Source organism: Carassius carassius, chromosome 4 (genome assembly GCF_963082965.1).
Source record: "Carassius carassius chromosome 4, fCarCar2.1, whole genome shotgun sequence".
NCBI lineage: Eukaryota > Metazoa > Chordata > Actinopteri > Cypriniformes > Cyprinidae > Carassius > Carassius carassius.
In genome coordinates, this window is record NC_081758.1 from 16,608,594 (window position 1) to 16,680,682 (window position 72,089).

Genomic DNA, 72,089 nt, shown 5'->3' on the forward strand with positions numbered 1-72,089 from the left:
GCGTCATCTGATAATCAAATCAGATGCATTTGAATCCGCTGCGGTCTGAGTTATTGGCATGGCAGTCAGAAATGGGTGGCCCTGACTGTGTAAGATAGAGTCATCACAAGCGTGTTAATGGAGAGGCTGCAGCTGATATCAGATTAGGACGGCCTCGCTCTGAGCTAATGCAATTGGGCCGCACTCAAAAGTGAGGCATTAAGACTCTAAGTGATGCAGTGTGGAGGCTGTTGTCCTTTTCTGGGAGATGTTGTTTTGCTTGTGGCGTGCCATTGGTGGCTAATTGGGGGGCGGCACGTGACATGATGACAAGACCTTGGGTGTATTTTCGACAACAAGCGTGTATAAAACCATAAAAGTGTTATTTGCTCGACTCCATGTGAAGGAGCATTCAATGAAAACACTTTTAATTATTACTCTTTGACCACACCCTAATAACGCTTTGAGGTAAATAGTTGCATGTAGTTTGTATTCCAGGACTCTTTTGTGCTTAAGCACATGTGCTGGCTTTTTGTGGATGGCTAAAGCCTCCTGTGCTCTTTTTCTCATTTGAAGTGCTGTTTTATTTGATTTAATTGCGGCCATAAGCATTCTCCTTTGTAGATAACAGGAGGTTTCACACGCTTGTTGAGCCGACTGTTAATGTTTCTAGACCATAATGTAAAACACACATGGAGTCACGCTGTGAAGAAACGCACGGTCCTCTAGCACACCTTATTACGCTTAAGCAGTTTAAACTGGTTTATGACACGAGTCACAACAATAGATGTCAGAAGATGTCTGAACTGGTTAAATCAGTATTCTTTTAAACAGCTAGTTTAAAACACACGCGTTCTTGGAAATGTTCTCTTTAAATTCATGTTGGTTTCATTTTGTTTTGAACCTCTTTTCAAGAAAAAAATCAGTTCAAATTGTCATGTGGTATAACAATCAAGTAAAAAGGAATTATAAATTTTACTTGCAATATGAATTCATACGGGTGTACTATTTTATTTTAGGGTAAATAAAATGTATTTTTATGAAAATCATGAATTTATAAATACAATTTTTCTAAGTATCATAAATATACTTTTAATATGACATTTTACAACCTGAGCTAACCTTGCCTTGTCATAAAAAAATGTCAAATTATTGAATCTTATGAGACTTGAGGTAGTCATGAGCATCTGAAGGCTTCTTTCTGTGATATTTCCTTTTTTATAAATTGTTTTACCGCATGTCACCTGTGTCACATGACTTTATTAGATGCATCACATGACTTTGATCAGGAATCGTTTTTCAAATATTAATAATATTATATAACTACTTCACTGCCCGTCCATGTGTTGTGTTTTTTTATAGAAATAATAAAAAATGCATGCCAGTTTGTTTTTTTTACTGCTGTTGTGCTAAAGCAACAGTAGCATCATGTTGACATTTTTGAAATAAATGAAATTTAAAAACATGCTCATCATTGAAGAGGTGCAATTCAGGTTGTTCATGATCTGTTTGTATTGAATTTTTGAATAATATATTTTTTTAAGTTAGTTTTCCAAAATGAAGATTGTCAAAACGTTGTGTCGTTTCTCAGGTGAGAGCCAGGTCCAGACTCCACAGTGCCGTATCCAGAAGTGCACCACTGACTTCGTCTCTCTCACTTCCCATCTTAACCCTTCACTAGATGGCTTTGATACTGAGTTCTGCAAGGCGCTGCGAGCCTATTCCGCCTGCACCCAGCGCACGTCCAAGAGCTGCAGGGGAAACCTGGTCTTCCACTCTGCCATGCTGGGCATCAGTGATCTCATGAGCCAGAGGAACTGCTCCAAGGACGGGCCCACATCCTCTACTCATCCCGTTATCCCCATTGAGCCATGCAACTATCACAGCCGCCATCACCAAGCAATTCGGCCTGGGACTGGGGCTCCAGAGCACACACGACCAACCTACCTGTTCTGTGGCCTGTTTGGAGACCCTCATCTTAGGACTTTCAAAGACCATTTTCAGACCTGTAAGGTTGAAGGTGCATGGCCTCTCATTGATAACAATTACCTGTCAGTGCAGGTCACAAATGTTCCAGTGGTATATGGATCCAGTGCCACAGCAACGAACAAGGTGAGTTGTTTACTTTTTATTATATGATTAAAGGTGCTCTAAGTGATGTCACACATTTTTTAGGCCAAAACATTTTTCTGTCACATCCAGCAAACATCTCCTCACTATCTGCTAGCTGCTTGTCCCCTGAACACACTGTAAAAAAACGGGGTCTCTCTAGACACCACAGGCTCCAAAAAAAACAATTAAAACAAACTGGGCTCACCCGCACCACAAAACATAACAAACTGTTCTAGCCAATAACTGACAAGAAAGATTTGGGGGTGGGGTTTGGGGGGTTAATGCACGGATGAGGAGGAGGGAGGGTCTAGCTAGCCTCCATTTTGTTTGACAACAATTCGAACGTCAACAAGAAGTTATGACTCCCTGCATCGCTTAAAGCACCTTTAATATCATATGTCTTTTTTGTCAAGAAATATGTGTTAATTTCTTTGGAAAAAGTTGATTAGTTTGCCAGAAGTGTTCTGGACATGCAGCATATTTATGTTTCAAAAAATTAAAAATAAAAAGTTAGTAGGACTTCACTATATGGTTCAGTTCATTACAGTGTTGTTCATATTAACTAAAAATTGTTAACAACACTTAAATTGTATGAAAAAAAAAAATTTCAGTAATCTTTTTTTGTGTTCCATAGAAGAGAAAAAAAATCATAAATCGGTGGAACCACATGAGTTTTATGTTGAAATGTTTATTTTTCGCTTTAAACTATTGACATACTGTTGTTATTGTAAACTAAAACTATTAAAAACAGTTTTCTTTAATTGGAATAAAGCTGAAATAATAACTAAATAACTAAACTGAAAATTTTAAATGTTGCCTTAATGACTAACTGAACTAAAATATGTTGAAGTTCTAAAGTTAATAAAACTAAACTGAAATAAAAAATAACTAATTAAAAAAACTAATAAAATTACAAAAATTTCTAAAATGAAAACTAAAAATATAAAAACAAACGATATGAAAATATTATTATACTAAAATAACGCTGGTTCATAATTGAATTAACAATATTTTTTTTTTTTCTTGGAGGATTTTGATGCATTTTTGTTTAATTAATTCACATTAATTCAGAATGGTATCTTATACAAATGGAAATGTTAAAAATGTATTGTATTCATAGGATTTAACATTAACCAGGTCAAATAGATCCTAAAAATGTGTTGTTCATTTTGTGTTGTTTTTATGGTTGTTTGAAGTGTATGATGTCTCTCTATATAAGAGTTTATGGGTAAGATTATCAGATAGAGCTGCAGAAGGCAGATAAGAATGATCTCTTTCAACTTTGAACAAGTATTCGCAGGTGCAAGTTAAACAAAGCGAACAGCTCTAGTCTTATGACTAACACTTGTGACCAACGTGTCTGTGAAATTCTAATATCATTAATGACTGGAAGCCTGCGCTGTGGCGTGACCCATAATAAGGTGACTTTGAAAGAAGCTTCTGTCTTCATTTTTCCAAGTGTGGGGCTTAAAGGCAAACACTCAAAGAAAACCCGCTTACACACACCCATTTGAAAGGTGCTAATTCAGAATACTGACTGTTTGCTGATGTTCATAACCTGAAGTAGCTGGAGGCTTGTGAATATTACAGCCCGAGCAGACTGCATTCATCCGATACTCGCTTTTTGATTTCAAAGTAAAGTGGTTGAGCTCATCAATGGACAGACGTGGCTTCAAATGCTAAGTTTGGCTGCTGATGCTAATTACCTCTCGTTTGACCCCTTGACCTTGAAGGTGGGAGCCATTATTAAACATTTGCAAGTAATTATTAGCACACACTACTTAACTGAGGCCTTTTCAGCTGCCTCACCTTATGGCCAACTGGTCATCATTTTTCATCCTTGTCCTGTGTACAAAGCTGCTATTCATTTGCCGCTAATGTAACGCCACACTTCTTGTTAGCCAGTGCTTTTGCTTCCCACAGGTCTTAGAGTTTCACGGCTGTATGCTGGCTGCATTTCATGGGCAATGCAAAAGGGCAAAAAAAAATTTCAGGGCAAAAGGGACTGAGGATCTGCAAATACGTGTAATATTCTAAACAACTGCCGTATACAGATCTTATTGTTTTATCATGATAAAGTAATTCTCATTTTCATAAATCCTATATCCTTATTTCCCATAAGTCCTATTTTCAGTATTAATAAACAATTTTACTATCCCGGTGTAATATACAGGGAGTAAAAAGGCCATTTGTAGGTTGATTGCTCCAAAAACTAACACTGTGGTGCTGTGAAAACATTCCTCTGTTTGTTTGTGCATTTTGACCGGACCAACAGAGCAACATTGACTCGACCAATGGCATGTATTTGTGGCGAGGATATCTGTTTGTCTAACCAAAGGCAGATATGGAGAGTGTCCAGTTGGAAAAGTTGTCCAGTTATTTTTGCAGTTCCCAATTGTTATTACAGCAGTAGGGAGAGACTGATAAAATAAAATAAAACCAATAAAAAAAAGAACTTAAGTTTAATCATTTTTTTCTTATTGGGTCTAAAGATAAATGGCACCTTTTTGTATGTCTAAATAACAGTATTAATAATAATAATACTTGTTTTCATTGTTGTAATCTAGTGATAGTTAGAAAAATCAGCTCAACATATTTGTTATCAGACACCTAAACAAAAAATAATCTGTATTGATATTGGTCATAAAAAAGCAATATCGGTTCATCTCAGCTATTAGTGCGGAATATTTGCACTTCGCCATCTAATGAAATAAGTGGAAGTAGCAGCAGATCTTTACTTCTGAAATGTGATCTATTACAGTCAAAAAAAAAAAAAAAAAAGTTCAGGCAGACTAAATAATTGGTCAAGTCCACCAGAAGAGCCAGATGTGACAATTTGGCATTAAAATGAAAAGAAAAAAAGAAAAATGTAAATGTATGCATTGATGAATCATTCACAAAAAGATCAATAACATACATTTAGAAAATAGATATGGTGAAAATCCATTTCATGTCGACATGTGTTTGGTGAATACTGGAGTTTTTAAGCTTTCTGTGCTTATTTTAAGATCACAATAATCTTCAAACCATACCAAGAATGCACGGACCAGAAGGTCTACCAGGCCATAACAGATGACCTTCCAGCTGCTTTTGTGGACGGCACCATAAGCGGAGGCGATATCGAGACCCGCAGCATCTGGATCCTGGAGAAGTCGCCGGGTCGGCACATAGAGATCCACGCCGCGTACATCGGTGTCACAATAATCATACGCCAGCAGGGCCGTTACCTGACGCTAGCCGTGCGCATGCCAGAAGAGTTTGCCATGGCCTTCGACGAAACACAAGACCTGCAGCTTTGCATGAACGGTTGTCCCACATCAGAACGCATCGACCAAGAGGGACATCTTCAGCTGCCCATGCTGGGCCTCCAGCAGGCCAGCTTTCAGCAGCAGGCAAGGGTCGGAGCCCAGAGAGGGGTGTTCACCCTCGAAAGCGCCTCCAGGAAGTGCAGAGAGCAACTGGAGGTTAAGGACATCTATTTCCACTCCTGCGTGTTTGACCTGCTCACCACTGGAGATGCGAACTTCACCACTGCCGCCTACAATGCCCTCAAGGACATGGAGACTCTGCACCCCAAGAGGGAGCACTGGCATATTTTTCCTAACTCGGCCCCAGGGCTAAGGCCGTTTTCAATGCCCCTCAATGCAATGCTAACCGGCTTCCTCGTCACTGTGCTTTTATAAGGTGTACAGTGTTTTGATAACTGTTTCGAAGAAGAAAAAAGACAGAAAATGAGACTGTAAAAAGTCAGTACTCTGGGTAAAGAGTACTCTGTATATACTCTCTGTGCGGAGAATGAATGTTAGAATACGAACCTTCATTAGACTGTACATTTTGTGTAAATCATGTTTTCAAGAGAGCTGAACATTGTAGGTTTTTGTGAGTGAACTTTTTGAGATTTCATGTTTTTGTCCTCAGGAGAGGAAATCTTAATGGAAGCACTTTATTTTTATTAGATTTTTTTGTTTGTTTTGTTTTGTTTTTGCAACTAGAAAACTTTTCCATGGAACCAGTGCTCAATAATCTTACACTTGGCACATTTTCTTTGATACATTTCTGTAGGACTCACCATTACCTCACCATTTTTTTCTTGTAGAATCATTTTCACAATGTGGCTGGTGTAGTGATTGTGTGATAGCGGTTTAACGAAGGATCATGTTGACTAGACTTTCACATCTGTTTTTTAGTTCAAAAATCAAGTGACGTATTCAGGCGAACGCAGGAGACGAAGGTTGAAGTGCACTTAATTCAGAAATTCAAATGGAAATTTTTCTGTCGTTGAATATTGGAATTGTGTTGGGAGTTTGGTCCATTTTAGAAATGACAATCAGAATTTATTTTGTTTGGTGCAAAGTCTACCTAATGTACGAATGCAAAACATCAATCCTGAAGAATGTGTTTTAGAGACACCAAAATAATTATGCTAAAAGTTTCATCTAATTTCATAGTGAGTGACTCTCATTGAGGAACTGGAAAAAGGATGTTGCATAAGTGCTAAAGTGGGCCATGTCTCATTCCTAGGCGCACAAACGGACTTCTAGAATGGCTTCTCGCAAGATTACATTTATTAGCTTTGTCCCTTTGCCAAACACATATTGACTATCTGTTCAAAGTGTTAAGTTCCCTTACGTCCTTGTTTTATCCTTGACCAAAGATATGACACAGAAGCAGCACACATGAGATCTTTTGCCAGACGTACTGTGGGCTTCCCTATACATTATATTTTGCCAAAAACGATGGTGTGGTATTGTCATGTTTTAGCAAGCCAGTGCCATAAATCGACTCATCTACTTGGTTTTAAAAAAGAATACGAAATATGTGGAATCGTTATTTGGCCCTGCAAACATTGTATCAGTTATTTCGTCAGCCAGAAGTGCAACTTGAGCCGTGGTTCTTTTGCTGAATGCACCTCAGCAGTGATTTTATTCAGAGAGCTTTCAAAGCAAATGAAGGATATTCCGAAACGCTTATGTCTCTATTTGCTTTGAGTGTGGCATTTGGCCTGATGGACACAATTCATTTGATGAAATCGAATTATATACCTTCTAAGCTTTACTGTCCAACTTCTATAGAAGGCATGCCAACACTCCTGTTGCGCACGTTTCAAATCCAAGACTTGCTACTGTAGAGACGTCATTGTTTAACTACTGCCAGTGCTGAAGAGCTGCTACAAAACTGTAATAAGTGTAATCGATTGTATTTGGAACACTGGGAGTTTCGCAGGCAGTGATTGGCCGGATCCGCAACAGGATCATGTGATTGGCCGAATGGCCTAAATCAGTGTACGTGGAATTTATTTCCCCATTATAAACCAGAACAAAGCGTCAGAGTGCAATTAATTAACTGCCATGGAAAAGCCTTCATCCTGTGTTTTTTCGCGTTTGATCTTTGTGATCTCTTATTTTTGTTGTGAACATTGTTTTTGTGAAGAGTGACTGCTCGATGTTTATACTTAAATTATTTATGAAATATAGTGTCTTGTTAGAGAAGTTAAGCTCCATACTCTTGCCGTTGAAAAACGCTTGAGATGTGATTGTTCTGCCACCTAGTGGGTCACCATTGTTACATCAGTGTTTTAGTATTGTACGGATGCTGTTTAAAAAAAAGGAAAAAATGTGTTATTTAAAACAATAAATGAAAAATACATAAATGCACTTGCTGTAGTTTTTTTATTTTTTTTATACGTTTTTCAGTTGTGGTGTACTTATTAATTGCCATATACATTAATTGGCATGTACATTTACATTTATTAATTTAGCATATGCATAGATCCAAAGCAAGAACTGGTAGTACAAAGCTATAGCAGATTTGTAAACATGCAAACAATCAAGTTCTCCTTAGCTCTACAAAGTCAAGTTTTCTTAATAAGATTTTTTTTTTTTTTTTACATGAGTACTTTTATACAATAAGGACACATTAAATTGATTAAAAGTGAAGGTAAAGACACATAATATTACAAAATATTTCTGTCAAATGCTGTTCTTTTGAACTTTATTCATCATAAAACTGAAAAAAAGTTGCACTGTTTACACAGAAATATTTAGCAAAATAAAAATAAGAAATGTTTCTTAAGCCACAAACCAGCATATTCAAATGATTTCTGAAGGATCATGTGACACTGAAGACTGGAGTAATGATGCTGAAAATTCATCTTTTAATCACTTGAATATAGTACATTTGAAAATATATTCAAATAGAAAACACATTTTAAAGGTTAATAATATTTCAGAATATTACTGTTTTTCTTGTATTTTAATCAAATAAATGCAGCCTTTGATATATATTAAAAAAAAAAAACATTTGATAAAATCTTACAAACAGCAAACTTTTGAATGGTAGTGTAATTAAAACAAACTGTGAATATTCTATGCTTCAAAAATGAATGCAAAAAATCTTGATGTAGCACTGATGTCACATTCACAAATGTCAGACAGATCAAAAGTTCAACAGTGTCACATTAGTGGAAGCTGACTTTACAATGCCATTAAAAGCTTTTAGTTTTGACAATGGCCTACAAAAGCAGCTTGTGGTGCAGTGCATTTGTTGTATTGTGTACATGATGTGGTTTGAGCAGCTATCGCTCTCATCTGCCCACATATCGAAAGCACCTGCATCTTGTGGCGTGATGCTGCTCTGAAGCTCATCGAGACCCTCGTCAACATTCCAGATTCTCATTTACATCAACTGGAATTCCTCGTCCTGCGATAAACCTCCGGTAGCACGTCCAATTATCTCCGGCATCCGTGGCAGTTGTTTTTGAAACTCTGCAATTTTGCAGACGAGAAATATGACAGGTTTCAGGATAACTGTGAAAAATTTGTATGAATTATTTCACTGCTGGCATTGCATTTGCAGATATATTAGCACTTACCACTTTATAACGGCTTGCACTGTCATCAAAACATTGAAAATGGTGATTTTGAGAAGGATAATTCTGAGAGCTTGAACAAATAATAGATCGTTGTTTGCTCGAACATCTGTAACAGTACAGAAAAATGAGTAGAAAACAAACACACACAAAAAATCCTTTTTTAGGATTAACTAATGTACTGTACCTTCCAAAAAACTGCTTTGATTGTCCAAACACATATCAAACGTTTCTTCATCATCAGCCATTTCTGAAATGAACCGCTTATTAGTAATACATTTTACAGTAATGCTTTACAATAAGCACCCTTTAGCTAACATTAACTACCAATGAGAAATATGTTTGTTCCAGCATTTTTAAATCTATTTTAATGGTAGTTAATAAAAAAATACAGCTGTTCATTGTTACAGTAGTTTACCAGTTGTCTCCATTGGGAGTCCAGCATAATGTCTGTGTACGAGTTGATCGGAGCCTCTGTGACTCACAAAGCAGGTGTAGGACATCCATTCACTCGTGGGCACAGATATAACAGACATTGTGCTCTGAATGCCACTGTGTCCTTGGAGTAAGTTAGGAACTGCTGGAATAGTTCCTCTGGTGCCACTCGAAATCCAGGTGACCTCCAGCTCTCCTCGGTGAATGTCATGAACCACACACACCAGGATGGTCAAGCCTCTGAGATCAGTGTTCAAGTGAAATGGTGGAGATAGGATGGCATAAGGGACAGCATCTGATCCTACTTCAGAGACAAGAACAAAATTCAGAAATGTTAGTATATTAGTGCACATAGATGGTTATAAAAGTTTGGGGTCAGTATCACAGTTTCCACAAAAATATTAAGCTGTTTTCAAAGCTGATAGTAAGAAGAAATGTTTCGCGATCCCCAGATCAGCATATTAGAATGATTTCAGAAGGATCGGGGTGACACTGAAGACTGGAATAATGATGCTGAAATTTTTAAATATATTAAAACAGAAAATATTTATTTTAAATTGTAATAATATTTCAAAAGTGTTTTTTGTTTTTGTTTTTTTACTGTATTTTAATCAAATGTACTCAGCCTTATGAGACTTCATTCAAAAACATCAAATAAATGTACCAATACCAAACTTTTGAACTGTATACTCTAGTGAGTTGTAGCTGCTAAAATTCAATTAATTACAAAGAAACAGTAATGCATCGAATTAAAAGTACAATTTTGAAGTAGAAAGACTGAATAGTATTTTCTTTTAAAATCTATCTTTATTTACAACATCAAAAAAAAATGTACGGTGTTGTATATATTTAATAACAAACTACAAGAGCAGCCCGGTTATTGCAGAAATACTTAGATGATTTAATGAAGTTCCTTGAACTGAGCTTTGTAATTGCTACAAATGTTAGTAATAGTGCTAGTTTCCCAATAAAGTCTACAACTTACTTGTAAAAAGCATGGTGGTGAGGAGGGTCGGAAGCATGTTGATGTTGTCTAGCTCAGTGAGTTCAGCCAGCCAGTGGAAAGGATTATCAAGTTTCAGTCATGTGATTTCACACCCGCCATGGAATCTTTCCATCGTTTGTGCTGGTCTCAGGGGAGCCGTGCAAAAATACTGTATGGCTGGACTACAAGGAGAACACAAAGACATGTGCTGCTTAACATGCCGATACACTTATTTTGGCATCAGTTTTCATTCATGGGATAAAATAACTTGCATGCAATTCAACATTTTAAACAGGCGCACACAATCTGCTCATTCACCTCACTGTATCCAGTTCCATCATCATTTGAATTTCAGAATATTTGTCAGGCAAAGTATGTATTCTTATATAATGATAGACATAGAAAATGTTCTTTGTGTTGTGGCATGTCGTAAATACTTGTGAGAATGTGAAGTGGAGCGCGTTTTTCAAAAGATTCACACCTGTTTTATGTTGGTTTCTTCTGTGGTGAGAGACTGATCATATCAATACCAACGGCTGTACCTGCTGCTTTGTACATCTGGATGAAATAAAACTGCACTTTCAAAGAATGTTTTGATCAGGTATTGGATAAAGATTCTTGAGCTTTACTAAAAGTCTTTTACATGAAACAAAAGTAGCAGCAACCGCTGGACATTGGCCATTTTTTTGCAAGTCAGGTTCAAGACATAATTAATAATAATGGAAAAGTTTGATTCGAGTTGTAGAGTTCATAGGGAAGCTGGTACAATTAATAACATATTTAGCAATCTCACAATTTCTACAATAATGGAGTGATTTTTGTCCTTTGCTTTTAAAAAATACATTACAACGTAAAAAAATTTCAATGTTATATATAAAACAAAGATTAATTGAGAATGTTTGACAATTTTCTGTCTTTCTACTTTAGAATTTCATGTTTAATTTAGTGTTACTTGCTGTTTCTTTGTAATTAGTTGTGAAATTTACTTTAGCAGTTTCTAGGTGAATAGTGTTTCTGCACCGGGCTTGGTAAGATTTTTTATGTTTTTGAAAAAAGTTGAGGATAATTAATTTTTTATTATAAATACAGTAGAAACAGTAATGTTGTAGAATTTTTTTTTTTAAATTATGAAATTGTTTTATTTTAATATGTATGCCAAAGTAATTATGCATTACGCCTTTCCATGGGTGCATAATACATTAAACCTATAAATTAGGCGAAAATAAATAAATAAATAAATGTATAAATAATTTTAAAAACGTATTTCTGTTGACATTGGTGCCCCCCTCACTTCTTGAAATGATGGCTGCGCTCCTGGTAATTTCATTTCTTTGTTTGTTTTAAGATTATTCACTCATTATTGTGTTGAATTCAATATGTATTTTACCTATAATATGATTCTTGTTTTATTGAAATTATAGCAGGGCTTGCCGATATTTAATTAATCACTGAATATCGTGAAAGACCAGAACAGAATGTCCAGGGTAGCTCAAGTGTAAGTACAACTAGACTATTGTCTATAAACTGATAATAATATTTAATAATAATAAAAGAGCTTCATTGTTTTTGTTCTGTTACAGTACATGACACATGGCATGTTTAAAACTCGGACATGTGCTGAGTGTTTGGACATGTTGTTGTAGGTCATTGCTCTCTCCGGTGGCTCGAGCTCCAATGTTTGTCATTTGAATACAGAGACACAGCCAGACAGCAGCACATGCTCAGCAGACACTTCTGCAAACCAGGAAACTGTGGGCAGGACAAATTAAAGAGAAAATGAAAGCAGCCGACACAATGATCCAGCTGAATTTCAGGTAAAGACACATTACTGAACTGTTAAAAAGAGTGTGTTCTTCAATAATGTTGTTAGGAGATGCTTGTCCTACTTTACAGAGACCACATCACAGTAACACAAACAAACGCCAGAATAGAGCTAGAGAGCTGGTACTGCATCACAGCAGATGTCAATGTATTAACGTGAGCAGGCTCACATTACAGGGAACGGTCGCTCAGCACTGCTCTGTGTTGCCATGCATGTTATTTTAAGATAACCAGTTTGTTGTCTTTTATTTTAATTAGCATTTTGATCATTCGTGTGCTAGAATGTCTACAGTGTGGAATGCAAAGTAAAGATGAAATGTAGGTGATTCTTCAGTTAAGAATGGCAAACGAGAGGCAGAATTAGTTTTTTTAAATAATGTATTTAAAATCTGTTTAATAGACTATATTTAGTCAAATGAAAGTTTATGGGCTTTTAGATTAAAAATTTTAGTCAAAGACTTGTGCTTATGCCTATTAGCAATGGTGCAAACTAATTAGCACAAATAAAGACAAATAATGTTAGACAAATAAAGATTAGCACAAATAAAAAAAAAAATTTTTAAATAGGGCCCAGGGCTGCCATCATGATAGTTTCAAGATCACAGGAAATTCTGGAAATATTAATCAGTGTAACCAGTGATTCTAATTAAGTGCTACACATGTTATTGTCAGAAATGTATGAAAATGAATTAGAAAGACTAAACTTAGTATGCATGCATGGAATTTTGACTTTTTTCTTGCAATTCTTAGAACAAGTCAGAACTGGACATCTAAACTGAGAATTCTGAGAAGAAAGAAGAGTCACTGTTAACTTTTCCTAAATGATAAAAACTCATAATTCAGAGAAAAAAGTCAGAATAGCGAGACGTGGACTCAGAATTCAGAGAAAGTCAGAGTTTATATTCCATTTATGTAACACAACAGACATAAAGTTGGGGTACAGTCCTTTTTTCTTAAAATAAAAAAAAGTATTTTTTTTTTAACAATTTGGTATTTCTAGTTTATTTCAACTGTTGCAAAGGGACATGACTTGCCACCACAAATGAAGAAGGATTTATTGGTATTAAGTGCAGTAAAAACAAAGAAACAATTACTACAATTATTTATATACCATGTGAGCGTCAACTTTGCCTTTCTCTTCACAGGATACAGTGACAATTTCTAACCATTCTAAAATGCTAAAGTGATCCATCAAAATCATCAACACCAAAACACCAAAAACTTTCATTATGCATCTCTTGCTTGTAATCCTGCTCTTTCTGGAGGCACAGATTTGTGTCCAGTCTTCTGACAGCAATAGTCCTTCTGGTGAAAACCTGTCGACAAATGGCCTTCCTTTTCCTTGGAGTAAAGTGCGCCTGCCAAACTACATAGTGCCTGTACATTATCATCTTCTTATTCATCCCAATCTCACCACCCTGAGGTTCAATGGATCTGTGAAGATCGAAATTGATGTTAAAAACAACACAAACTGGGTGGTGCTACACAGCAAGAACCTCAGGATCTTCACCGCCACAGTTCTGGACGGGTACGAGGCCCATCTGTCAGACAAAGTGCTCTCGGTGCTGGAATATCCTTCACATGAACAGATCGCCATCTTCTCCCCAAAGATTCTGACCTCTGGGGAAAAATACTTTCTGTATTTGGAATTTGGTGCACCATTAAGTGACGGCTTCTATGGATTTTATAAGAGTACGTATAAGACAAAAGCAGGAGAGACAAGGTATAGTGAAAATTGTAGAAATCTAACATTACATAAATCATACATGCAAAAACATAACATAGAATAGATTTCAAATCATTTCTAAATAATCGATCTAAATTTTTTTGCCCTAAAGGTTCCTGGCATCCACCCACTTTGAGCCTACATCTGCCCGAATGGCATTGCCATGCTTCGATGAGCCCATTTTCAAAGCTAATTACACTGTCAGAATAAGAAGGGGCCCGTCACATATAGCTTTGTCCAACATGCCATTAGTAAGGTCACTTTATGTCTACTTTATTAAATGTAAATCAAATTTACTTTGACTGGAATCAAATATATAACAAATACATGGAACATCGAACAAAAATGGGATAACATTTTGAAATTCTGACTTTTTTTTTTTTTTTTTTTATCAATGTAAAGGCCTATTTGTAAAACCAAATTTACTTTATTTTTATTATTAATAAGTTAATATAAATTATTATTTTACAAATTAATAATAATAAATTATACCTTTGAAAACTAAACCACTTGTAAACAATTTTTAAAAATATATTAAACAAATATATAAAAAATGGAATCATTTTAAATTTTGACAATTGTATATTTATACACTGTATAAATGTAGACCCACTTGTAAAATTTAAATTATTTGAAAATGATTATTATTATCAATACTAATAGTTAATATAATAATAGGTACATATTTTTCTATGAAACAATTGTGAAAAATTATTTATCAAACACACAAAGCATGGTCTGTCATTTTAAAATGCTGAAAATATTTATTTTATAGGAACAAACTGTGGAAATTGGCAACGGTCTGTTTGAGGACCAGTTTGAAGTGAGTGTGAAGATGAGCTCGTACCTGTTGGCTTTCATCGTCTGTGACTTCAGATCTGTTAGTGGGATGACTGCAACCGGAATTAATGTAAGTAGCTAGAGCTTAGAGAGGGTTAAGCAGCATGAAGCAGAAACATGAACTCAACAACTTCTGCTTTTATGAAGTTTAAATCACAGGCTCTCGGATGAGAAATGCATCTTGAATGAGCTTTTTTTTTTTTTTTTTCTCCCAAAGATTTCTATTTATGCAGTTCCAGAGAAATGGCATCAGACGCACTATGCTCTTGAGGCTGCTTTGAGGCTGTTGGAGTTTTATGAACAATATTTCAACATACTTTATCCGCTGCCAAAACTGGGTGAGTGCATCTTGTATGTTCCTTACCTTTCCTTCTGGTGTTTCAATACATAAGTTATAGGATGTGCCTTTGGATTTTTATACTGTTGTTTATTTTATGATATGCTCCAGATCTGATAGCGATTCCAGATTTCCAGGCAGGTGCTATGGAAAACTGGGGCTTGACTACTTATAGGGAGACGTCTCTTCTGTATGACCCTGACATCTCATCAGCCTCTGATAAGCTCTGGGTTACCATGGTGATTGGACATGAGCTGGCCCATAAGTTTTTATAAAACAAATTCTCAGTCTCATGTATAATAAGTTAAACCAATGAATTACAGCCGTACAGTGCTATTGAATTCTATTGATATTGAAAGTCACATTCCTGCATTTTTTTTTTGTTTTGTTTTTTCCCAGTGGTTTGGAAACCTGGTGACGATGGAGTGGTGGAATGACATATGGTTGAATGAAGGCTTTGCCAGATATATGGAATTTGTCTCACTTGAGGCAGTATATCCAGAGCTTAAAGTGGTATGTTCAAGCTTAAGATCTCTCTATCTCTATAATGGAAGTTGTGTGATGTTAAGCACTCACTATCGTAAACCCTGAAGAGTGATTAAGACCCACATGAAGGGGCTTATTTTGTTATAATGAGTCAAGTGTACTGATGTACAGTGTTGCAATAAATAACAGCAACTGATATCAGGATGATGCAACTGGCCAAAGTGAATTGAGCCGATAAAGCAATAATTGAAAATTGCATTAATATTAAAAAATACATACATACCATACTCACACCAATACTTCTATATACAAACTAGTTTTGAATAGGGTCTCACATGCTTCCTTTTGCATGTTAGGAGGACCACTTCCTGGACACCTGTTTCGGAGCTGTTGGACGGGATTCTTTAAATTCTTCCAGGCCAATTTCCAGTTTAGCTGAGAACCCTACTCAGATAGAGGAAATGTTTGATACAGTGTCATATGACAAGGTGGGAAAACACTTTGTCAGCAATGTTAAAACTTTTTCACCATTCTGAATTATTTTGTTTAATCGCATTCATTTGTTACTGAATACTTTAGGGAGCATGTATTCTCCATATGCTGAGGAATTTCTTGACAAATGAAGGCTTTCAGAGTGGCATAATTCGGTACCTTCGTAGGTTCAGCTACAGCAATGCCAGAAATGAAGACCTGTGGGATAGCCTTACTAAAGTATGTCACTTCATCTGCTGCCCTTTTCTGTCATACATTTATAATTCAACATCAAATGAAAACTCATGCTCACTTTACTCTTTGCAGACATGTTCAGAAGAGGAATTTACAGCAGGAGAATACTGTTACAGCAGGACACAAGCCACTAAAAATGCGGTAAAGATGTCACATCATGAATGAAATATTCGATTTTTGCTATTTATAGTTCACAGCACTCTATAAACACAGAATACGGATAATGAACGACATTTTTCAATATGTTTTCTTGCACTTTGAAGGAGATGCTTAACATTCTGAATATCTCCTTGTGCAACTCTTTGCATTGTAGTATCATTTTGCTGGGGAGCATATAGACCTGAAGGAAATGATGTATACATGGACTCTACAAAAGGGCATACCGCTGATCACAGTGAAGTGGAAAGAAAGGAAACTGTATATTGGGCAAGAGCGCTTCTTAAAGATGGTCCTGCCTGATGATCCCTCATGGCATTCACTTCAAGAAGGGTAACACACTACAAAATCACATGGGTTCATTGTTTGATTCTGTAGTTCATTCTGTCTTTTATGTTTTATAGTTATACTATGATTTTAAGGGAAGTAAAAATATGACTGATAAGACTCTTCATAACAGAAATAAAAATAATAATATTTTCCATAGCTACCTGTGGCACATCCCTTTGTCATATAAAACAAGCCACTCTGACTTTGAGAAGAAGCACATATTGACCAAAAAAAAAAGGTAACATCTGACCAAAAAAAACATTCACACATTTATTCACTGTATTTAGAGGGAACCAAGGATAGCTGTCACACAAGGAAGTTGTCACAAGGTTTATATCTCATAAGGTTTTAATTCTAAAGTCTTATTACAAAAATGTGTTTTCTCCAATAGTTTAGTGTGTTGGTTTTCAATGCAGAGTTAAATGTTCTCAGGACAAGACTTTATATATATATATATATATATATATATATATATATAAATGTTCCAAAACAATGGTTTTTATGTTTTTTTAATGTTACCTCTTACATTTATCTTTTGATTATTCATAATTAAATACTACTACTACTAATAATAATTGTTTTAGTGTTTACATTGAGCTGAAAAGCCAATAGTTTTTTTTATGGCAGGTCCCATTGTGACAACTTACCTACAGTGCAGTTTTATTTTATTATTATTTATATTCTCTTATATCTATTATTTTATTAATATCTAACTTTTATTTTTATATTTCAGTTATAATTTTAAGTAGTAATTTTGTGTGTGCGTTTGTGTATATATACAAATATATATAATTTACAAAAGCACATAACAACATTACTAATATATATATATATATATATATATATATATATATATATAGTAATTTTTTTACATGCTCTTTTGTAAAAAAAAATTATATTTCTATTTAGGTTACTACATTAATTAATTCATTCATTTTTCAGTTTTAGTTTTCCAGTAATTTTAGTAGTTGCCAAGGCAACATTTCTACTGTTTTTATTTTATTTTATCAAACTGTTTCTAATAGCTCTTGTTCTATTTGTGTTTAATAATAACAACCTTGCCAACCAATATAGTGTAAAAAAATATATCTTTCCTCCTGGGAATATTAACTGGCATAAGACATCTGACAACTAGCCCCAGTTTCCCCCAACACATGTACTGTTTATACACTTTACTGTACATATACCAATCTCTCAAACCCAGATGTGTTGACGCTGGATGAGGAAGTTGACTGGGTGAAACTCAACAGTGACATGAATGGATATTATATTATCCATTATGATGAGAAAGGCTGGAATGCCCTGACAGAGCTGCTGAGAGTAAACCATACTGCTCTGAGCTTTAAGGACAGAGCCAGCCTCATTCATAACGCCTTCCAGCTGGTCACGTGAGTTCATGTTCAGCTCTCATGAATGCATCTGAGATCATAAAGCATATCTAAGCACACTCAGAAAACAAGAAATTCTATATTAACATGCAAAATGAGCATAACCGTATTATCCTATGAGCTCATTTGTAATGTTACTTTTTTGTTATGTATTATACAGTGCAGGACGACTGTCACTAAACAGAGCTTTAGATTTGATCGGTTACTTAAAGTCTGAGACCCACAATGTTCCTCTCCTGGGCTTGGCTATCTACAATCATTCTACAAGCTGATAGAGAAGAGAAACATAGCAGACATTACTCATAATCTGAAGGTATGACACAAACATTTCCTGGAGTCTAATCAAATTTACTGTCCTTATTCCTCCAGAAAAATCAGTCAAAGAGTCTTTCATTTCAGTAAGGCTTCATTAAGGCTGCTTGTAGACCCCATCCCCATTGAGTCTTGAATTTTCTGAGCTTTCTTGTCTGGGTCTATTTCATCTCATATATCCATGTAGCCACTTTATGTCTGTTTTTTTTCCCCTGCAGACCTACATTTTACAGTATTTCAGAGATGTGATTGACAAACAGTCATGGAGCGATGATGGGATGGTCTCAGACCGGAGACTGCGTGAAGAGGTTCTTTCCCTTGCATGTGATTTAGATTATCCACCTTGTTTGGAAAAGGCTAAGAAGCTCTATAATAGCTGGGTGGAATCCAATGGTACAATCAGGTGACTAAGCAACACAGTGTTTATTTCTGCAATAACACCCTCCAATATACATTTTCATCATTTTGAATTGTTCTGGTGCTTTATAAACTATATAGCTTACCCACTGATGTGTCTGAGACGGTTTACATGGTTGGAGCTCAGGATGACAGCGGTTGGGCCTACCTTCTGGAAAAGTATGGTCTCTCCATGTGTGAGACAGAGAAAAGCAAATTTCTCTCAGCTTTAGCAAGCAGCAAGGACTCTGAAAAACTATCAAGGTACATCGTTAGCAACACAGTGAAAGTCCGTATGTATAATTATACAACAGTTTGGGATCAGTAAGATGTTTCTGAAATAAATAATTGTTTATTCAGCAACATGGCATTAAACTGATCAAAGGTGACATTAAAGTCTGTGTAAAGGCAATTCAAATAATTGTTTCTGAACACAATGTTAGAAATATATTGCTGAAAACATGTTACAAAGATTCTGATCTATGTAGTACTAATTTTGGAGTTAAACCGTTAACCTGTTAGTGTTCCACTATACTGCCCGCTGTACACTGCATGTATTTGGGGGTTAACTTTGTGACATACATCAACTCAAAAAAAAAAACTAAACTAAACATGTCACATTACTTTGGAAACCTAAAATTCTTGTGATTCGAATGTCTTTGTCAGACTTCATGCTGTGATCCCATTGTGTTTTCCAGTTTTTATAGCTCCCAGCTATAGTCATCATAGTCAGGCATATTTTTAGAGAAAAATGTAAGCGGAATATTTTTCTCTTTTTAGTGTGTTCAAAGTCTATTACTCAATACTGGTAAGACTTACAGTGATACTGAGATTTGTTCTGTTTAGGAGTGTCACCTTTCAAAAGAAACCATACATATATGGTTCAAGAACAGCATGCCATTTACTTTGGGGGAGTTTATGCGTTGAGGCAAATTTTACAGGAATGCTAAGGGGTTTTAAACAGTTTTTCATTTCATTTTTTGTGTTCAGGATTTTTGAGTGGCGCTAAAATCATGTTTTAATGACCCAGTGGAGACACTGATCATAGCCCCTCCCCTAACACTATAATAACGTCTCAGGTTACGTATCTATTCCCTTGAGGGAATGAGACACTGCGTCCAACTCTATGGGGAACTCCCTCTGCGTGACCCCGATCTGAGTCATATGTTTAATCAGCCCAATGGAAATGCAAGACGTCATAGGCGGGTGACGTCATCGACCAGGAAGCTTAAAATCATGTGCAGTAGTGCCGGCGTTAGCCTCAAGGAATGAAGCAAGCGCTGGCAGGGGTGCCGGAAGTATGGCTTTGAGATGCAGCATCTCGTTCCCTCAAGGAACCATGGTTACATACGTAACCTGAGACATTCCTCTTCAGGAACTCAAGCTGCGTCGAACGCTATGGGGAACGAGGTGCCCACACCGCCAGACTTCCTGGCAGGGCCTATCGTGTATCCGAAGAGCACAGCTAAGGCAAGAGAACAGAAGAGGCCAAAGAACCTCACAAAGATGGACGGCGTGAACCTTCCCGCGGCGCACCTGCTAAGAAGGCAGGAGGCCTTGGAGGCCACCATACCCCGTGTGGAGTGAGCCTTGACTCCCATCAGCAAGGGGAGGTCAGAGGACTCGTAGGCCAGGTTAATAGCCTCAACTATCCACCGGCTGAGGGTCTGCTTAGTTGCAGGGAGACACCTCTTGGGGACCGTGGTACATGAGCAGTTGGTCAGTCCTTCTCCACAGTTCTGTGGACGTATGTGTCCAGCACTCAAACTGGACACATACAGTTAAGCTTCTTCTGGTCGGGCTCCTGGAAGGGAGGAGGGCAGAAGGCCTGCAGCACTATCGGTTGTGGTGTGACAGAGGGAACCTTTGGAACATAACCCGCTTGAGGGTGTAGAAATGCTTTAGCCATGCCGGGCACAAAGTTAAGATAAGTAGGGGCCACTGAGAGCGACTGAAGGTCTCCAACTCTCTTCAGAGAACTAATCACCAATAGGAAGGCTGTCTTCATAGTCAGATGATGATCTGATATCTCCTGAATCAGCTCGAAGGGAGCTTTACAGAGAACCTCTAACACCACAACCATGTCCCAGGGGGGAACTTGGGATTGTCTTGGGGGCCTCAGCCTCAGCGCACCGCGGAGGAAACGTGTCACTAGGGGGTGTCTGCCCTCTGACTTGCCACAGAGGGGGACATGGTAGGCTGCAATGGCCGCCGCATAAACTTTTAAGGTGGAGTGGGTCAACCCTGCAGAGAACCTGGCTTGTAGAAACTCCAGAACTGTACCAATTGGGCAGTAAGCTGGGTCAATCTGGCAGTCTCTGCACAATGAGGAGAAGCAGGCCAAGAGGTATCACGTTGGACGCAGCTGCCATCAGACCCAGCAATCTCTGAAACTGCTTGACAGTGAGTGACAATCGAGACAGTGAGTGAGGATCGAGTCAATATGAGCAGGGGACAGACATGCCTGCATCGTGGTTGAATCCCACACTATGCCTAGATAAGTGGTCCTCTGTAATGGAGAAAGTACACTTTTCTTGGCATTTAGTCTCAAACCCAGCTCCCCCATATGGGCAAGAATGACATCTCAGTGTCGAACTGTCATGTGTTCTGATTCAGCTAAAATCAACCAATCATCTGTATAGTTTAGTATGCGGATGTCCAGCAGTTGCAGTAGAGCCAGAGCAGCATCCACACACTTCGTAAACATGCGGGTTGAGAATGCAAGTCCGAATTGAAGTATTCGATATTGGTATGCTTCACCCCCGAAAGCAAACCTCAGAAACTTCCTGTGTTGGGGAAGGATGGAGACATGGTGTATGCGTCTTTGAGATCTATCGTGACAAACCGTCTGTAAAACCTGGATTCCCTGTCTTGAGGAGGGACCACCTCGATGGCCTCCTTCCCTAAATATTGTAGAAACGTAATTTTCTGTAAAGTTGTTTTGTAATGATTTGTTTCGTAAAAAGCGCTATACAAATAAACTTGAATTGAATTGAATTGACTTGAAAAGGGTGTTCCCTTCCTTTTCCATAACCAGAGCCTGCCAGGTCCGACCAGCGTCGGAATAACCCTGTTGAATCTTGGCAGTGGAGAGCCGAACTGAATGCGATAGCATTTTTCTACCATGTGCAGGACCCATTGAGATACGTTTGGCAGTAGTTTCCACACTGCTAAATAATCTACTAAGGGAATCACTCTCTCGAGACTGACATCGGTGCCCTGAAGTGGAGGACCAGCCTAAGGCTACCAAGCTAACTGTTTAACAGACCCCCCGAAGGGGTGGCGAGTCTCTCAGCTCTGCTATAGGGCGGAAGAAGCTGAAAGCAATGCTCGCGGGAAGTCGCTGCACCTTGGAACTCTGGCAGGTTTGGCAGATCGATTTCCAGACGGCACTGAGGCGAGACAGGAACCACATGATGTGGTGTATGCAGCTCTACCCCAATGGGGGCCACCCTATGAAGTCCTGACCGAGTCCTCAGATCCAGCTTAGGCTGGGAAGTCCCCAGCCCAGATCATTGCTTCGGCCTCCGGTCCCGGCGCGGGGGAGCATGGGCGGCAACGCTCAGTTTTTGAGCCTCTCTAAACGAGCATGGGCGGCAAGGAAATGACTGCTTGTTATTTAAATGTTTGTATAACTTATTTTATTTATTTGCCATTTTTTTATCATTCAAATTTGGCTTGGTGGTTAGTAACACATTTTTCTGTAGTGTGACAAACTCAGAACACATTTAGGGTGCTTTCACATCTCTAGTTTGATTCATTTGGTCCGAACCAAGGGCAAACAATTATACATTGTAGCATTTTTCAGCTTTTTTGGTTCCTTTCCACACCACACTGATTGCTGTGGTCCGCACCAGCTGAAACGAACCAAAATGCAGTCACATGACAACATCTACATCACTCATTGGCCATGACGTATTTCCTAAACTGCTTTTCGATTGGTCAGAATTTACATGCGGGAAAATTCCAACATAAAAGGAAAAGCCAGCAAACAACACGGAGACAACACAACTATGGAGAGACGACTGCGCGGACTGGTTTTGTACCTGGCCATAATCTATTACATTGTTTGTTTACACCACAATATGCAAAAAATACATTTCTATAATGAAGCACGGATGCGGCTTGAAAACAACGTTCTAATGCACTGCAAACGGCGAGCGGGAATCACTCGTAACTTCAAGCAGAGGCGTGCATTAATTCTTCTTAACTCTGACATGCTCATGGTCATCTGACCAAATTTCTATGAGGCTCCGCACCTCCTCACTACTCCAAGTTTGTCCACGAGCTGCCATGCTAAGGTGCAAACTGTCAACAAACACTTCCTCATCCAATAATGCACAATGCAGCTTACTACGGCAGCTGGTTTAGTCCAAAAATGATCAGTACTTTTTGCAGTTGGGTCTGTTCGAGGTCGGATCACATTCTCACCACAAACGAACCGCTCCAGAGTTCGTTTGAAAGCGTACCGAGACCACCTCTTCAAGCAGGTCTCGGTACGCTTGTTTGGTCCGCTTTTGGTGCGCACCCGAGTGCGATTGCTGCTTTCTCATCTGCCCAATCGAACCGCACCAAACGGGGAAACAAACTCTGGTACGATTCAACCGAACTAAATGAGGCAGGTGTGAAAGCACCCTTAATATTGCTTTACACAGACTTTTATAAAACATTTATAATGTTACAATGTTCTGTTCTGTTCAAAAATCCTGTCCTTTTGAACTTTATAAAAAAATCATCAGAAAAATAAGTAGCACAACTGATAATAATAAGAAATGTTTGAGCAGCAATTTAAAATATTAGAGCAACTCAACGCATATAAAAATGCTTTCTGAAGAATCGTGAGTAATCAAATGTCTGCTGAAAATACAGCTTTGCAATCAGAAATAAATTGTAATAATATTTCAAATTGTAAAAATATTTCACAATATGACTGTTTTAATGTATTTTGATTTAAAAATGCAGCCTCTGTGAGCATAAGAGACTTATGTCAAGAACTTTACAAAATCCTATTGTAATATATATATAAATATATAAATATATAAAATACACAGATAGAAGATGAAATGCAGAATTTCTAAATATGATAAATGAAATGCTTGATTTCGGGCTTTATTATCTGGGAGTTCGAACACAAGAATGCTAATTTAAATCATAATGAGGTTAACATTATGCAATGCCTTGTATGTCTCCATCTTTCCTGTAGATTATTACAGCTTGGAATGGATGGAACTCTAATAAAAACACAAAATTTACCCAGTCTCATATATTTGGTGGCCAGAAATCCAGTGGGTCATTTTCTAGCATGGGATTTTGTGAAAAAACATTGGGATGAACTAGTAGAAAAGTAGGTGCAATCGACAGCTATGTTAGAAAGGTGTAATATAACACTAGCTGTGATATGTTTATTATCATGAATATAACATGTCTCATTATCAAAGGTTTCCACTGGGATCCTTTGGAATCAGAGAGATAATTGTTGGCACTGTGACTCAGTTCTCATCCACAGAGGAGTTGAAAGAGGTGGGTTGTTCATTTGTTGTTTAGAGGGAATGATCATCTGATTTGATGGCGCATTTACAGCATTGCTTCTGTTCTTTTTGTGTTAAGGTTGAGGATTTCTTCAAGTCCATCACAGAGCAGGTATCTCAGCTGCGTGTCATACAGGTGGCCACAGAAAACGTGGAGAAGAACATTATGTGGCTCTCCAGGAATCTAGAGACCATGAGGACTTGGTTGCAGCAAAGACTCAACTAAAATGTGAAAAGAAGACCAACATTTCAGCCAAGCATTATCCTAGTTTTTACTAGTATAATGATTTTTGGTTTATTAATCATTATCAGGTTCAGCTCAGAAACTCCACTTGACTTGTCAAGTTTTCTGTTGATATTTTTTAGATAGTGTTTTAATTATTTTGGGTAACAGCTCACATACTGTAATGCATGATGTGTTTCTTCTTTGGTTTACTTAGATAAAGAGGTTTAGAAACATCTATGCCATTTCAAACCTCTAATGGCTTTGTCTTGGTGTTTTTCTTTGGCTCTGACTGGTCTCTTGACAGCTGTGCCACATTTTCTAACTAATGTTGATAGGACTGATAGCACAAAATCATACTTGAAGATGCTGAACATTAATGAACTAACTAAATAAGGTTTGGAATAAAAATAAATAAAATGGTTTATACAAGGGAGGATGCACCCGAGTCTATAGCCTAAAAACAAAAATGTGTCTTACAAAACATGACTGACAGAAAATGGATTAAAATGTAGTATAAATGTGAAAAATTTAACATTTGTTAAAAGGACGTTGCTTTTAATTTTAATTTACTGATATCATATTTTGGACGTGTATATCTTGACCTTCACTAGTCTTTTTAATTACTGCAAAGTAAGTATCAACAAGAATGATTAGATAAAATATATAAACTACTGAGTAATTTTGAACTGATTCAAAACAGTTTAGCACCATTCATCTACCCGAAGAACATACAGTACATCGTGACAAACTTCATTAGGTTTACTTCAGATCACCTTTGTTTGCTTTATTGTTTATCTGTCTAGCTCAAAAGACTGTTTACCACTGGTTAAATATCACAAGTTACATGCAGACATTAAAAAACCGTGTATACCAGCTTAACCATATTTTGGGGACAAATTTGTAGCCAGAACTAAGCTAAGGAATGTCTCCATTTAGAAAGACGAAGGGATAGTTCTCCTTCAGTTGCTAGTCCCCACTGAAAAAAAAACACAACGCAGGTGAAATATCCCTTTAAGTAGCCTTCGCCTAAAAGTGTGTTAGACTTGTACTGTCGCTAGGAGGCAATGTCTATAAACAAACAGATAAAAAAAAGAATCATTAAAATAAAAGAGTAGGCTATTTAGATATTTTTTTATCGAATTACATTTTCTCTTTCATTCCCAGAGTACTTCAACTTAGAAAAAGAGCAGTATGCCTGAATTATATCAACTGCATTAAGCCAGTGCTAAATGGTAAATTGTAAAAAAAAAAAAAAAAAAAAAAAAGAAACAATGGGTCCTTAATATTAATTAACGGCGTAGCAAAAAAACTAAACTAAATGTACTTTTTTGTTACATATTTATTCAACTGGTGATATGGTGGTTTATCTCCAGTGTTGTAGCTCCTACTTTTTTCTACTAGGCCTACTGTTTCCATATAGTCTTCTACAATAAACAGTAAACCGCTGTTCTTAAGAGTACAATGACCTGACTATTTATAACAGTTCCACCGGTGCCCAAATGTGCTGCACACTGCAAGCTCTTGAGAATACACCAGCCTATTGTAGTGTGTTTCACAGAGTCAAATTGTTTGCATGTGATTGTCCAAACTGCTGAACAGTGACGCTATTACAGTTTTTCTTGTTGAGTATGTCAGTCAGTCTTAGCGCATGGAATCGGCAAACCATTTAAATCAGCAGCCGGAATATGGAGCTATTGGTATGAATAAATTTTTTTATGACCTCTTGATTATTTTTCATATATATTTTGATTTGGTGCTATTTAAATCCGTTTTTTTTTAATTCAAAGAGCTACATTTGTTTGTGTAATTGTATATGCGATGTTGTCTTTAATGATAAAATAATCGATAGGCCAGCCATGCAGCAAGTTCAGTTGCTGTATTTCTCTGGGAGGGCAGAGGCACCGGCGTCTTAAAGGGAAAGTTCACATAAAATTACAATTCTGTAATTATTTACTCGTTCTAAACCCGTTTTAGTTTCTGTCTTCAGTGAAACGCAAAAGGAGATATTAGACCGAATGCTTGGAAACCAGAATCAGCAGAATGAGAAAAAATTTGCCAAGCAGACTTTCCCTAGTGAAGCTTCAGTCCACAGATGATAGATAGATAGATAGATAGATAGATAGATAGATAGATAGATAGATAGATAGATAGATAGATAGATAGATAGATAGATAGATAGATAGTGACTTTCATTCATTTTTCCATTAAAAAAACAACAACATTTATTACGATCGACAGGGAAAACATTAAAGTCATACGGGTTTAGAACAGCACGTCAGAATGGCCAGTTTTGGGTGAACTGTCCCTTTAAACGGGGAAGCTGAAGTGGGAAGTAAAACTCAGGTTGCTTGACAGCAGTGATTACCGCTTTCAGCTCGTGTTCGCTGTTATATCGATAAACAGTGTGCAGTGATGATGGTTCAATAAGCGATAATTTTAATGCGGTGAAGTGAGAGCTGTAGATTAGGCTAACGATGCTAAGATAGCACCAATTATCTGATGCGTTCCTGCGTTGAATGAATATGTGACTCTTCAACCTTCCCAGGATTAAATACCCGCACTTTCAATTGAAACAGAATTGGTTTTTGTTTTGTTTTTTTTTACTTCAGACCTGCATTTAAACATTTAAGCATGGAGACGTTTGAAAGCGGTAAGGCTGCAGCTAATATTGACTCTTTATTTACATGCGAGGTCGTGCCCTCCATAAAGTTATCAGCTAACATGCTACCGCTAGCCGCGACGATTTATTATGCATAATGAAATTTAATCTCTTCAAGTATTTCTCTTGTAGTGTGATAACTTGTTTTTATCACGGTCCTGGTTGTGTGTCAATGATTTTAAGAATCAACTAGTTATGGCGTTGGTTAGAACGAAAGATAGCGTGTGCAAATTTCAAGCAGGCTAACAGACACTATGAATAACATTTAAATAACGTTAATTAGCCATCAGTGAATCTACTTCACAAAGTTCACAGTAGGTCGTTACAGGAGCTCTGATTAAATAAAATTGTATTAGTGTTTATGAGGGGGTGGAAATGTCAGTAAATTAGATCAGTGGTTTATTTGTTTTGGTGACTGTCATTCACGTGATGTCTCACAGTGCTCTGCTGTTAGCAGTCTGCATTAGACTTTATATTCCATTTAACTCATGATCTGTCAGTCTGCGTGCATCAAACTCAAATTTACAAAGAGATGTCATGTTTTGCACAAATCCTGTTCAAATCTTGGCAAGGTGACATTTGCTGCTTTGTGTTTTTGTGGTCTTGCTTAAGTTTGACACACTGACCAGCTGGTTGTCAATTTTTAGTAACGTCTTGTCTTCTAGTTTAGGTTACTTAAGAGCTTAAGTCATCTGTCACGAAATAAAATTTTACTACAGCTTCTATTTGTTTTATTACTTTTTATTTTTAAATATCATTTTAGTTTGTCAGTGGCAGACAAAAAAAAACTGTTCCATTGTTGACTTCCTGATATATATTTCTATATATATATATTACAATGAAACAAAATGTCACATTCTTAATACTGTCATGCAAAATACAGTATTAAACTGTATAGTATTTAAACATCAAGGAAGTTTGTGTTTTAAATTATGCCTTTATGCTGATTTAAGAAATCATACAGTAAAGAGAATTTAACGAGAATCACCAGTGAATAATGGGAATTACAAAAAAAAACTTTGAATGCATATTATTATTATTGTAATAAAAAAATGAGAACCAAATGTACTTAAAGTAACCGTGAAAACAAAATTGACAAGTCTTATTTTTTTTATTGAATATTGTAGAGCATTTACTATTAAATATAAATACAAATATAATATATTGACTATAAAAATGTCAAATTATAAATTATTTATCAGTGTAGGTAGATCATAATTTTTTTTAATGTAAAAAAATAGGCTGAATTTTAATCACATATTCAAAATATGTGATTGGTTATAAAATGTGTCCTTGACATGTTTTTGTGAGATTTGCAAAGGAACTGTAGCAAGTGTTTGCTGAAGAATTTACAAACACTGCACAGTACTAAATGAAAGGGTTGCACTAACAGTAAATGAGGCATGTGATTTTGTTAAAAAGAAGTTGAAATTCAGGTCACTTAAAAACAAGAGTATTTGTGCAGCTGGCATGGGTTTGACCCCGGGTCAGCAGGTAGGATATCAGTGGTTTCAAGCAATGTGTTAAATGGTCATTTTATCACCGTTAACTTTGGCAGTGCAGTGCCTTGATTTGATATTGAATTTATTAAGTCTAATTCTCTGTTGAAGAAGGAAGTAAAAGAGGAACAGTGCAAACACCACAATGACTTTCTGCTAGTGTATTGACAAATCTTATGCAGACAATAGTTTGCAATATATTTGTTGAATTGAGTATAAAATAGTTTATGCTGTACATTAGTGACAGCCTGTGGTTATGGGTGCAAGTATTTACTGGAACAGTCTTAATGTTTTTCTGCACAGATGCATGAAAGGAGCTTCTTTCATCTTTAGTTTCACTATCATTTCTTTTCTTCTTTTTACACTCTGACATTAACACTTGTGTAGGCGGACTACAAAATTACTCAAATTTCCTGAAAAGTGCTCAGTTATCTCAGACTGTAGCACTCTTGTCAACAGGAAGCCACTTTCAAAAACTGTGCTTTTGTATTCACACACCATTTTTTGTTTCCTGTAACCTACAGAAAGAGCTCCACTGCCCAGGAACATGATTGAGAACAGCATGTTTGAGGAAGAGCCAGATGTGGTGGATTTGGCGAAGGAGTCCCCTTCCTACCCCATCGACTCAGACGATGCGGTCTATGAACCCCGCAGCTCGCGACTGTTAGTCCGAGGCCTTGGAGAAAACGACCTGGATGAAGATGAGGAAGATTACGAATCATCTGCCCGTCTTCTTGGAATGTCCTTCATGAATCGCAGTTCCAACCAGCGCGGCGTCGCCTCATCCTACACCCGCCAGCAGTACTCTGGATCGTGCTCGAAGCCTTCGACTAAGACAACGGTGGTAGGTGTTCTCATCCTGGTGCTGGTGGCCTCCATGATTATGGTCGTCTACTTCCTTCCAGGCTGCACTTTTACCAGAAAAGGCTGCAAGAAGTCCAATTCGACCATGGACAGCATCTATCCAATTTCCACAAGTGGTGAACTTTTCCCATGGACCGAGTTGAGGTTACCGCCCAGTGTGCATCCTGTGCATTACAATATTTCACTCCATCCCAACCTGACCTTCATGACCTTCCAAGGCAGTGTATCCATCTTGGTGCAAGTTTTGCATGAAACAAAGAATATTGTCCTTCACAGTTCTGATTTGAACATAAGCAAGGTCTCTTTTGACGGTAAAGAGGTCCACGTCCTGGAGTACAAACCGTTGCAGCAAATCGCCATCAAATTTCCAGAAGATCTTAAGAAGGGACAGTATGTTTTGAACATTGATTACACAGCAAAGCTCTCCAACAGCTATGATGGCTTCTACAACAGCTCATATGTTGACACAAATGGTACAAAAAGGTATTTGCAGCCCATTTAACCATATGTGTAACCTTCTGAACGGTTGGGATAAATTTGATAGAACTATTCAGCTTCAGTGTATTGATTGGAAGTTACTTCTACTTAGTTATATCTTTATGCCTCTCAGACACATCCTTTAATTGACTCCATCTGTCTTCTAGAGTTTTGGCCGCTACTCAGTTTGAGCCCTTGGCTGCTCGCAAGGCTTTCCCTTGTTTTGACGAGCCAGCTTTGAAATCAACTTTTACAATTAAGATGACCAGAGAACGCAAGTACATCAGCCTTTCAAACATGCCCAAGGTAGATATTTTTGTTTGTTTGTTCGATTGATTTATCTGCTTTTTAACTTTAAATTAAGAGGCTAATACATAACACATTTCCATTGCTGTTTTTTTTAGGTCATACCTGTTTTGTATGGTTTATTTTATTTGAGTCTTTCTTATTTAAGAGACTACTCAATACAGTATTTAAATACTTTCTTAAAATTAATTGGTGATATATAAATTTTACTACAGCTTCTATTTGTTGTATTACTTTTTATTTTTAAATATCATTTTAGTTTTGATATTTTTTGATAGTTATAAATATTGTCATGCACGTTTTTTCTCAGATTATAGGTTTTGTAATTTTATTGCCCAATTTGTTTTATTTTCTAGGTCAAAACCACAGATTTAAAAAATGGGCTTCAAGAAGATGAGTTTAAGGAAAGTGTTACAATGAGCACTTACCTAGTTGCATTTATTGTGGCTGAATTCATCGGTGTCAGTAATAATGTCTCTAATACTACGGTATGTGTTCTTCTCAAAATCAGTGTCTTGTGTTACAAATATTATGTAAACATATTGCATTATGGTATTATTATTATTTATTTTTTTTCAAATGTTGTGCAGGTGTCTGTATATGCCGTTCCAGACAAAAAGGATCAAGTGCAGTATGCTCTGAACACATCTTGTAAACTGTTGGAGTTCTACAATGCATTCTTTGACAACGTTTACCCGTTAAGCAAGCTGGGTGAGACACTTTTCCTTAAAGAAACTCTTCAAACAGTGATTATTAGATTTCTAAAATAGCTGCACATACACACTAATGTTGCTTTACAAATTACCAACCTCAAAGTGTTTATTTCTAGTGACATGACCGAATGTCCTTTCAAAATCAATAGATCTAGTTGCCATTCCTGACTTCCTCGCTGGAGCCATGGAGAACTGGGGACTGATCACATTCCGTGAAACCACTTTGCTAGTAGGGAGTAATTCTTCCTCTATAGACAAGCAACTGGTGACCTCTGTCATTGCTCATGAACTTGCACACCAGGTAATTCACTATATAAATAAAGCAACATTCTCATGACAGGGAAATAATAGTCACGTTTAAATGATTAACGACACATGATAGAAATATCTGAGTTGGTGGCTGCTTTACAAGGGTGTGTGTATTTATGTATTGTTTACATCCAGCTTTGATTACAATGTTGACCTACTTCAAGTTGTTTTCTTAAAGGCATAGTTCACCAAAAAATGAAGCATTTACTCATCTCATGTTGTTCCAAACCTGTATAACTTCATTGCTTCTGTTGAAGACAAAAGAAGATATTTTGAAGAATGTTGGTAACAAAACAGTGGGCAACAGAAGCAATTGACTTTCATAGTACAGAAAATATATACCGTATTTTCCGGACTATAAGTCACACTTTTTTTCAGGTGCAACTTATTTATCAAAATTAATTTGACATGAACCAAGAGAAATGAACTAAGAGAAATGAACCAAGAGAAAACTTTACCGTCTACAGCCGCGAGAGGGCGCTCTGTGCTGCTCAGTGTTCCTGTAGTCTACACTGAAAACATAGAGTGCCCTCTCGCGGCTGTAGATGGTAATGTTTTCTCTTGGTTCTTGGTTCTAAATAAATGCGACTTATGGTCCGGTGCGACTTGTATAAGTTTTTTCTTCGGCAGTATGTATTTTTGGACTGATGCGACTTATACTCAGGTGTGACTTATAGTCCGAAAAATACGGTATATATTGGTAAACGGTATAACCTGTTTGGTTACCAAAATTTTTCAAAGTATCCTCTTTTGTGTTCAACTTGTACAGGTTTCAACAATGTGAGGGTGAATAAATGATGACTCAAATGATGATGAGTGAATGATGTACACCCATGATTGAGTGAACTATCCCTTTAAGCTTTCACTCCAAATTTTTGGGAGAAGCAAATGACAAAAGTAATATTGACATAAAACATATATTATAAATTCAAACGTAATGTCTTTCAGTTCAGTTGAAAAGGCTAGTCGGAAATGCTGTGTTCATTGTGTCATGTACTGTTGTTTTTCTGTTCAGTGGTTTGGAAATCTTGTCACTATGAGTTGGTGGAATGATCTTTGGCTTAATGAAGGATTTGCAACCTACATGCAGTACATGTCGATTGAAACTGTGTTCCCAGACCTTGATATGGTAAGTATTAGTCTAAATTAAGAATTACCTTTTGTTTCTTTCAGTATTTTTTTTTTAATTTAGTGTTGGGAAATTGAGAAGAGTCCTTGTCTCTGAATTGCCCTAGGGTATGTTTCTATGTATTAGGGATGCACTGATATTTCATCCGAAAAATGTACGTGAAAATTGCATTTTTGGTTTTTGGTCAAAAGAGAAATGGCTAAAAATATATGGTGTGTCGCACCATCCAGCAGTGTTCAGCACGCAGGCTTTACTCTTCCTCTAGTGTTGTGATGCTCCGCTCAACATTGCACTCTATGAATGTGTGTTTCGTTGAGTTGCTCACAGCCTATGTGAACGCTTCACTCATGTACCGCTCATGCTCAAAGGAAAAGTAAAGTCCGCTCAAATAACACGCCAACAGGACATTTCTATGTAATATACTTGTTCCTGTTTGCAGTAGCACTACTGTGCTGAAACATGGTGTAGTACATCTGTACTAGTAAAGAGCGCTGGTCAAATGATGCTACCCTCTCGTGTGACACTGTACTATGCTCTACTCACATGCTCTGATAATAATAGCTTTTGTAGGACGAAACAATATTGATATAATTAAACGATAAATTCCGTTAAATCTGATTCTGTTGAGAGAACTGGATAAAATTATGTATTAATATTTATTATTATTTATTTCTGTCCAAGTGTGTTTATTTTATTGGCTTGTATTTTTTTTAATTCAGTATGATTAAAATGATTGAGTTAAATCTAAAATTATTACACCATTATTTTCTATTAAATAATAACACAATAAATAATGAATAAAAATAATTTTCTGTTCGGGGTTTTCGTCCAAGTGCATCCCAAATTTTCTGTTTAGAATTTTAATTTCGATGCATCCCTAGAATATATCTTATTAATTATTTTCAGTGTCTAGAACTCTCCTGTCCAAAGCTCTTTTTGTGCCTAAAACAAGAGATGATCATGGGCATTTAGCACCAAAATCCAACTATGATGACTTGGATTAATTCAGAATGGAATGTTAATTTATCTCTTGTTTATTTAATTCTTCGAACAGTGCTGTTTCTCGTGACGTTTACTTCTGTAAAATTAGGAATTGGAAATAACTAGGTAATAATGTTGATAGGCTAGAATGCCATCTCTAATTTGGACAGTCATGCAAAAAATGTGTTGTTTTAATAAACTGAATTTAAGGCTTCATGTTGGGGGAAAAAAAGAATACATGTAGTGTGTAATAATAACTGCAATCTTGTATTCTTTACCTGACCTTGTTTTGATGTAAAGTAAATGGAGTTGAGTCGATTTCATCGACTCCTATGGTGGGAACACCCCTATTTCAATGTGTGTCATTCAGAATGTCTATATTTGATCGTGTGTCTTTCATATCCAGGACACTGAATTCTTAAAGGTTCGCTTTGAAGCGCTGGCCAAAGATGCATTGAACTCATCCCACCCAGTGTCCACTGTGGTGAGCACCCCTGAGCAGGTGGAAGAGATGTTTGACGCTGTGTCTTATGAGAAGGTACGTCATAAGTTACCTGTTGCTTGTGAAGTGGCTTTACTTAACCGTCTTTTTAAAAACTGGTGCAATGTAATCATTTGTCATTGAGTGTTGTTGATCGTATAGCTACTCTCAGAACTTGAACACGTTTCTTGGTCTGCCTTTTCGTCCAGGGGGCTTCAATACTGCTGATGCTCAATGCAACACTCACAGATGGGGAGTTTCGAAAAGGAGTGATCGAGTACTTACAAAAGTATAACCTATCAAACACAGAAAGTGAAGACTTATGGAACAGTCTTTCCCAGGTCAGACCTTTTCTAATTGAGATGAACGTATGATGCCTGCAAAGTGATTGCATTTCATTATTCACAAGAACAAAACAAAGAGTTGTTTTGAGTATGATAAAGGCAGTTACAAAATTAAACAATGTGCACTTTTACATAATGATAAAGCAACTGAGCTGACATCTGAGCTATGGATTTATGATAGTGTTCTTACATCCATGTTCTCCATAGGTGAGCAAACAAAACTTAAATGTATCTGAGATGATGAACACCTGGACTGTTCATAAGGGCTTTCCTCTGGTCACAGTGGAAAGAAAAGGCACTCTAGTGACACTGACACAAGAACATTTCCTTCTAAACGCTGAAAACAGCACGGACGACAGGTAAAGGAGTTTACTGCAACTGTGAAGATTGATCTAAACATCTTAATGAATTAGTAATATATGATCAGGAGCTACAGGTATTAATTTTGTGTTGCCTCCTATATGAATTGCATATAAATAATATTATTTAAAAATATTAAAAATCGGTTAAAAATATTCTAATGTTCTACTGAAAAAAAAAGTGTCACATACTTCTTGGATAGCCTGAGGGTGAGTAAATTAACATAACATTTTCATTTTGGGATGAACTTTAAGCATTAAGCAGCTGTTTCAACACTGATAATAAGTGTTTCTTGAGCAGCAGATCAGCATATTACATCAATTTCTAAAGGATCATTTGACACTGAAGACTTCAGTAATGATACTAGAAATTCTGCCATCGTAGGAATAAATTACATTTTACAATAAATGAAAATAGAAAAAAAGTTATATTTAAACAAAATAATTTTTCGTAATAATAATGTTTCTCATGTATTTTTGATAAGATAAATGCAGCCTTGGTGAGCACAAGATACTTCCAAAAAAATAAAAAAAAATAAAAAGGTTCTTACCAACCCCAAACTTTTAAACTGTCTTGTATGTCATGGGAAATAATAGTCTTGTTTGTTTTAAGGTGCAAACAACGTTTAAACAAGGACTTGTATATTGATTAGTGTCAAAGTCCAATATTGATCTACTGAAAAAGCAAGCTGTATGCGAACTCTGCCTCTCTTGATGTGGAATGTTAATTGATCCACTTTTGTGTTACCCATAGCAGCCTGTGGCACATTCCTCTGACGTATGTTAATGACAGCTGTAGTTTTCTCAGCTCCTGCAAGCAAGTGTTCCATCTCAAGGACAAAACAGGTGAGGCATGTGAGAGTGTACTGGCATAAACAGAAAGTTTCCAACTACTGGAAATACTCAGTAATATATTGTTTGTCGCTTTAAATCTTTTCCAGCCACATTAATGCTTCCAGATCAGGTGAAGTGGTTGAAGTTCAACTTCAGGAGTGATGGTTTCTACATAGTGCATTATGATGATGAGGGATGGAAGAACTTGATTGATGCTTTAAAGAAGGATGTGAATGTCCTCTCCTGTAAAGACCGAGCAGCTCTCATCAATAACATCTTTGCTCTCTCTAGGTAGATCTGCATTTAAAGGAAGTTATTAGACAAGACCTGATGTTTCAGGATTCATAGAAAACCTGGAAATAGCAATTTATTGATTATGATAGTGGTTCAGATTAAAATATTTTTCTCTTTGTTTTGCAAATAATTTTTATAATAACTGAAAATATAAATTTAACAACCCCATCATAAACAACTGGGAAAATAACCAGAAATGATTGTGTCAAAATTGATTGTTGGTTGGTTGATTGTGTGGGTATTGTATGTTTTCGAGAACATTTCAGTGATATGATAATACTGTAACACCCATTAAAACCAGCATAATTCTGCATTAAATTATGTCCTTTTTTCTCTTTTTTTAAGATACAATAATGTTCAAACGTTTGCTGTCAGTAATATTTTTTTACTTCACCAAGGCTGCATTTATTTGATCCAAAAATACTGTAATACTGTGAAATATTATTACAGCTTAAAAGGACTGTTTTCTAAAAAGTACTTTATTCCTGTGACATAAAGCTGAATTTTCAGAATTCAACAGAAAAAAAATCTAATGCATCCTTGGCTGAATAAAAGTGTCCATTTCTTAAAAAAATACAAAAATAATACAAGTCTTACTGACGCCAGCGTTTTGAACAGTAGTATACATTTTTCATTAAATATGTGAAAATCAAGAATATGTACCCTTCATCTTTCCTCCAGATCGGGCAAGGTGTCTTTCAGAGAGGTCTTAAATCTAATGGAGTACATCAGAAGTGAGACAGACACGGCTCCCCTGACTGAAGCTCTCTTCCAGCTTGGTCAGATCTTCAGGTTGCTGGACAAACGATCAGATTTTGACTTGGCCTCTAGAATGACGGTAGGTACAACATTTATCTACAACACCTTGAGTGGCTGTTGTAGTCAAATGGCTCTCTTTATCCTCTTTCACACATATAGTCTTTACTGGTAAATTACTGTTAAGGACCTTTTCAAAAAATAAGGTATAATGCCTGTTTCACACGTACTCCATCTGCAGTGTGTATGCGTTGCATATTTTTTTGCGCACCCATGTTAAAAAATAGCACCTTTAGATAAACAAACATAATATATGCACGTTTATGGAGGCAGAAAAACAAAGTTCCTTAAAGTGTTAGTTCACCAAAAAATGAAAATTATGTCATTAATGACTCACCCTCATGTCGTTCCATCTTGGGAACACAGTTTAAGATATTTTAGATTTAGTCCGAGAGCTTTCTCTCCCTTCATTGAAAATGTATGTATGGTATACTGTCCAGAAATGTAATAAAAACATCATCAAAGTAGTCCATGAGAGTGCGACTGCTGTGACTCTTGACGTGCGACACTGCTGACGTGTTATCTTTGTTATTGGGTGCACCAGAAAACACGTCAGCAGCAGCGTGAGCGCACTCACAACAGACCTGGAAGAGAAGACAATGCTAAATAAAGTCATCATTTTTGTTATTTTTGGACCAAAATGTATTTTCGGTGCTTCAACAAATTCTAACTGACACTCTGATGTCACATGGACTACTTTGATGATGTTTTTCTTACCTTTCTGGACATGGACAGTATACCGTACACACAGCTTCAATGGAGGGACTGAGAACTCTCAGACTAAATCTAAAAAATCTTAAACTGTGTTTGAAAGATAAACGGAGGTCTTACGGGTTTGGAACGTCATGAGGGTGAGTTATTAATTACATAATTTTAATTTTTGGGTGAACTAACCCTTTAAGACCTGTGGGATTGCTTGTAATAAAGATTTAAATGCAAAAGGCACAAAAGTCGACTGTTTCTGTCAGTGGTGATTTTTTATTTGAAATGTTTGTGATAGCCTAACAAGATAAGTAGGCTAAATGTTATGTTTAAATGTGTTGCCACTCGCTTGAGAAACTTATTATACAAACCTAGAAGTCAAGTGCATGAATAATAAGTTGTTTATGTTTGAGTTTAAACTAATGTCTACGAAAGATTGTTACTGTACTGTGATAAAAGAGTATCACAATCATGAAAAAGCTTTTTTCATTTTTCATTGAATTTTTTTTTTACATGATTTGAAATCAAAATAATGAACAAATGTTGTGTGTTTTGCCTAAACGGCCATGGATCAGTAGCGGACTGCAAACGCGCCCTGTGTGAAAGCACAATGAGTCCGTGCTGCTTCTGCACCACATATGTAACGCACACAGACTGCCATTTTCCATACAGTTTATGGGTATGCCAAAACCACTGGAAGGCAAGCCTGCATCCTTTAGCCAAAAAAGTGTAATGGCTAATGCTAAGCTGCGGTACGCAGGGAAAGAGACCAGAGGCCATTGTGTAATTGGTTGAGGTGTCTCACGTGAAGTTAGCTGTTAGGCTTTTTCCAATGGTAAGTACTACAGATCCTCACATCTCCCAATAACAACAGACCGATCGATGTTTGACATCAAAGTGCCGCTGGAGCTATAGAGAGCAGACGAGTCCGTATGCTTTCGAATCACTTCTCACTGTAATTCTTCAAGTCCAACACACCTATGCCTTGTCCAAAAACCCACACTTGCGGTCTAAGCCACTTGAGAGCTCCAGAGCGGTATTCAAGACTTAGTGTATCCCATCGTGCATCATGTTCTGGAAATAAATCATGAGACTTTTTGCCGAGATATCGCGAGTGGTCACGAAAACCGTTTATTTAGATATTACTTATAATTTGGTAGAAACACAGTGTTTTTATCTTTTATTGGTGCAAAGGTGATTTTGTACAACATTTGCAACTGCTTTTTATCACTTAATTAGAAGCACCACAAATTTAAATAATGTCATGTTATTGGGATAACTGAACAGACATTTAGAAGTTTATTTTAAAATGCAAAGTATTTAAAATAAAACACACTTTTTTTGACACACTTGTGGTCTTCATCATCACTTGAACACTTGGGCCAACGTTCTAGTCATTACTGGTATTACTGTGTGAGGGGCTTTTATTTCATCTTATAAAAACTTATTTAGTGCTAAAATTTGTTTGAAAGTTTTCTTGGAATTTAATCTTTGCAGAGTTACATTGATCAGCATTTTGGAAATTTAATGACAAATCAGTCATGGGATCTGGAATCTTCTGTGTCAAAGATGACGCTTCGGTCTGCCCTGCTGGAGATGGCATGTTCCCTTAACATAGGGAACTGCCCAACACAGGCCAAGCATCTGTTTGATCAGTGGCTCACTTCCAACAAGACTTCTCAGTAAGTTTGTGTTGTGATTGTTGTCTAAAGCTCTTGTCTTTTGTACTCTTCACTGCATATTTCTTAGGAACAGAGGAACATCTTGTTATATGCCTTGTTGTTTTAGGATTCCCAGCGATCTCATGAGAACAGTCTTCAGAGTTGCTGCTCAGACAGATGAAGGATGGGGTACGCTTCTAGACACGTATAAAACCTCCATCAATGACCAAGAGAAACGAAAGACACTGGATGGTTTGGCCAGCACTCAGGATCTACGGAAAATCATTTGGTAAGACTGGGCAGCATGTTCCGTTAAGAGGGAAAATTCTTTTGAGATGTCAGTACAGACATACCTGAATTTAATTGGTTTTTCCTTTTAAGGATTCTACATAACAGTCTTGATGGAAGTGAGATTCAAACTCAAGAATTTCCTTTGGTGATCAACACAATATGCAAGAACTTTGCTGGCTACCTCTACGCTTGGGATTTTTTGAAGGAAAACTGGGATAAAATCACTCAGAAGTGAGCGGTGAACATATATTTTCTGTCTTTTTGAATACAGACTTTTATTGTAAATATTATGCAGAATAATAATAATATACAGCAATAACGTAATAAGACGACAAGCTCATGAAGATACCTTAAACAGAGTTTATAAATGTTTTATGACCTGATATTGACACACTAGATATATATTTGCTTAAATGTTTGGGGTCTGTAAAAAAGTTTTTTTTTTTTAAAGAAATTAATGCTTTTTAATTGCTTGAAAGTGACAGTTAAGACTTTTACATTGTTACAAAAGATTTCTATTCCATAGAAAGGCTATTCTTTTGAACATTCTATTCATCAGATAATCCTGAAAATATATCACTGTTTCCACAAAAATATTATAAGCAGCACTGTTTTCAACATTTATTATAAAAGATGTTTTTTGAGCACCAAATCAGTATATAAGGATGATTTGTTTGTAGGATCATGTGACACTGAAGACTGGATTAATGGCTGTTGAAATTTCAGCTTAGTCATTTCAAGAATAAATTATATTTTACAAACATATTCAAATAAATAACAGTTATTTTAAATTACTATTTCTCAATATTAAAATTGTTACTGTATTTTTTTTTTTTCAAAATGCATTTGAAAAAAACGCTAAATATGTTTATTGTGCATATTAAAACATGTTGTTTCCTTTCCATTTTTTTCATGCAAGGTTTCCTGTTGGATCCTTTGCCATTCGGAGTATCATCATGTCAGCAACCAGTCAGTTTTCCACAAAAACACATCTCACAGAGGTCTGTTCATCCCCCCAAAAATGCATAGCTTTGATAAAATAAAAAACAGTAAAGTTTTACTTTTGTGTATTTGTACTACGGTAATGTTTTTATTTTCTTGTCCAGACCCAGAACTTCTTCTCTTCTCTGGGGACGAAAGGTTCTCAGATGAGGATCGTGCAGGAGGCCATTGAGACCATTAAGCTCAACATGCGATGGATGGAAAAGAACTTGAACACGCTCCAGATATTCTTGTAGTGTGAGGAGGAGACGGCTCCTCTCTCGTGCTTGTCACTTTCTCAGGTGATGTCACCGGGAACATGCAGGTGTGAGTGATATTACCATCACAACAGCCAGAGCCATAAATGTACAACTCAAGACAAAAGGGCAGATTTGGGCATAAAGGGCCGTTTAAAACAAACGGGCCGTTTGTTTTTTTCAGAGCATCTAATATGGATTTTTTTTTTTTTGAGTGCTCCAGTGAGTAGCCAGAAGCTTGCCAGATATCTGCCTGAAAAAAGTTAGCCTTTAATACTAGCTTGTGTAAATGAATATGCCTGGTTATTAATTGTAAAGCATATGCATTATCTTTCCTCCTAAGTTCTGAATGAAATAAAACCGCATATGATTTCCTGTGTCATAAATTGAGTGTTAGTTGCTGCTTGGGAAGGCTCATGCGTTGCCCTTTTGTGGTTCACTTGGGGCCCAACTCAGTATGTTTATGGCTCTGGCCTCAAGCAATATTTGCACTATTCAAAGATTCAGCTTGCTCAGGGCAAATCTGGTTATTGCTGAAATATCATGATGCATTTAAACCCTTTTAATTAACGTCAGCGGCTACAGACCAAAACCTCCCATCTGTATCTCTTAAAAATGCCCTTATCACGAATTGCCAAAAAATAAAATTATGAAAACTGAAATGATGCTACATGGGTGTCATCACAATGCCCCTTTCTCCTAGATCTAAAAGCTTTATTTATGTGTGTGGAGGTGAGGTTTTAATAATTTGCATAGTCTGCAGTGCTTGAATCCAGCACTGTGTAAATGTTCTTGCCTTAGAGGTTTTTCAACTTTTGTCTTTTGCACAAAATGTTTTTTTGGAGTTCCATTTAGAAATGAGTGTGTATATGATGTCATTCTTGCGCAGGCTTGAATATAGGTAAAAGTTTGACATTGGAAATATTATGTTAGAATTTCTTAAACATTTAGGTGTGGATTTTATTTGGGGTTTTGCGCTGCACATTCTGATGAAGCTGAAATGTTTTACACTTCTGTTGTTGAAATTCTGTGGGTTTTACCCATATGATTTGAGATGTAGAGATATGTTTGTTTGCAAGCCTTCATGTACAGAGCTTTAGTTAATAGTAAACCGTTTTTCTTAAATTGCCACAATGCAATAAGGGGGCTCTAAAGTCAAAGCACTGATTGAGAGTTGTTACATTTTTCACTGGTTGCTACTGATTTGTACTCCTCAAGGATTGTAGGTTTATGTGCGTGTGATGTGTTTTCTTCACAGATTTTCCTCACAGATTTTCATGCTATTCAGGAATTAATTTAGAATATTTTGAATGCTTTTAGTTGGTCAAAAAATATGGAGTCACGACCTTGCACAAATATATGTCAAATGCACATTTATCCGTAATACAGTCCACAAATACAGTGTGAATATCTGTGCATTTGTATGCATGTATTTTTTTATATATATTATTTTAACTCCATACATAAATGTTTAGTTAACTTCATGGAGTGTGAGAATCTGTGCTCACTTTCTACAGCTCAAATGTTAATACACTTTCAGGTTTTTGATTCTAGCTCAGTGATTTGACCTCATAAAATGTCAAATATGACTGGTACATTGTAATTATTTTGAATGTAGCAGTTGTAGCTTTGCTTAATCGAAAGCTTTATTCATGTATTTTTGGTAGAAATGAATAAGGACAACGACAGCATTGTTACACTGTAATGGACGTTTCTAAGCTGGTTGGAGTTACAGTTATCGCTGAATGTATTCATGTTTGTTACTATAGATCTGTTTAAACACAAGCGTTATGATTGTAATTCCCTTGTATCTGAATTCATCTGGATATGGTTAATTAAACACGATGTGTCAAATCTGTTGAATTCATTTTCTGAAATTATTTAGATCTCATTTTTTCAGCTGCCACAAATCTCATTATTTCAGATGCACACGCCCCCCCCCCCCCCATTATGCGCACCAAGGCTGCATTTTGTTTTCTGATGAGAAAAATACAGTAAAAACAGTCCTACTTGACTTTTTCATATGGCTTTGTTTCATCTTTGTTTGAACAGGATATTGGGAAATTGTCATATTTTATGTTGTTAAACACTGGGTTTGAATTCTAGGCTTTTAAGATGTTGCTTAACAATGGTAAACCACTTACCCAACTTTATACAAGACAAAAAAAAAATTTTGTGCACAAAAGTTTTCCTTTTAGACATTCAGTAGATGGCAGTGTTATCTAGCTTCTTCTCTCTTTTGTAAAGAGAAAAGATTTAGGGAAAGATCGATTAAAACAACATTTGAAATAAGTAAATAGGGACTCTTAATAGAAAAAAAGAAAACCATGAATGCATATACAGTGCTTCGTAGTATAAACTGTATAACTGTATATAGATATAGAGTTCACAAGAAGCAATTTATCACACGAGTCAGGGTTGGCAGACTTGCTTATTATTAGCATCTTTGGGTATGTTTTCAGTTTGCTTATACAAACCCGATTCCAAAAAAGTTGGGACACTGTACAAATTGTGAATAAAAACAGAATGCAATTATCTGGAAGTTTCAAATTTCAATATTTTATTCGGAATACAACATAGATGACATCAAATGTATCATTTTAAGCGAAAAATAAGTTGATTTTAAATTTCATGGCATCAACACATCTCAAAATAGTTAGGACAAGGCCATGTTTACCACTGTGTGGCATCCCCTCTTCTTTTTATAACAGTCTGCAAAAGTCTGGGGACTGAGGAGACACTTGCTCAAGTTTAGGAATAGGAATGTTGTCCCATTCTTGTCTAATACAGGCTTCTAGTTGCTCAACTGTCCTAGGTCTTCTTTGTCACATCTTCCTCTTTATGATGCACCAAATGTTTTCTATGGGTGAAAGATCTGGACTGCAGGCTGGCCATTTCAGTACCCGGATCCTTCTTCTACGCAGCCATGATGTTGTAATTGGTGCTGTATGCGGTCTGGCATTGTCATGTTGGAAAATGCAAGGTCTTCCCTGAAAGAGAAGACGTCTGGATGGGAGGATATGTTCTAGAACTTGGATATACCTTTCAGCATTGATGGTCCCTTTCCAGATGTGTAAACTGCCCATGCCACATGCACTCATGCAACCCCATACCATCAGAGATGCAGGCTTCTGAACTGAGCGCTGATAACAACTTGTGTTGTCCTTGTCATCTTTAGAACGGATGACATTGCATCCAAGTTTTCCAAAAAGAACTTCAAATTTTTATTCGTCTGACCACAGAACAGTTTTCCACTTTGCCACAGTCCATTTTAAATGAGCCTTGGCCCGGAAAAAAACGCCTGCGCTTCTGGATCATGATTAGATATGGCTTCTTTTTGACCTATAGAGTTTTAACCGGCAACAGCGAATGGCACGGTGGATTGTGTTCACCGACAATGTTTTCTAGAAGTATTCCTGTGCCCATGTTGTGATTTCCATCACAGTAGAGTTCCTGCATGTAATGCAGTGCCATCTTTTGAAGACTGTGATTGGTTGGTTGTCCAAGAAGGAAAAAAGAGTGATTTTAAGTATAGGGTCTATTCTAATTCTCACTTTGAATTTACATGCGTAATTTTTCCTATTTGACCGTTCTCTATCATACACACACACACACACACACACACACACACACACACATTATATGTGGGTTTATATAAATCCTTTTTTTATTTACCATGCTTTTAATTTCCTATAAGGTATTTGATTGGCTTAGAATGATAAACATTGTTCCACTCTTTCCAATTACAGTGATTGCTGTCCTATTTAAGTGGCGGTTTGAATGTTGGTTTTAATGTATCAAACATGGAATCAAAACCAAGAAGGGTGAGAAAGCCAAACTGGACAGAGGAACAGTGTTTACTGTGAGCCCAGTTAGTGGATGAACACAAGGCCATTCTTAAAGGAAAATTCGGGCCGGGTGTCACAGCAAGGGACAAGAAGCAGACATGGGAGCGTATAGCATTCCCCCTGCTTGTGCGCACCTATAAGCCTGCTATACTCATAAATGCAGTTTTTTGAGCCTGCAAGGTGGGAATGTCCAGTGGAAACGAATTGAACTGCGACACAAGATGTTCTGAAAGTGCTGTAATTGTTTGTGTAATCACTCTGCTTACAGAAGGTTGTGATAGACCCAAATCATCACTATTGCATTGTTGCATTTTCCCAGTTGCCAAATATCATAATGTAGTGATTACTTTAATTTCTGGCGCTATGGCATTTCTGCGCTGTGTCAGAGATGTTAGCACGTCTCTAATAAGATCAGTCACAAACATGATCCCTGCACGATCTAATCTACAGCGGCTTATTAACTCACTGTTATCCATTGTCTGCAACACATTTCTTCTGCCTCTTCGTCTTTCTGCCATTTTCTCCTCTGCTAAAGAAACTCTTAAGCCTCTTAAAAGTCCTCGTCTGTGCTCCTAACAAGTTTGACCTTAAGACCTCTTTTAATGGTTAAGATGCTCTCTGAATTATTTTTTTCCTTACTAGGATTTTTTCTTTAATTTCAAGAGTAAACGCCCACATTTCTAAGAATTTTCTTAGAATTTTGTCACTAGGAGCTACTTTTTGCATTAAGATTCTTTATGAATACGGGCCCTGGCCTCAACTGACCTTAACAACTCCACACATCAGTAACGCACAAAGTAGACAACCAACCTGACCTCATCCTCAAATGACACTGTATCACTGTAACATCCTGCATCTACTTCACTGTGATCTGATCAAAATCACTAAATCGTTTGCAAAATTCATAAAAAAAAGCATGTTTACATAGTCATTATTACAGTTTATGAAAAAGCAAACCTGATCGTGGAAATTTCTAGGTTGTTCTTTAATCTGATGTAATGCAGAACATTTGTCTTGTTTTTTATCACATCAAAAGTGAGAGCTGTCAAGCAGACAATCAATGGTCATGTTTCATCGAGAACAGGAGTTACAGGTTCTGAACCACTGTTCCTTGCAATGACCTTGTGTAGGATCAAATTAGTGTGCTTGTTACATAAAAGCAGCATAGCTGAGATCTTTGGTAGCTCATGCAGGAGATTTTAATCTTCAGATGGGTACTGTTATCTGATGAAGTAGAGCTTTTTCAATTTGGCAAACTGCTGCTGCTGTTGACGCCACACAATCAAATACCTGTGCGCTATGCAGGCTGGTCTTTCAGCATCAGGACATTTTGACACTTTTTATTATCTGCAGTTATGTTATCAGCTAGAGTTCTATTTTGTAACACAACAGGGAAGATGTTAAGTAATGTACAACAGAAATGATAATGAGCTGTATAAAATGATTAGGATTGCTAATCGTGGCCCATTTTTGTAACTATATACAGTATCATGTATTATCTACAAGTATTGCACATGAAAACAGTTTGTTTCTATTTTGTGTACAATACACATGCAAGTGTAATATAAACAACTTTGTTAACACTAAATGTTTTTAAAGAGGTCACATTTAAGTTTGAATAGATGGAAAAATATCAAAGTTTCCTGACATTTCTGCCTTTGATTACACATTACTAAAATATCCGTTGAACAGTGTGTAATAATGTTTATTTTAATAAGTGTTCCTACATCTCTGTTTCAACGAGACTAGATGAGTATAATGCTTATATTACAAAGATATACACTTTTATGTTCAAATATATATTTTATTTGGAATTTATAAAAGACAAAAAGTAATACACAGTGCTGCTGCAGATGATGAAAACATTGAAATAGTGCAGGCTATCTATTCAACAATACATTCTCATCAGAAAATGAGTTACATACATTTATATATTGGTATTTATACAGAATAGATTGTGACTAGCGTAAAAAAAAAAACTTGGCACATGTACAAAAAGAAAAAGAAAAATGATGCTTAGTAAATTAAGGGGATGTTTCCCTTATCTATTTTTCCTTGAGCAAATAAACATCATGTGAACCATTTTAGGGAGATTTATAATTGAGTTAAATCGAGTTCAATTGCCTCTGACTTCCTGTCTGAAATATTTTGTGTGCTTTCCTCTTTTAGAACGTCCACAGTGCAAACATCGAGAAGCTGATGAGCTTTCATTTCCATTGCAGCCATTATAATATTCTCTTTCATCTGCTGTGATGCTATGTCTTTCTCTTGCTCTTTCATTTGTTTGGCGATCCTCTCCTCTTTCTTCATCTTCCAGAAGTATATCAGGTTTTTCTCAGGGTAGGTGACTTTAGCAAGGGGCAGTTTATAAATGTTTTTTATCTCCGTAGTGATCAAAAGGAAAGTGAGAGCAGAGAGACAGAAGGGCCAGGTGCATGCTGGGAGTCCGAACTGTTAAAATACCAAGTTAAAACCAATTAAAATCAGACACATTTTTTTGTGTATTTCATGTTCTGGCTTTATGATACCTACAGTAGACATCACATTTGCGATTGCAGAGCCAAGATATGCACAGAAGAATGCTATGGGAAAACAAGACAGTAATTTCAGTCATTTGCTCATAACTGTGTAATGATATACATGCAGTGATAGGAAATTGTTATTACGTAATTAGGAAGGAGAGAAAATAGCTGGTATGAACCTACCACAGGCCACCGCCAGAAGATGTGTCTGCCATGTGAGAGCGTAGAACATCCCACCAATGGCAATGCAGGCCAAAACACAGTTATAACCCCACAGGCCAAAGTAGATGTTCTGGAATGGTGCAGCAAGAGCAAGACCTAAAAGTCACAGTAAAAGCAACTTAAAATGAGTTTAAATGATGTCTGATGTTAGTTTTATTTATAATTAAATGTTCAAATGTGACCTCTTACCTGACACCATACCAACTGCTGATCCAATAGTTGCATGTGCAAATGTTACGGGTGAGGAGATGAACAAGGCGATCATGAATATTCCTCCTGTCCAAGCATTGTCACACCCATATACCTGTCCAATACCCACAGGGATTGAGCGGAAGAGCTGTAAAGAAAAACAAAATATAGTAAAAAGTTTGGAATATTTATTATTATTATTATTATTTAAATAAGTATTTTTTTTTATGAAAAATACAGTAAAAACAGTCCTACTTGAGAATACCTGCTTAAGGATCATGTGATAGACATCTTTAAAAAAATGTTCAGTTACAGTTACAGTATCTCGTGATAAACCTGCACACTTCACTGTCATGTGACATGAATCTAGAAGATTCTTAAACAGAACTGTTGCACAATCACCTTTTCTTGTTCTGGGGAGTGGCTGCTTATCATCAGCAAATTTGGGACAGCTTCCCTTTCTGAAATCTTTGATTTTTGCCTTTTTATTATTATTTTTTTTTACTTGTTAACTTACCTTAGGATAATCCAGCTCAGACCATGTCAAGTTATGCATGGATGTGCGTGGCTGGAAGAGAACCTGAGGGAAGTGGTGATTGTAGTGGCCTGTAGCCACCATATGGAGACACACTAGTATGTTAAACGGCAGGGTGAAGACAGGAAGGTCCCACCGACTGTTGATGGATGCCAAGGCACTGGACACTATGGGACTGGAGAAAACAACACTATTAGCACTATAAAATTCAGCACGGAGTCTAAATTAGTGGTTCATAAATGATGGGCAACTGATAGGGCGAAAAAAATTATTCAAATAATAAAATGCAACTATATAATTGTGTAAAGTTTGCCAAATGCATAGGAAATAGGAGTAGGTAGAAATAGGAGGAAATGCTTTACATTTCTTGGAGGTGTGAAAGTGTGTCTAGTCTGATTCAGTCTACTTCTGTATGATAAACCATTTTGGTACTGTGTTGGATCACCACTAGATCTCATATAAACGTTTAAAGTAAGCCTAACGTAAAAAGCAAAACCGATTGAGAATCAGTGGTCTAGACTAGCAAAAGATCATCACTAAACTGTGAAATGTGCCCTGTATAGAATGCCAACCAGCAGGACAAACTTATATTTAGATAGATACAATCAGATTTTCAAGTCATTTTGTCCACACATAACCCCATGAGGAAAAAACTAAAGATAGCTGTTGAATGTTTTACATTCCTCAATCGTTTATGTACAGTAACTCAATCATATGACAGTCTTTGATGAAACATTCCATGTGATTGTCACATTTTTGTTTGAAGAAGCTAAATTCCTCACATTTTAATCCATCCCTGTGGCTACAATACACTACTCATAAAATCTGAACATATATTAAAACACGAGGCATCAAAGTCTTGCCAAAATGTAAATGGTTTCAGAGAGTTTTTATTTTTATTTTTTTGGAGCAGTTGTATCAGTGTGCGGATACTTCATTCGTTTTTTTGCTTTGTCCCTTTATCTTGTCCTGCACCTGAGCTCTAGTTGGGTTTGTGGGATGTACACACCTTTTTTGTATATTTGATATAGAGAAAAGCTGGGCATGATACACAAAACTAGGATGTCACTACCAGACATTCTAGTCATTTCAAGCACAAGATACTCATGCAGAAACGTACGTCTCGATGATAGGTGACGCCTGACAAATGAAAACAATATGTGTTCAAAAATCTGTTCAAAATATCAAATATGTTTGATATCCACCAACTGGATGGATTCATAGTCTAAAACTAACAAATCTAATTATACACTATGTGATTTTCTGTGAAATCTACCAGCTACGATCAAGACTGCAATTAGCAGAGGAAAAAACCAGCAGGACAAACTTATATTTAGATAGATACAATCAGATTTTCAAGTCATTTTGTCCACACCCCATGAGGAAAAAAAAAACAAGATAGCTGTTGAATGTTTTACATTCCTCAATCGTTTATGTAACTCAATCATATGACAGTCTTTGATTAAACATTCCATGTGATTGTCACATTTTTGTTTGAAGAAGCTTAATTCCTCACATTTTAATCCATCCCTGTGGCTACAATACACTACTCATGAAATCTGAACATACAGTGCCCTCCACAATTATTGGCACCCCTGTTTAAGATGTGGTCGTGGACTTCTAAGAATTCTCCTTTTTTTTTTAAACAACTTAGAACCCAAATACAAAAGAAGAGAAAAATCCAACCTTTTAATTAAGTACATTACTTTGGTGGTAAAACAAAAATCACACATTTAAGAAAAAAAAAACTTGAAATCATGTGTCCCACAATTATTGGCACCCCTGATGTTAATACTTTGTACAACCCCCTTTTGCCAACAAGACAGCCCTTAATCTCCTCCTATAACATTTCACAAGATTGGAGAACACAGAGAGAGGGATCTTTGACCATTCTTCTTTGCACAGTCTTTCTAGATCATTCAGTGTCCTGGGTCCTCTCTTATGCACTCTCCTCTTTAGCTTGCCCCACAGGTTTTCGATTGGGTTGAGGTCTGGGGACTGAGATGGCCATGGGAGGACCTTGAGTTTGTGACTGCTGAACCATTTTTATGTAGATTTTGCCACATGTTTTGGATCATTATCCTGCTGAAAGACCCAATGACGACCCATCTTCAGCTTTCTGGCCGAGGCCATCAGGTTTTTATTTAAAATGTCCTGGTAGTTCAGAGCGTTCATAATGCCATGCACCCTAACAAGGTTCCCAGGGCCTTTGGAAGAGAAACAGCCCCACAGCATCACAGATCCTCCACCATACTTTACGGTGGGCATGAGGTGCTTTTCGGCATACTCATCTTTTGTTTTTCGCCAGACCCACTTAGAGTGTTTGTTGCCAAAAAGCTCAATCTTAGTCTCCAAAGCACACGATCCCATTTGAAGTCCCTATGCCGCTTAGCAAACTCCAGACGTTTACGTTTGTGAGTGTTCGTGAGAAAAGGCCTTTTCCTTGCATGCCTCCCAAACAGCTTGTTGGCATGTAGAGAGCGTCTGATGGTTGTTTTGGAGACTTTGTGACCCCAAGATGCCACTCTTTGATGCAATTCTGTGACTGAGCTTAGGATTTTTTTTTTTACTTCTCTTACCATCCTCCTCACTGTGCGTTGTGGCAAGATAAACTTGGGACCTCTTCCAGCCTTGTTTGTCACTGTTCCAGTTGTTTTAAACTTCTTAATGATTCCTCTGACTGTAGATATGGGCAAGTTAAGGCGAGTGCCTATTTTCTTGTAGCCATTGCCTGATTTATGAAGGTCGACACACATCTGCCTTACTTGAATGGTGTGTTCTCTTGTCTTTGCCATGTTGACAAATGGGTAAGAGAATTAGGCCTCTGTGTCACGTCATATTTATACCCAGGTCATGAATTACTAATTAAAAGTTCCTAGAAACCCTGACCAACTTTAGCAACTACAGAAAAATATATATTAATAAAATCTATTAAAATTTTCAGCGGAATTGTTAGGGGTGCCAATAATTGTGGGACACATGATTTCAAGGTTTTTTTTTTTTTTTTTTAAATGTGTGATTTTTTTTTTTACCACCAAAGTAATGTACTTAAATAAAAGGTTGGATTTTTTTCTTTTTTTGCATTTGGGTTCTATGTTGTTTAAAAAAAAAAGGATAATTTTTAGAAGTCCACGACCACATCTTAAACAGGGGTGCCAATAATTGTGGAGGGCACTGTATATTAAAACACGAGGCATCAAAGTCTTGCCAAAATGTAAATGGTTTCAGAGAGTTTTTCTTTTAATTTTTTTGGAGCAGTTGTATCAGTTTGCGGATACTTCATTCGTTTTTTTGCTTTTTCCCTTTATCCTATCCTGCACCTGAGCTCTAGTTGGGTTTGTATATTTGATATAGAGAAAAGCTGGGCATGATACACAAAACAAGGATGACACTACCAGACATTCTAGTAATTTCAAGCACAACATACCAGAGGTGGGTAGTAACGAGTTACATTTACTTGAGTAAATTTTTTGGGTAACTAATACTTTTTGGAGTATATTTAAAGATGGGTACTTTTACTCTTACTTGAGTAAATTAATTTTAAAAAATCTGTACTTTTACCTCGTTACTGTGGGCCACGCTCCTCTCGTTACTTTATCTTAATGCAATATATGTTATAAATGCTTCAGTTTGATCCAAACGCGCCGTCTACTTTTCTCTGGGCAATGGGTGATGCCCATTCGCGAATGATTCATTCTTTTGAGTCATATCTGTTCAAAGGCTTGATCAAACCAGTTGGCTAACCATTGAATTGGTTCGTGAATCAGTTTGAATGATTCGTTCAGTATCCTGCCGTGCGCGCTGAGCGTTTGAAACGGTTTACACAGAGTTGTAACGTTTAAGAACAGAAAGAGCGTTGAAGACGTGGCTGGATCTGCACTGAATTGAAAGCAAATCTGCAATGGCTATTATTTGCTTGCGATGAAGATCTGTATTGGATGAACACCATGTGCGCTGTCTACAGTTCAATAGGTATAACTTGGGCTACACTCGTTTACAGTTCATGATACCTCTATGACATTAGTTTGTTGTACGTGTAACTTATAACAGAAGGGAACCAAGTTGAATGCAGCTTCCAAAAGACAAAGTTCATGCTTCTGGGAATGTTTCTAATAAAAATGAAAATAATAATAATAATAATAATAATAATAATAATGCTTAATAATGCTTAATTTGCCAATATGCTGTGGCTGCTGTGTGTCACATGACGACCCCCCCCCATGCCTAGATACAATTAATAATGATATTTCCACAATATTTACGCTTGCAGAAATATACATTTGTTTACATTTTGCAGAACAGATGAAAGAAGATCCGTCAATGTGCATTTGGTTCGTTATGCTCAGATGTTCAGTAACTTAGCGGTTATGTTAGGAGTTTTCACTCTTCTTTGTGTCAGAGGTTATTTATATATGTATATATAATACATACTTATATAATTTATTTCGTGATGCAAATCAGAATTTTCATCAACTGAATTTTATCAACAGTTTTCAGAGTTATGATCCTTCAAAATATAAATCTAATATATTGATTTATTACCAGTACTGGAAACCGTTTTGCTGCTTAATATTTTTTTGGAACCTGTGAGATTTTGTTGATAAAAAGAACATCATTGATAGTAAATCAACATATTGGAATGATTTCTGAAGGATTATGTGACATTGAAGACTGGAGTAAAGGCTGATGAAATATATATATATATCCATCGATCCATCCATCATCCGGGGCCGGGGCCGGGTCGCGGGGGCAACAGTCTAAGCAGAGACGCCAAGACTTCCCTCTCCCTAGCCACTTCTTCCAGCTCTTCCGGGGGGACCCCGAGGCGTTCCCAGGCCAGCCGGGAGACATAGTCCCTCCAGCGTGTCCTAGGTCTTACCCGGGGCCTCCTCCCGGTGAGACGTGCCTGGAACACCTCCCTGGGAAGGCGTCCAGGAGGCATCCGAAATAGATGCCCGAGCCACCTCAGCTGGCTCCTCTCGATGTGGAGGAGCAACGGCTCTACTCTGAGCTCCTCCCGAGTGACCGTGCTTCTCACCCTATCTCTAAGGGAGCGCCCAGCCACCCGACGGAGAAAGTTCATTTCGGCCGCCTGTATCCGGGATCTTGTCCTTCCGGTCATGACCCACAGCTCATGACCATAGGTGAGAGTAGGAACGTAGATTGACCGGTAAATCGAGAGCTTTGCCTTACAGCTCAGCTCCTTCTTCACCACGACAGACCGGTACAGCGACCGCATTACTGCAGAAGCTGCATCGATCCGTCTGTCAATCTCACGTTCCATCCTTCCCTCACTCGTGAACAAGACCCCAAGATACCTGAACTCCTCCACTTGAGGCAGGCAATCTCCACCTACCTGAAGTGGGCAATCCACCCTTTTCCGACTGAGAACCATGGCCTCGGACTTAGAGGTGCTGATTCTCATCCCAGCCGATTCACACTCGGCTGCAAACCGTCCCAGTGCACGCTGAAGGTCCTGATCTGAGGAGGCCAACATGACAACATCATCCGCAAAAAGCAGCGACGAAATCGTATGGTCCCCAAACCGGACACTCTCCGGCCCTTGGCTGCGCCTAGAAATTCTGTCCATAAAATTTATGAACAGAACCGGTGACAAAGGGCAGCCCTGCCGGAGTCCAACATGCACCGGGAACAGGTCTGACTTACTGCCGGCAATGCGAACCAAGCTCTTGCTCCGGTCGTACAGGGACCGAACAGCCCTAAGTAGGGGGCCACCGACCCCATACTCCCAGAGCACCCTCCACAGGATGTCGCGAGGAACACGGTCGAATGCCTTCTCCAAATCCACAAAACACATGTGGACTGGTTGGGCAAACTCCCATGAACCCTCCAGCACCCTGGAAAGGGTATAGAGCTGGTCCAGTGTTCCACGACCGGGACGAAAACCACACTGTTCCTCCTGAATCCGAGGTTCCACTATCGGCCGAATTCTCCTCTCCAGTACCCTGGCATAGACTTTCCCGCGGAGGCTGAGAAGTGTGATCCCCCTATAGTTGGAACACACTCTCCGGTCCCCCATCTTGAAAAGAGGGACCACCACTCCGGTCTGCCAGTCCAGAGGTACTGTCCCCAACCGCCATGCGATGTTGCAGAGGCGTGTCAGCCAAGACAGCCCCACAACATCCAGAGACTTGAGGTACTCGGGGCGGATCTCATCCACCCCCGGTGCCTTGCCACCGAGGAGCTTTTTAACTACCTCGATGACTTAAGCCAGGGTGATGGACCCTGTCGAGTCCGAGTCCCGAGCCACTGCTTTCTCAATGGAACACAAGTCGGTGGGATTGAGGAGATCCTCGAAGTATTCCTTCCACCGCCCGACGATATCCCCAGTTGAGGTCAACAGGTGCCCACCTCTACTGTAAACAGTGTTGGTAGGGCACTGCTTCCCCCTCCTGAGGCGTCGAACAGTTTGCCAGAATCTCTTCGAGGCCAACCGATAGTCTTTCTCCATGGCCTCACCGAACTCCTCCCAGGCCCGATTTTTTGCCTCCATGACTACCCGGGCTGCAGTCCGCTTGGCCTGCCGGTACCTGTCAGCTGCCTCCGGAGTCCCACAAGCCATCCAGGCCCGATAGGACTCCTTCTTCAGCTTGACAGCATCCCTTACTTCCGGTGTCCACCACCGGGTTCAGGGATTGCCGCCTCGACAGGCACCGGAGACCTTACGGCCACAGCTCAGAGCAGCCGCAGTGACATTGGAGGTGGAGAACATGGTCCACTCGGACTCAATATCTCCAGACTCCCTCTGGATCCGGTCGAAGCTCTGCCGGAGGTGGGAGTTGAAGATCTCTCTGACAGGGGGCTCGGCCAAACGTTCCCAACAGACCCTCACAGTACGTTTGGGTCTGCCGAGTCTGTCCAGCTTCCTCCCCCGCCATCGGATCCAACTCACCACCAGGTGGTGATCAGTTGACAGCTCCGCCCCTCTCTTCACCCGAGTGTCCAAGACATATGGCCAAAGGTCTGATGACAAGACCACAAGTCGATCATCGACCTCTGGCCTAGGGTGTCCTGGTGCCACGTGCACTGATGGACACCCTTATGCTTGACAAACCGTGGTTAGCACAGAAATCCAATAACAGAACATCGATCGGGTTCAGGTCAGGGGGGCCGTTCCTCCCAATCACGCCCCTCAGGGTGTCACTGTCACTGCCCATGTGAGCGTTGAAGTCCCCCAGTAGAACGACGGAGTCTCCAGTCGAAGCACTTTCCAGCACCCCTCCCAGAGACTCCAAGAGCGCCGGGTAGTCCGCACTGCCGTTCGGCCCGTAGGCACAAACGACAGTGAGAGACCTATCCCCGACTCGAAGGCGCAGGGAAGCGACCCTCTCGTTCACCGGGGTGAACTCCAACACATGGCGGCTGAGCTGGGGGGCTATAAGCAAACCCACTCCAGCCCTCCGCCTCTCACCATGGGCAACTCCAGAGTGGTAGAGAGTCCAGCCTCTCTCAAGAAGTGTGGTTCCAGAGCCCAAGCGGTGCATGGAGGTGAGCCCGACTATCTCTAGTCGGTACCTCTCGACCTCCCGCACAAGCTCAGGCTCCTTCCCCGCCAACGAGGTGACATTCCACATCCCTAAAGCCAGATTCCGTGTCCAGCCAGAGATCGGGTCGTCGGGGGTCTCGCCTACGACTGTCGCCCGATCCACTATGCACCAGCCCCTTACGCTCCCTCCTGCAGGTGGTGAGCCCACAGGAGGGTGGCCCCACATCACTCCTTTGGGCTGAGCCCGCCCGGACCCCATGGGGGAAGGCCCGGCCACCAGGCGCTCGCATGCGAGCCCCAACCCCGTGCCTGGCTCCAGGGTGGGGCACCGGCTGTGCCATGCCAGGCGACGTCACGGTCCTTGATTTAAATGTTGACATAAGGGGTTTGTGAACTGTTCTTAGTCTGGCCTGTCACCATGGACCTGTTTGCCTTGGGAGACCCTACCAGGAGCATATAGCCCCAGACAACATAGCTCCCAGGATCATTCGGGTACTCAACCCACCTCTGCAACATACTCATGCAGAAATGTACGTCTCGATGATAGGAGACGCGTGACAAATGAAAACAATATGTGTTCAAAAATCTGTTCAAAATATCAAATATGTTTGATATCCACCAACTGGAAGGGTTCAATGTCTAAAACTAACAAATCTAATTATACACTATGTGATTTTCTGTGAAATCTACCAGCTACGATCAAGACTGCAATTAGCAGAGGAAAAAAAATCTTATAGGGTATTACAATCAACTTTTATTTATTTCTTTCCTTTTTTTTAATACAAACCCAAATGAATGAACTGAAGAACCAAGAGATGAACTCACCATGCCATTGACATGAAAATGTTGGGAAGAAGCAGCCACCAATACCAATCTCCTGCATTTGAGAAAACCGCCATCAGGAGACCAACCAAGATGCCGTTATATCCATACAGGCCGTTTGCGATTGCACCTCTGAGGGGAATACAGTATAACACTGAAAACTTGCAACATTTAGAGCATCATAATGTAAATGCTCTATACGTCATCACCTACTTACCTGTTCTGACCAATGATGAGGGCAGAAATCGTAGCAAACAAAGTGCCAACAAAACCATTGAGTGCCCACCATCGGTTCTGCAGGATCAGTCCAGCAAAGATGATTAGCCCGCTGAGAGGGTTGTTCACAAACATCACCTGAGCAGCTCCCCGCAGCACCCAGTCCAGAATCTGGAGCAAGATAAATTGCCCTGAACAGGGTAAATATGTAACAGAACATGGTCAATACAAAGAAAATCTCCATAGACATTTGAATACAAAACTGTATTTGCATTATGAACATTTACATTATGACTGCAGTACTCCTAATCTGCATATCTGGGATGTTTGTTTTGGATTTAAAGTAAATACACAACATATAAGGTAAGAGCATATTGTTTTACAGTCGGGTGTAGATCACCCATTATCCAACTTGCTAGAGACAAAGTGTCAGCATCTGGATTGAAAAGTTGGGGAGTAAATCAACTAAATTAGCAAATCTAACAGATTCCCACTGGTTTACAGATAACAGAACAGTTTTAGAATGATGAGATACAATATCACTTTGTTCAGTCATCTTCGTCGTGAAAGAAACACGAATGTTTAGCTGGGTTATTGAACAGGTCTTTTCCATACCTGAATATGATTATTTCATTGATCATTTTCTAAATTACTCATGTGCAAACACTCCTACAAACTCATGTACCTTGCATCCATTCACCGAACGCAGCCATGTCTCCAGCAATGTAAAAAACCCATTGCATGAGCTTTGCTTTAAACTTCTGATGTGAATTTGGCCTTTCGGGTCCCTGTGGCTGTTGTGTCTTCTGCTCTGTAGCTTCACAGACTGGATTTGCCATGAGTGGTTGTAGCTCCTGTAAATGTTCACAGATTTCAGTGGTGTAATAAAGGTGCAGATCAAAACCAGGCTCAGGATTGATGTTCTCTGCAGGAGGTGTTTATGTTCCTTTGGCGCAGACGGGACCGGATTTTCCTTTTCAAAAGACAAAAACAGGAAACCCCTCACCTTTGTGTTTTGAGTACTGGGATACTGTGAAGTAGAAGTTCTACAGAGATCCAGTGGGCCACCCTTCAAAAAAAGAATTAAATATTTTATTTATTATTTCATTCAATTTAATTAAGCAAGTTTAGAAACCATCATACTAAATTAGACAGAAATTTACTGATAGTAAGTTTGTGAAAGAGAAAGGAGCAGATGTACCTTAGTGAGCTGCGTTCCAGGCATATATGAGGCCAGTAATAGAAGCAAAGCGGTCCATAATGTCGCAGCTCTGATGGTTTTATAGTGTTGGGCTGCATGCATTGCTCCACCTCTGTTCATGTAGCGCTGATGCAAATGAGTGATAAAGCTCGCTCTCATTCCCTCTGCATTCCTTTGACATACAGTTTGTTCCATTGCTTGAGCAGGTTTCTGTCATTGATTTCACTCTGATTAGCTGTTAAAAGCCATAAAAAATAATACTTTATCCCTCCAAAGTTATGAGAAATGCATTGGGTCTGATCAATATAAACTGTTGATACTTTTCATATGCTATTACTTTATAACTAAAGCAAAGTTTAAGTAGCTGATCACACAAATATGGATTAACTCATTAGTAGGCTACTTGAGGCAAATCCCAGCCCACCAATCAGCTGAGACTTGCTGAGCACAAAAGAACTGTTGTCCAGACCATTGGCAGTTCTGTTCACAAGTGCATGTGAGACGTAACTGTGTCAGACAGGAGACCTGCAGCACAGCTCTCTTCAGATCTGAGCTACTCTATACTGTTCAATATGTTTTTAAAAGAAGTCTCTTGTGCTCATCAAGGCTGCATTTCTTTGATCAAAATGCAGAAAAACTGTGGAGTGACCACAACCATCTCCATCTTAACATCTTAAAAACCAAGGAGATGGTTGTAGATTTTATGAGGAAGATCTTTATATCTATGACAGACTGTATTGCCTTCAAAAGATTCAAACTTTAAGCTGTTAAAACTACTTTAAATGTCAAACCATCAAATGTAAAACTTTTCAAACTTTCTGGTCCATCTTTCTCAAGCCAACTTAAAGTTTATCTAGTTAACAGATTACACTAACATTAGGTTACTTAGGCTATATCATTACCCTTACCTTCCACCTATGGAGATAAAGAAAAAAAAAGTTTTTAAAAGCATCTTCCCCTTTGCTTTTTTTCATAGATCGCACCGTGGTTATGGTTATGTATCGTATAATACACTATTATTCCCAGGCCATCTTCAACATGGGGACAGCACATCAAATTTTCAGTTACATGCTTTTAGTCACTTTTTTCCACTTTTTGAATATTTTCTTAAATTTTATTTGAAGTAAATGCTCTCTGAGCTGATAAACAATGTGAAAAGGAAGAATGGAATCAGAAAATGATTGAGGTTGGTCACTTTTCAATATACCACACCACTGATCTTACACAAGTTTTCTTTTTAAAGGAAAAGTTCACCCAGAAATGAACATTTGCATACAATGCACTCACACTCCAAGGCCATCCAAGCTGTAGATGAATTTGTTTCTTCATTGGAACTGATTTTATGAAATTGCTCATTAATCTGTTTTGACTTCAAAGTGTCGCTACTGGCAAAATTACCAGTCCATAATCCATAACAACACTTTCTCCAGTAAAAAAATCTATCCCGTTGTCCTCTCACATCAAAATCCACCAATTTGTTTAGAACTGTTTTGAACCATTTTTACTTACAAATGGTGCTTGACTTGTGCATATTATTTATTTTAAGTTATTAAGACGAATTAAAAATGTCTTGATATTAATGATACATTTTCACTTTCCACAAGATGTTAATTCATGGACTGGATTACTTGTGGATTACTGTGATGTTTTTATCAGATGTTTGGACTGATTGCACCCATTCACTGCAGAGACTCTATTGTTAAGCAAATGGTTTAATGCTAAATTTCTCTAAATTTATTCTGATGAAGAAACAAACTCCTCTACATCTTAGGTTGCCTGAGGGTGAGTAAATATTCAGCAAATTTTCCTTTTTGGCTGAAATATTCCTTTATGTTTGTCTGGCTCAACCAGACAATTTTAGATGGAGCAAGTGTAATTAACTTTTGCCAACAAGATTTAAAGATGTCCATTAACACTGCGGAAAATTAACTAACAAATTAGTAGCTGAATCAGCTTTATCACAATTTGCCATTTAGCAGGGTTGCCAACTTTCAAGTTTAGCTTGGAGTGAGATTTTTTTTTTAATCTCAATTAAATATCAATTCATATGTACAGGTGCATCTCAAATTAGAATGTCGTGGAAAAGTTAATTTCAGTAATTAAACTCAAATTGTAAAATGTACTCATGCATTTAATAAATTCAGTGCACACAGACAGAAGTAATTTAAGTCTTTGGTTCTTTTAATTGTGATGATTTTGGCTCACATTTAAGCGAAACTCACCAATTCACGATCTCAACAAATTAGAATACTTCATACTTTTTTTAGTGAATTGTTGACCTTCTGGAAAGTATGTTAATTTACTGTACATGTACTCAATACTTGATAGGGGCTCCTTTTGCTTTAATTACTGCCTCAATTCGGCGTGACATGGAGGTGATCAGTTTGTGGCACTGCTGAGGTGGTATGGAAGCCCAAGTTTCTTTGACAGTGGCCTTTAGCTCATCTGCATTTTTTGGTCTCTTGCTTCTCATTTTCCTCTTGACAATACTCAACAGATTCTCTAGGGGGTTCAGGTCTGGTGAGTTTGCTGGACAAGTCAAGCACACCAACACCATGGTCATTTGACCAACTTTTGGTGCTTTTGGCAGTGTGGGCAGGTACAAATCCTGCTGGAAAATGAAATCAGCATCTTCAAAAAGCTGGTCAGCAGAAGGAACCATGAAGTTTTCTTGTCAATTTTGGTAAACAGGTGCAGTGACTTTGGTTTTCAAAACACAGTGGACCAACACCAGCAGATGACATTGCACCCCAAATCATCACAGATTATGGAAACTGAACACTGGACTTCAAACTACTTAGGCTATGAGCTTCTCCACCCTTCCTCCAGACTCTAGGACCTTGGTTTCCAGATGAAATATAAAAGCTTGCTCTCATCTGAAAAGATGACTTTTGACCACTGGGCAACAGTCCAGTTCTTCTCCTTAGCCCAGGTAAGACACATCTGATGTTGTCTGTGGTTCAGGAGAAGCTTAACAAGAGGAATACGTCAACTGTAGCCAAATTCCTTGACACACCTGTATGCCTTGACCCCATCCATTCCTTGTGAAGTTTACTCAGATTCTTGAATCGATTTTGCTTGACAGTCCTCATAAGGCTGCGGTTCTCTCGGTTGGTTGTGCATCTTTTTCTTCCACACAACTTTCTGTTAACATGCTTGGATACAGCACCCTGTAAATAGCCAGCTTCTTTGGCAATGAATGTTTGTGGCTTACCCTCCTTGTGAAGGGTGCCAATGATTGTTTTCTGGACAACTGTCAGATCAGCAGTCTCCCCCATGATTGTGTAGCTTAGTGAACCAAACTGAGAGACCATTTTAAAGGCTAAGGAAACCTTTGCAGGTGTTTTGAGTTGATTAGCTGATTGACATGTCACCATTTTCTAATTTGTTGAGATTGTGAATTGGTGGGTTTTTGTTACATGTGAGCCAAAATCATCACAATTAAAAGAACCAAAGACTTAAACTACTTCAGTCTGTGTGCACTGAATTTATTTAATACACAAGTTTCAAAATTTGAGTTAAATTAGTGAAAAAAATGAAAAACTTTTCCATGACATTCTAATTTATTGAGATGCACCTGCATATACATTGTACATATAAGGGGATAAAAATATTTTGTTGAATGCCTTTTAGCAGCATTTTGTACTTGTCTTGGTTTAAATTCAATATTTGCTTGCATTCACTAATATTTGCTTGTGTGCACTTATATGAGTATCATTAAAAATTAAAAAATAATGAAAGTTATCAACTTTTAAAATTTCCCATTTAAAAAACCTATAAACATGTCTAAATATTTATTAAAATGCAAAACTTAAAAATATCTAAGCAGGTATGACCTGCAATACTCTTTTGAGAAACTAGAGCCATACAGGTAGGCTACCTGGATAAACCATGACATCACAAATGAAAATGATTTTTTTTCCAGAAAAACACAAAATAAACTACATTTGTCTCTTTGCATTGCAATTTAAAACCATTTTCTCCATTTTAACCTTAAATACTACACTAATTGTAATAGGCTATAAATAATAGAATTTTAGGTGTTCATTAATGGACCATAAATATTGCATTATCTCCTCAAAATATTAAATACATTTTATTGAACTTAAATACAGAAAATGTATGGTCACATTATAACTATGGAATACCTGAAGGTTAAAAATACAAGAAAAACATTAATGTTTCATCTCCCATCACTCTCCAGAATAAAATACTGTAAATGTTACTGACAAAATGATCAATGCATAATATGCTCTAATGTTTTACCGAAAGTTGCTGTAAATACCTGTATAGAGCTCCGGGGGTTGATATCACACAATCTGAACTCCGCCATTTTGGCAGGCCATCAGGAGAGCTCTAGAGCGGCTGTAACATTGGTACTGACAGTGGTCTAACAATGATTTAAAACCAGACTATTTAGACCTTACAAACCTTACTATTTTAACATGGTGGACAGCTGCTGTGCTCCAGGATTCCAGAACAGGTGAGGGAAGCTAGGGTTGCCAACCGTCCCATATTAGCCGGTACGCCCCTGTTTCATTTATCTGTCCTGTGCATGACCTCCCTTTTATGATTTATGATGTCTACTGTACTCACAGCTACTGGCTATTTACAATGACAGCTAGGGTCGATTACTTTAAAATGGTGTGTTTAATCGAGGTGTGTTTTAAAAGTTTTAAAAAGGTGTGTTTAATCGAGACGTTTTAGTAGGGGGTGGTTGACTCTTATAAAGAATTGAAACTTTGCAACTTTAGGGATCTTTTCTATTCACAAACAGATTGTAACACTCCAAACAGAAATGAAAACTTTAAACTGCATTACATGACCCCTTTAAACCCATTCAAATGTATTGACAGAGCTGGTTTGTTTGGAACTATTGAGATCTCTGTACGTGAACCGTGTGGAGGCTGCACCAGTGAGATCAAAGAAGTAGCCTATGTCTCTGTTTTTTCAGCAGCTATGGATGAGGCGCTGCGCTACAACGAATTAAGTAAGTAAAAATTGATAGCCTGAATACACTGTAATTTGCTTTGGATAAAAGTGTCTGCTAAATGCATACATTTAAATTTTTAATTTATAATCTGTAATTATGCTACAAATGCCTCGTTTGTAGTGGGTATACTAAAATTTCTTCCATTTGTATCTGTCAAGCAGGCTATAGTACTGTAGATATCTTCAGCATTTTCAAATGTACCTATTCATTCAGGCTACTTCCATTTGGGTGGCCTAAAATTAAAACTGTCAGTCATAATGTATATATAAATGTGGATAGATAGAAGCAGCACTGGAGTCGTTCTAGCCAGCTGACAGTTTATGACTATTTCAGGAAAAACTAAAACAAAACATTCAAGCTGAACAAAGAAGATCAGAGGCACATTTACCTGTTGAGAACAGGCCCAAATATTTCTTTTTTGGAGTGTCTATTTACACTAAGTGCAAATAGCCTGCCTTGATGGCGGAGGCTATTTACACCAACTACACCCACCTAAATGTGATTTAGCAAGTCAAAATTACAAAAGTCAGTCAACAGTCGTCACCTCCAATGGCGCATATGGGAAAACGTGTGTCCTACTCATTTTGACACAATTGACCCGGGTTCAAATCTGCCTTTTGGTCATGTGTCATCAACTTGTCATGTGACACACAGCAGTCACAATACCACTGTATAACTGATATAGGCTTATGTCCCTACTGAAGAAAATGTTTATGGTTTCCACTACAAATAACCATTACAAATATTACAAACCATCACCTTATAACCATTAAAACCATTAAAAATGGTTTTCTGTAGTGTGTTTAAGGACATATTCCATTAGGATTTGCCACCAACAGAAGGCAACCAATTACCAGTAGAGACCAACAGGTCCATTACAGTTTCCAGTAAAACCAACACAAGTCCCATTATAACCAGTAAAACCATTAACATTTTTCTAATGGTGTCTATTGTTTTATTTTTTTTATTTTTTTTTTTTCATCAGGGTTTTTATTATAATTATTTTATTTGAAATATTCCCAAAATATATTGTGAAATAACTTGATTCTCAAATATGTGTAAGTAAATTAATTTTGCACCTCTATAGATTGTCAATTGATCTATAATGGGCGATGGACAAAGTAGCCTAATCTGCCATCAGACATGCAATCTGGGTTATATGAAATGATGGGAACACTTTTTGTAAGTGAAGAAAACAAAAATAAATGACTTCATTCAATAATTCACGTCTGATGGCAGGTGGAGTATTTTTTTTAACCTTTTCTGGACCTTGACACTGTTATTTACTTGCCAGTCTATGGGACAGTCTCAAGCCTCCAGGATTTCATCCAAAATATCTTAAATTGTGTTCTGAAGATGAACATAACTTTTCACGGGTTTGGAACGTCATGGGGGTAAGTGATTAATGACAAAATTTCATTTTGGGGTGGAGGATCCCTTTAATGGTTTAGCTGAGTAGCTAACTAGTCTTCTACCATTATGGTCCCTAAGGTCGCTAAACACTGGACTTTTGCTAGTACCTAGGATAGCAAAGTCCACTAAAGGAGGTAGAGCTTTTTAACATTTGTCTCTTAAACTCTGGAATAGCCTTCCTGATAATTTATGGGTTCAGAGACACTCGCTCTGTTTAAATCTAGATTAAAGACACATCTCTTTGGCCGAGCATTTAAATAATGCATCTCATAATTTTGGACTGCAGTTATATCTGATCAAATGCATATTATTATTCTTAAGCTTGGGTTAAACTAATTAATTTTACTTGGTTGGAACAGCAGCTATGCTAATTATGTCTCTATTTGTTTTGCTGTTTTCCAACTAGGATTTACACAAGTACCCGTCTGGATCCAGAACACCTGAGAAGAGATGATGCTGACCCCTCAGAGGACCCCAGATGATGTGAACCCTGAATCAACAAACAGAACTAACAAATATTGTTACAAGTGTGATTGCATCATATAATAATTGCTGTTAAGTGTTCAACGTCTATTTGATTACGCCTTTAATTGATTTTTTTCCATACATTTCTCCCATATGCACATAAACTGACAGTCACCACTGATAAATTACTACTAAATAATGTAGAAACTTAATTTTCTGTAAAGTTGCTTTGCAATGATTTGTATCGTAAAAAGCGCTATACAAATAATTAATAATTAGCCTGTAAAACTTTCATTGTACAAAAAGAGAGCAAAGAAACTTTACAAAGAATTTTTTCACTTCAGCACAGTGAGTTCAAACACTCTCAAAAACTCCCATAATAATCTCTAAAGCTGCTTACAATGTGAAATTAATATCATACTTACATTCATATATCTTCACTGTTGTTTCTGATAAGTGAATTAGGAAGATAATCCAGTCAGCCAGCGCACGGTGACGAAACGGCTACTTCAGCGGTAATTTATCTGAACGCCTCTGATTTGTCCTTGCATTCAGAAACTCAACAGAATCGTATGTGATTGGTTATAATGCGCAGTGCTTTAAAAACACCATTTGTCTCTGGCTTTGTGCCAGCCAGCAAACGTTATTTAAATTTTAAGTTTAGAGGACAAACTGCGCATTTCACTCAAAATTGTTTGGTGTAATATGATTCCAAATTTAGGGGGGGGCAAAGGAGAGGCCAAGCTCCCCCTAAATTTGGAATATAGGTTTATAGAGCCACCCCAGTGTAGGTCTAGGGAGGGCTTTATTGTACCAATAAGGTGGCATCCATTTATATTAATGATTTGATTTAAAATTCAAATTTACACTCAATAAGTTAATATTGCATACTTATTTATAATGTACTATAATACAAGTACATTTTCAAGTAGTATAAATAGCAGAAAATCCTGATATTTAAACATAGTGTGAATAGCCGGTGCCTTTTCCCCTACTAATTTTATTTTTTGTTCACTGTTAACAGCGTTGGTTGTACAAAAATAAATGGTCACAAACAAATTTCTCACATAATGAGAGATCTTCAAGTGCCAAAGTTGGCAATGCTCTCTCTCTCTCTCTCTCTCTCTCTCTCTCTCTCTCTCTCTCTCTCTCTGGGGTGAATCACAACTGTAATAAAAACCCACTGCAATTATAGTTGTTTCTTGTACCTGTGGGAATGAAGACTGCCAGCATCGTACGAAAAAAACAGTCTGTCCACCGATTAGGCTTGCTGAAATTTCATTGGTTGATTTATTTGATTTTTGATAAAGCGGTCTTCATTTCCTCTTTTAAACAAGATGCACAGCGCCACCTCCAGGCAGGACAGATGATTGAGCCCACAGCCAATCTGCACCCACTGAACACAGGAGGGCAGAAGAGGTACACTTCTAATGCTGTGATCAAGCTTGTGAAGTATGTTGTGTTTTCATGTCTAAAGCTAAAGAACATAAAATGCTATATATATATATATATATATATATATATATATATATATATATATATATATATATATATATATATATATATATATATTTTAATTACCATCCTAATTGAAAGGAAAATGCACTTAGCTTAATGTTTCTTCAGAGCTGACAGTTAATGCATTTCTTGAATTTAAGAAGAGTATTAAAACAGACTGTCCCGATTACAACTGTCTGTTCAGTGAGTTACATACTGTCCTGTAGTCCCAGATCAGTGATGCCTCAGGAGAACAGCACTAGAAGACCATTAATCTCTGCATCTGTGTATTATTTTAATCCAACTAAAATAAATCGAACTTGATACATCATTACACTCGATAACAGGAATGCAAGTTTTCATTTTTAAGAGATGGTTTGGCAGGCATCATGATGAGTTTTCCATATGGAAGACCAGCTTTAAGAGCACATGCGATATTCGGTCCAGACAATTATACAAACAATGGGATATTGTGGTTAATTCATAATTTAACTTGCTTGTCAGTTTTTTTTATCATGCACTGGACTTCAAATGATCAATTCTTTCTCATCTCTGACTCATGCAAAAATAATAATAATAATACTAATAATTGCAGAAAATGCCTGAATCCAGATTTCTTTGTTCACAAAACCATCACAGTTAACTGAATTGAAAACACGTGTTGGGTAAACTGCTCTGCCTAATTTCAGGCAATTTACATATGTGAAATGAGGAAAACATGTGCTTCTGCCTAATAATATGGCCTAGCATATAATACTATATTGAATTTTGACAACTGTCTTAAAATAACCAATAATTATTTTGGAGTAGGAAATGAGGTTATAAATTCTACAACTTTTTGTCATGTCTGCAGAATGAAGCTGCACGTCAAAATGTGAATTCCTCTAGTGTGAGTCCCAGAGCTCTGCATCGCAGACAGTCACACCACCTGCATAAACACTTCTGTATTGCCCAAAAGTAGTAGTTGAGCTGCCAGAAGTCCTGCCAGAGAATGAATAATCCTGACTAGCTATATTTGCATGGGCACATTTCTGCCATCGCATTCAAATAAGAAGTGGCAGCAATTCCAACTTTATAGTTCTTGAAGGAACTGGTCACCAACACAAAACCAGTGCAGTGCAGGTGAGTATGAACTCAGTTTGAACAAGAACAGACCTGAGGGAGAAAGACTGGGAGAGCATGATGTTCTCATGTTTTATTATAAAAGAACCTGGTCGAACTTTCGAATCGAAGATTCATCTAAAGCAATTCCTGAACTATAAAACGCCTTTATCGAAAATCCACAAAGGTAGCTAAATCATCTAGATTTACCTTAAAGTGAGACCAAAGTTCTTTAAGGTCAAGTCCCGAAGACTACATAAACCACAGGAGGCAGTTCACATATACTATCATTGATGGATCTGTCAAGTCATTAGTCAGTGTTAAAGGTAAGTGACATCTACTCTCTCCCATCTACAGCACTGTCCATACATTCCATATATAATAGGTTGGCTATATATGGCTAACTACCTTACTCACACTGGGATGCAGACAGCCAAAAGAGCAGAAGTGGTTTCCAGATGTTGACACAGACAGACAGTAATTGGAGTTTGTGATTACTTCCAGCTGCCATGGAACACGGCCAGTAAATTCTCCAAAGGGAGTGAATGTTCTGTGCCATAACTCACACAGCAACGTTTACAATAATAATAATAACATACTTTGCCATCTTGTGGGGGAAATATTGACAGAGTGATTGCATTTTTCTTTGGGTGTTTTTTTTGTTTGTTTTTCACCTAAAGCTCAGGAGAGACGTGCAGAACTTATAGTTCTGACCAGAACAGCATCTACATCAATAACCCCCTTTTTTTTGTCCAAATATTTCCCAATTTTAGAACTGCACAAATTTTACTCCTATCATAAGTCTCAGCATACTTGCAAAATAGATTTTATTTTACACTTATGCATTTGGAAAAGCAGTTTGTGATATCCGGTTCGCGAACGAATCATTCGATGTAACCGGATCTTTTTGAACCAGTTCACCAAATCGAACTGAATCGTTTTAAACGGTTCACGTCTCCAATAAGCATTAATCCACAACTTTTTTAATGTGGCTGACAATCCCTCTGAGTTCAAACAAACCAATATCCCGGAGTAATTCATTTACTCAAACAGTACACTGACTGAACTGCTGTGAAGAGAGAACTGAAGATGAACACCGAGCCAAGCCAGATAAAAGATTGACTCGTTCTCGAATGAATTAATATGAATTCATATGAATAATTATGAATTCATTATAATGCCTTAATTAGGCATTAATCTTCACCAAAAGATACGTGCAAATATTTAGATTTTAGTCCAGTATTTGAAGTTGTTTAGGAAAAAACACCTACGGATGTTCTCTCCAGTGGTTTCTGAAAAGCATCTAGCATGACGTCTTTGAAAACACATCTGCTGTTTGCTTGTCAAAGTGACTTCAAGGGACTATTTGTATAAGATTTCCCCAACGGTCACAATGCCAAAAATTCTCTTCTCAACATCTACTAATACACAAAAGACAACAACAAGGCCATATGACAGTTGTAGAGTACACAGCGATGGCAGGTTTAATGCCATCAGCTCCTAGACTTATACTTAGCTTGAAACCTTCACGTTCCAACTAAAAGTCTATGCCACTGACACCACTGTAAGATCTGATGGGTTGAAAACTTCACCTGGCCTGCTGGAAATGATTAATGCTGTCAGAACACACAAAAATAAAAATTCATCATTTTATCATCCTCATGTCATTCTAAACATTTCTTTTCAAGATTTTTAGAAAATGTCCCAACCACATTTTTCAAGTTAAAGGTGAGTAAATTATGGAATCTTATTTCCACCACATGATAAAAAATAAAAAATATGATACATTTAATATATTAATGGCAATATTAATGGCAATTGCGACATTTTATGTATCTCACAATTCTGACTTTTTTCTTGAAATTCTGAGAAAAATAGAATAAGAATTCTGAGATATAATCTCAGAACTTTGAGATGTTTTTTTTTAATTCTGAGAAACGTCGAGTTGCGAGACAAAAGTGAGACTTGTGAGATCAAAAGGTGCAATTGCTTTTTATCATTATTATTATTCTTCTTTAGTAGACACAGACAAAAAAAATTGTGAGGTTTAATTTTTTTATTTACCTTTTGATTATTATTATTATTATTCATGGTGGAAACAGACTTCAGTATTAATGACTTCCATTTAATTTCAGAGTTTTTTATTTTGGGTGAACTGTACATTTAAGCCATTTTTCACGTTTCTGAAGTTCATTACATAAAAATAAATGCATCACATTCCTAATATTCAACTAAATTTGAACACCTAGTGCCAAATAAAATGGCACACAGTAAGGCTCACCAGATTTTGTCATATTTCATGTAGTCATTTGACTCACTGTAACATGTAAACCTGAAATGAATAAACACTTGTAGTAGCATTCCCCTTCTAATCTGGCCTACTATACTTTGAAGTGAACACAGGGCCTTCACGATTAATGCTGTGCCTCTGATTAATCACAAAAACCTGCTTTGTATCCTCACACTGGCAGCTTGAGGGGCAATGGTTGGAAAGCCTTAACACTGACATAGACCAGATGTTGGCAACTTTCCCGTTTTTTTAGTTTTACTCTAAATGAAATGGCGGCAAACAGCCAACAACCTGAGCTGCTTTCACTATGAAATTATATGTTTACGATAATGTGCTATCACTGGGGCACAGGACTGCAGTTTCTCAAGGAGCGGGAAAATTAACCCAGCTGTAAATAGTCAGGAGCAGTTTGGGTACGGATAAAAAAAATTGTGTAAGTTCTGATGGGTAGACAGAAGACTCTTTTCATTTATGTGACAAGTTTTGGATCTTTAGGGTATCTTTTTTTGGGGTTTTAAGTATCATTTTTTATTTGTTTGCTTGTTTCAGTCCTTAATAATTTTCCTTTTGCACTTTCATGCCCATCTTTTTTAAAGGAATATCCTGGGTTTAATGAAAGTTAAGCTCAACTGACAGCATTTGTTGCACAAATTAAAGTGAATGGGGATAGTATTACATTTAAATGTTGCACAAAAAGCACAAATTAAGGTGAATGGGGATAGTATTACATTTAAACGTTTACAGATAGACAGACAGACAGACAGACAGACAGACAGACAGACAGACAGACAGACAGACAGACAGACAGACAGACAGACAGACAGACAGACAGACAGACAGATAGATAGATAGATAGATAGATAGATAGATAGATAGATAGATAGATAGATAGATAGATAGATGGCCTCATTCCCTTCCATTACAAGTGACTGTAACCCAGATTTTTGCTTTTCTTAAATAAAATGAGGGAAAAGTCTAAAAACAGTAAATGTTCAGTCAAGTGAGCTCAACTTGTAATAAAGCTGAGATGTTTCTTTTATGATTCTTAAAAAAAATACAAGTACATGAAAAAAAAAAAAAAACCCAGAGGGTTATATAATGTATTTACTCAGAGAGCTCTTCTATCCAAAACAATAAAGAGAAGAAGAACTCACTGCCCTGAAGTGAAAATGATCAAATAAAATCAACACTCTTCGCTGTGATGGAACCTAAGCAACATAAACAGTAACGTATTTCCTTCTTCCATCTCTGACTTCAGTGGCATTACATAATGTCACAGCCATCCACCGTTTCAGATTCAATTAATTCTCCAGAGCAACCAAGGGTCAGTTTGCCTCTAGCAGTCGGGTGTTAAGTGCTTTGCTCAGTGCTAGTGAACTCTCACCAGCTCTTTCTAGCATTGAAGATGCTTCTTTAATGCTTGAAGCCTGTATAGTTAGTTACAGACATTGATATGCGGGACCATATTGATTGGCCACTGCATAGTCATCTAAAAACAACTAAGTCCTATCCAAACGAAAAGCTGGGAAAGTGAAGTGTTTCCTAAACAAAACAGACATGCGACACTAACATAACAGCGTTATAATTTTAAGAGTCGTGCTGTAGGAAAAATGTCTCACCTCGGCGTCTGAGGACCTAACCTTTCAGATCCTCTGCATGTTTGGAAAGAGAGAGCCGGAGAAGGAGACTTGCATGCTTTGCTCCATGCCTTGAGTTAGCCTCACTAATTACCGGGAATAAAAGCACCTTTTCACTAAACAGTAACCCGAGTGCTCTACTGGGAGAGCTTTCCTGTAAGTAGCTCTCGGGAAGAGCAATCAAAGACTTGGAGTCACTGTGGAGAAACAAGGAACAAAAAAAAATTAAGTTACAAGAAAGTAAATCTCAAGTTCAAGTCTCTGTGTCTTGCAGGACAAGTAGAACAAGGAAAAGAGTGAAAATGGATGCAAAATGCAAGATGGATGAAAGATTTTTGATGTTTTAAAGGAGGAACATTGGAACATCCTCAAACTGAAATCACCTGGGGGCCACTTGGTGTAAGAAGGGCAAATAAGTTCTTCAGGAGCCAGTAGAACAGTTGAACAATGTTTTTACAACTATGATTCTTTACAAAATTCAGTTTGCTAGTCCACTCAGTGATTTTTTTATTAAATTATACGAAATTGTTTATTATTATTAATTAATTAATAATTAAGCTAATAAATATGTTATAATAATAATATACAGAATATTAATTAACACTATTATTGTGAGAAATTCATGTATTAATTTATAAATATTACATATTAATACAATGTAATATACATTATGTTTTATTATTATTATAATAAAAATTATAATAAAAATTATTATTATTGTTATTATTTTAGCCTTCAAATTCTGCCAGTTGAGCTTTGCTTGTATTGAACCCAGTGTTACGTTTATGAACTTATTTGGTCTTCCTGTTCTAGTTTTGGTTAATTGATGATTCCCCACCTGTCTTCAGTTCCCTCATTAGCTTCTGTGTGTTTAAATACCCGGTCTGTTCAGTTCTCCCTCGTCCGTGATTGTATGTGAAGTTATCTGTGAATGTCTATGTTAATGCTGAATTTAATGTAGTATATTGTCTGTATTCTTCTTCTTCCTTTAGTAAACTCCTCATCTGATCCCGATCCTCCTCG

At 37.6% G+C, this 72,089-nt stretch overlaps 4 protein-coding genes across 6 annotated transcripts in view; 3 read left to right on the forward strand and 1 right to left on the reverse strand.

Moving 5' to 3' along the window:
• Positions 1-6,259, forward strand: part of LOC132138249 (repulsive guidance molecule B-like) — a 9,815-nt gene extending 3,556 nt beyond the window's left edge. Inside the window, exons 2-3 of the mRNA XM_059547660.1 lie at positions 1,571-2,091; positions 5,100-6,259. Coding sequence (XP_059403643.1) covers positions 1,571-2,091; positions 5,100-5,774 — 1,196 coding nt within the window. The 3' untranslated portion in view covers positions 5,775-6,259. The remainder of the gene's footprint in view (positions 1-1,570; positions 2,092-5,099) is intronic.
• Positions 6,260-12,063: 5,804 nt separating this feature from the next.
• Positions 12,064-24,907, forward strand: LOC132138265 (endoplasmic reticulum aminopeptidase 2-like). The gene is given in 20 exon segments (XM_059547661.1): positions 12,064-12,193; positions 13,346-13,923; positions 14,039-14,177; positions 14,702-14,836; positions 14,984-15,104; positions 15,215-15,365; positions 15,499-15,616; positions 15,946-16,077; positions 16,169-16,300; positions 16,388-16,456; positions 16,629-16,804; positions 16,959-17,035; positions 18,003-18,189; positions 18,350-18,423; positions 18,426-18,502; positions 18,720-18,904; positions 19,000-19,161; positions 24,101-24,241; positions 24,336-24,417; positions 24,505-24,907. Coding segments are annotated over 19 exon segments (2,799 nt in total). The 5' UTR covers positions 12,064-12,193; positions 13,346-13,429; the 3' UTR covers positions 24,652-24,907.
• Positions 24,908-26,946: 2,039 nt separating this feature from the next.
• On the forward strand, positions 26,947-42,462 carry LOC132138282 (leucyl-cystinyl aminopeptidase-like). 3 transcript variants are annotated; one of them, XM_059547662.1, is made up of 18 exons: positions 26,947-27,301; positions 29,334-30,156; positions 30,318-30,456; positions 30,813-30,944; positions 31,047-31,167; positions 31,319-31,470; positions 32,494-32,607; positions 33,995-34,126; positions 34,279-34,410; positions 34,621-34,772; positions 35,527-35,618; positions 35,714-35,897; positions 36,582-36,738; positions 38,916-39,100; positions 39,207-39,368; positions 39,461-39,601; positions 40,290-40,371; positions 40,477-42,462. In XM_059547662.1, the coding sequence occupies exons 1-18, from the start codon at positions 27,283-27,285 to the stop codon at positions 40,606-40,608; spliced, it is 3,051 nt and encodes a 1,016-aa protein (XP_059403645.1). In that variant the 5' UTR covers positions 26,947-27,282; the 3' UTR covers positions 40,609-42,462. The 3 variants fall into 3 exon arrangements, with proteins under 3 accessions (XP_059403645.1, XP_059403646.1, XP_059403647.1); XM_059547663.1 differs by having other exon boundaries at positions 35,530-35,618; XM_059547664.1 differs by lacking the exon at positions 26,947-27,301 and adding an exon at positions 27,736-27,844 and having other exon boundaries at positions 29,338-30,156.
• Positions 42,463-46,455: 3,993 nt separating this feature from the next.
• slc14a2 (solute carrier family 14 member 2) lies at positions 46,456-58,264 on the reverse strand. The gene is made up of 10 exons (XM_059547666.1): positions 57,671-58,264; positions 57,476-57,538; positions 57,155-57,323; positions 56,471-56,660; positions 56,257-56,385; positions 47,907-48,099; positions 47,390-47,537; positions 47,162-47,296; positions 46,989-47,038; positions 46,456-46,907 (listed from the first exon to the last, which is right to left on the reverse strand). Exons 1-10 carry the CDS (start codon positions 57,863-57,865, stop codon positions 46,551-46,553), a joined length of 1,629 nt encoding a protein of 542 aa, XP_059403649.1. The 5' UTR covers positions 57,866-58,264; the 3' UTR covers positions 46,456-46,550.
• Between the last annotated feature and the right edge of the window lie 13,825 nt (positions 58,265-72,089).

Excerpts from the sequence above, each read along its gene's own strand:
- LOC132138282 (XM_059547662.1), top strand. Across the intron at positions 31,471-32,493 it reads CTCATGAACTTGCACACCAG|TGGTTTGGAAATCTTGTCAC; the intron begins GTAATTCACTAT and ends TTTTCTGTTCAG. Across the intron at positions 32,608-33,994 it reads TGTTCCCAGACCTTGATATG|GACACTGAATTCTTAAAGGT; the intron begins GTAAGTATTAGT and ends TTTCATATCCAG.
- slc14a2 (XM_059547666.1), bottom strand. The coding sequence starts at position 57,865 with ATGGAACAAACTGTATGTCAAAGGAATGCAGAGGGAATGAGAGCGAGC. Across the intron at positions 57,324-57,475 it reads CCAGTACTCAAAACACAAAG|GAGCTACAACCACTCATGGC; the intron begins GTGAGGGGTTTC and ends GAACATTTACAG. Across the intron at positions 56,386-56,470 it reads CTCATCATTGGTCAGAACAG|AGGTGCAATCGCAAACGGCC; the intron begins GTAAGTAGGTGA and ends TATTCCCCTCAG.